The sequence below is a fragment of the Cucumis sativus genome, chromosome 7, assembly GCF_000004075.3.
Source record: "Cucumis sativus cultivar 9930 chromosome 7, Cucumber_9930_V3, whole genome shotgun sequence".
Taxonomy (NCBI): domain Eukaryota; kingdom Viridiplantae; phylum Streptophyta; class Magnoliopsida; order Cucurbitales; family Cucurbitaceae; genus Cucumis; species Cucumis sativus.
This window is the reverse complement of record NC_026661.2, coordinates 12,544,308-12,613,072: the sequence shown is the minus strand read 5'-3', so window position 1 is coordinate 12,613,072 and position 68,765 is coordinate 12,544,308. Positions and strand designations below refer to the sequence as shown.

The 68,765-nt window shown below is 33.0% G+C and overlaps 6 protein-coding genes across 10 annotated transcripts; 4 read left to right on the top strand and 2 right to left on the bottom strand.

The window, feature by feature from the left end:
- The first annotated feature begins 3,821 nt into the window (after positions 1–3,821).
- Positions 3,822–8,094, top strand: LOC101219201 (probable receptor-like serine/threonine-protein kinase At4g34500). Its single transcript, XM_004150367.3, has 7 exons — positions 3,822–4,580; positions 6,020–6,124; positions 6,231–6,353; positions 6,486–6,656; positions 6,739–6,868; positions 6,952–7,161; positions 7,698–8,094. Exons 1-7 carry the CDS (start codon positions 4,018–4,020, stop codon positions 7,797–7,799), a joined length of 1,404 nt encoding a protein of 467 aa, XP_004150415.1. The 5' UTR covers positions 3,822–4,017; the 3' UTR covers positions 7,800–8,094.
- Positions 8,095–13,140: 5,046 nt separating this feature from the next.
- Positions 13,141–17,609, top strand: LOC101218960 (cyclase-associated protein 1). Its single transcript, XM_004150366.3, has 10 exons — positions 13,141–13,620; positions 13,868–14,036; positions 14,135–14,199; positions 14,617–14,920; positions 15,003–15,156; positions 15,244–15,353; positions 15,476–15,531; positions 15,630–15,686; positions 16,045–16,188; positions 17,176–17,609. Exons 1-10 carry the CDS (start codon positions 13,342–13,344, stop codon positions 17,260–17,262), a joined length of 1,425 nt encoding a protein of 474 aa, XP_004150414.1. The 5' UTR covers positions 13,141–13,341; the 3' UTR covers positions 17,263–17,609.
- A 2,712-nt stretch (positions 17,610–20,321) lies between these two features.
- On the top strand, positions 20,322–24,481 carry LOC101218729 (guanine nucleotide-binding protein subunit beta-2). The gene is made up of 6 exons (XM_004150365.3): positions 20,322–20,687; positions 20,821–20,915; positions 21,485–21,909; positions 22,119–22,476; positions 22,697–22,810; positions 24,111–24,481. Exons 1-6 carry the CDS (start codon positions 20,582–20,584, stop codon positions 24,144–24,146), a joined length of 1,134 nt encoding a protein of 377 aa, XP_004150413.1. The 5' UTR covers positions 20,322–20,581; the 3' UTR covers positions 24,147–24,481.
- A 3,360-nt stretch (positions 24,482–27,841) lies between these two features.
- On the bottom strand, positions 27,842–34,765 carry LOC101218494 (coatomer subunit gamma). Its single transcript, XM_004150364.3, has 18 exons — positions 34,582–34,765; positions 34,104–34,201; positions 33,940–33,990; positions 33,659–33,772; positions 33,372–33,572; positions 33,179–33,280; positions 32,097–32,204; positions 31,786–32,019; positions 31,444–31,694; positions 31,130–31,301; positions 30,859–31,014; positions 30,706–30,756; positions 30,439–30,579; positions 30,170–30,367; positions 29,918–30,049; positions 29,655–29,828; positions 28,742–28,981; positions 27,842–28,401 (listed from the first exon to the last, which is right to left on the bottom strand). The coding sequence occupies exons 1-18, from the start codon at positions 34,625–34,627 to the stop codon at positions 28,207–28,209; spliced, it is 2,664 nt and encodes an 887-aa protein (XP_004150412.1). The 5' UTR covers positions 34,628–34,765; the 3' UTR covers positions 27,842–28,206.
- A 5,575-nt stretch (positions 34,766–40,340) lies between these two features.
- Positions 40,341–43,507, top strand: RAB7B (RAB7B, member RAS oncogene family). Of its 3 annotated transcripts, none has more exons than XM_031888326.1 (8): positions 40,341–40,586; positions 41,076–41,102; positions 41,259–41,358; positions 41,872–42,018; positions 42,145–42,225; positions 42,324–42,469; positions 43,097–43,194; positions 43,231–43,507. In XM_031888326.1, the coding sequence occupies exons 1-7, from the start codon at positions 40,534–40,536 to the stop codon at positions 43,161–43,163; spliced, it is 621 nt and encodes a 206-aa protein (XP_031744186.1). In that variant the 5' UTR covers positions 40,341–40,533; the 3' UTR covers positions 43,164–43,194; positions 43,231–43,507. The 3 variants fall into 3 exon arrangements, with proteins under 3 accessions (XP_031744186.1, XP_031744185.1, NP_001269169.1); XM_031888325.1 differs by having other exon boundaries at positions 40,409–40,425; positions 40,456–40,586; positions 43,097–43,507; NM_001282240.1 differs by having other exon boundaries at positions 40,498–40,586; positions 43,097–43,496.
- Positions 43,508–44,228: 721 nt separating this feature from the next.
- LOC101218015 (SWI/SNF complex subunit SWI3D) lies at positions 44,229–60,015 on the bottom strand. 3 transcript variants are annotated; one of them, XM_004150362.3, is made up of 7 exons: positions 59,427–60,006; positions 57,261–57,781; positions 56,235–56,873; positions 55,356–55,522; positions 54,564–55,285; positions 45,039–45,226; positions 44,229–44,936 (listed from the first exon to the last, which is right to left on the bottom strand). In XM_004150362.3, the coding sequence occupies exons 1-7, from the start codon at positions 59,881–59,883 to the stop codon at positions 44,556–44,558; spliced, it is 3,075 nt and encodes a 1,024-aa protein (XP_004150410.1). In that variant the 5' UTR covers positions 59,884–60,006; the 3' UTR covers positions 44,229–44,555. The 3 variants fall into 3 exon arrangements, with proteins under 3 accessions (XP_004150410.1, XP_031744950.1, XP_031744951.1); XM_031889090.1 differs by lacking the exon at positions 44,229–44,936 and adding an exon at positions 46,109–46,259 and having other exon boundaries at positions 45,171–45,226; positions 59,427–60,015; XM_031889091.1 differs by lacking the exons at positions 44,229–44,936; positions 45,039–45,226 and adding an exon at positions 46,332–46,735 and having other exon boundaries at positions 59,427–60,014.
- Between the last annotated feature and the right edge of the window lie 8,750 nt (positions 60,016–68,765).

Below are 68,765 nucleotides of genomic sequence, written 5' to 3'. Positions count from 1 at the left end.
GTTGTGGTTCTTACTGAGTTTGTGATCAAATCCATTAGTAATCCAAAGAGAATTTGAGCATCAAAGGTAAAACCTATAAAATTATGTTTTGAACTTTTTATGAAGCATGCTAATCTTCAAAATTGAAGCACTTTAGGGTTCATTTTTCATCCAATTCTTTCTTCTGTTGCATGCCAGTATACCCTTTTTCATGATTAGTGGAAAATATTAATTTCATATTTTACATAATTAAATTATATTTTTATACTTAATTATATTTTTATATTTAATTAATTTTAATATAGAATATTATTTGAATTTTATACTTAATTATTTTTTTATATTTAATTAATTTTAATATAGAATATTATTTGAAAATTTGACATTAGAAAGACTAATGTGTGTATGATTATTTTTTATAACTAGAAAAGTTATTTTTTATAATTTTATCAAAGATAAGAACTAAATTATAGTTATAAATGATAGAGATTAAATTCTATCTTTTTAACATTACAGACCAAATTTGTATTTTAATCTAAATTTTTTATATAATATTGTTTTATATTTTATATAATTTATAATACATTACATACTACATATTATATTAAAAAAAATGGATGGAGTTGTAATTCTAGATATTCTTATATGTATTTAATATAATTCTATTTTTTAAAATATAAAATTCAAATTTTGGATACAATAAAACATAACAAGTTGTTTTCAAAATTTGCACTACTTGAATTACATAATTCAAAAAGTTTTTTTCTAAGCACAACAAATAAAATGAAAGTAAGTATTAATTTAAATTTATTTTTGTCAAAATATTATTTTGGTTCATATATCTTGAAGTTGTTTAATTTTAGTTCATATACTTTCAAGTGTCTAATTTTAGTTTCAATCCTTCCGATAAATGTTAAAATTTGATGGTAGTATGTTGATTTAATTTTTTTATATATAACATTTTTTCAATAAAATTTGATAATATATTCATTCTTTTTCATATAAACTATTATCATTATTATATAGTTTATTTCAATAAAAATTAATCTTGTACTAAATTTAAAATTTATTAAAAACTATGGACTAAAATTAAAAAATTAAAAATATAAAACTATATATGTATATATTTTTAAATTAGAAAAGCAAGTGTAATACTGTTAACGGAATCCGTTTACGTTAGGGTAAAGATGAAGCAAGTAAAAAAGAAGGGGTTTGAGTAAACTGACGGCGTGAGGTAAGGAGTCGGCGTTAGGAAGAAATAGACGGAGACGGGAAGTCAACAATTAAGAGTAGAGCTTAGGGCTTCGATTTTGTAATTGTAATAATAATACAAATATCAATCTTATTATTAATTACTTTATACCAAATTTGACTCAATTAATTAAACATTAACCAATATTTTATTTCTTTAACTCCTAACCATTGTTATTGTTATTATAATAATACATTATGTGTGGTAGTTGAAGTTTCCATTTCATTCTTCTTCTAATTCTTGTCTTCATTCTATTATTTTGTTTTTGTTAGAGAAAAAAAATATCAAGATTAGAGATAACAACAAGATAGATGAATTGATGGATCACGAAACTATAAGGTTACATTCTCGTTTTATTGCACAAGTAAATTGAGCTTTGTTGAATTGATCCGAATTAAAAAAATGTGATATTTATTTAACAACAACGACAAATTTATTTAAAGAGAAAGATTGCAACTTGTAAATTTAATAAGAAACTGCACATTAGTCTGGTGCTTGCTATACATACCCAATCTAATGTTCTAAGTAAAAATGTAAAATGCTTGTTTGAGAGTGAGAATATGAATTTCTTCTCTTTGAGTGGTCGTGATATGTGTTTATAGGATTAGATAGCTAAAAGTATTCAAAATAAGTTTAGAACAATTTGGTAGGTTGGATCTCGACTTAATATGGGTCAAAGTGATCTCAAGTTGTTGATTTCATTTGGTCTCCGTTATCTATCTTAAGGTATTATTTTTTGTATGAGTCTTGATATTCTCTCGACCTTTATTATTGCTTCTATTCCTACTTAATATTGAAGATGTGACTTAATTTATTCTTTATAATTTTATAAGATATCAATTTTTCTAGAAAAATTAGATATATAGATAAGAAAATAAAACATAATTGTTTTTATATGGATTATTTGATGTATATTGAAAAAGATTTTTATAGAAAAGTTGTGAATTTTATTGGACATCTTTTCCTACACACACCATCTTCACATTAATGTTTGACCTTATAGCTAGTGAATGTCAATTCAACATTTCTCCCATCATGCTTAATTAAATGTGGCATGTCACATTGAAATCATATTTATCTTGAAATATACAAAGACTATAATAATAATTCAATCCAAAAGCATAATAAGCAAAAATAACACACACACATTATACAATAGATAATGCTTTGATGTGATTTAAATTTAATCTCATTGATGTTGCCTCATAGGTTATTAGTATTTAATGACCTTGTTGAAAAATATTTGTCTTTTTTTCCTTAGAAAGGTTCAATTTATATATATATATATATATATATATATATATATATATATATATATATATATATATATATATATATAAACAATGATTTTTAAATACAAATTAGAACAAATTTTCAAATCTCAAAATTATTAAATGTGCTTGGTTAACAAATCCTTTCTTTTTATTATCATTATTCTTTTTTAAAAATTGAAATCTTGGTTAAGAGTTAAAGGAAGCAACAAGAATTGCCAACTTTTATTTATAACATGAAATTGATTAATAAATGATCTTCATGAACTGAAATAGTAAATTAATGTGAAATTGGTGTGACCAACCATTTTTTTTCACTCATTAATAACAAAACCCATAAAATATGAGACAAGAAATTATAATTGAACATTACAAAATTCAAATATCACAAAGACAGTAAAAAGAATCAAAGGTAAATTATACAAGGTAATAATCACAAGCTTATGCTTTATTTTGAAAATCCCAACCATAGGTAAAATCATTAATATCACTTTACTTTATACTATAGGGGATATTTTTTTTTATGATGGCCATGTTGGGAACAATCATTGCAATTTTTATAAAAGTCGAAGATTATGGAAAAACTTTAAATATCTTCAGATATTAAATAAATATAACTTTATAGTAATCCTTTTTTTAAATTGTGATTTCCACTCTTTTCATTTAATACATTACTTATTCTTAGGGTGAAAAATTCCCTTTCTTAATTTTGAATAAATATTGTATAGTCTTAATTATTACAAATAAATATTTTAACTAGATGTGTTCTATAAAGCAACGGATTGATATTTATAATAAAATAGTGTTCAAAGTGAATCGTTATGTTAAGAGTTGGGTTAGATAAAAAAATTGATACCTTTAGATGCAAAGAGAATGAAGCAAGATGTGAAGAGAAAGTGAAAGTATATCTACCAAGACCCACCATTTCTTTTGCATATTTCTTTTCTTTACTTGTAAACTTACTCGATTTTTTTTCTAGCAACTTATCATCATTCTCTTTCACGTCTAACGAAAAATATAGCATCAAAATTTATGAAGGTTTGATAACAAAGAGTGAATACATTTTAACCAACTTATATTTAAATCAAACCCAATAAAAATAAAAATAAAAATATGTATTTGAAATTATTCTATTAGACATTTTTTTTACCGAACTTGAGGGGTAAAATTGTAGTTAAAGAATTTAATTTATTTACATAAGGTGATAAATTGATGTCCCACTTTGTCCTTCTTAATGGCCGTTGCCACCGTCACTGTTCAGTGGCAATTTGGTAATAATTCACTTTCTCGTACTCCAAAACTCAACAACGTTTCTTTCTCTTTTCCCCTTCTCCTTTTTGGCACTTTTCCTCTGTTTTCTTTTTCAACTTTGTATCCGTTGAATCCCCCATTTCTCAATCTCCTAACTTCCTTCTTCTTCTTCTTCTAAATTTCTCTTCCAAATTGCATCAACGACCAATTTACCATATCCCTTTCTTCTCATTTTTTCCGTTTCTTCTTTTCTCGGCGGAAAAAATGGCGGTTTCCGGTAGCAATTCGACCCAGATTCACCCTTCTGACCAATCTCCCTCCACTTCTTCCGAAACTTCTCTATCCAACTTGAAAATCTACGCCGCCGTAGGTGTTATAGCTGCATGTATGATTGCGGCTTCTGGTTTAATCTTCTTATGTGTCCGTAGAAGTAGGGAATCGAGGAAGCATAAAATGCGGGTGAAACATAGTTCTGGGTTGATTCCATTGGTTTCCAAGGAGATCGCTGAGATTAAAGAGTCCGATCGGACTGTGGATTGCGAGAAAGGGGAAGTTATTAGGGTTGAGAATAAAAAGGAGATTGAGTTCGAGAATGGTGTAAGTAAGAAGAGTCAAGAAAGCGACGTGTCCGGAGGTGGTCGGAGCGATGTGTCGGTGGAGGATCCGAACTTAGGGTGGGGACGGTGGTATAGCTTGAAGGAACTAGAAATGGCGACTGATGGGTTTGTGGAAGAGAATGTGATCGGAGAAGGAGGCTACGGCATCGTGTACAGAGGAGTTTCGCCGGACGGTTCCGTCGTCGCCGTGAAGAATCTTCTTAATAATAAGTAAGTGAGTCTAATAACATTCGCTGTAAATCACTGGCCATTTCAGAGAAATCCTGTTCCCATTATGTGCTCTGTAATAAATTTATTTGAAAAGGAAGAATTGCACGTCACTTTTGGAATTTCTTAATTGTTTATTAGCATCTTGGTGGATGGTTAGTGGATTAGAAATATCCAATCATTTCATATTTGTTAATTATTTTTTCTTTTTTATCTTGTTTTCTGGGAAATCCGCGTTGAATATCACTCTGTTTTGTCTTATTTTATTCCTTGTTCTTCTGCTGGGTTTATGTTCAAGTCTTCTTCATTTTTCTTCTCCTTTTTTTTTCTTCTTTTTTTTAAAATTTTCATGGAATTCTTGTTTTGACTGATGAAACTTGGATCCGAACTTATTGGTACTCTGTCGGTAGTGGGTTTCCTTTGTTGCTTAGCTGAGCATTAGGTAAAAGTCTTAACTGTCACTTTGTTCTTTGTTCTTTACTGCTTTAGTAAGTTCCCATGCATTATCAGCTAATTTTATATTTCAAATCACACAACTTCACCTTATCACTTGTGATTATTATTATTATTATTATCTTTTTGGTTCAGGGCACAATCTCTCTAGAAACTAATATGGCCCACGTGATGGTGCTTGCTTGTTTTGTTTTCAGTTAATTTTATGGTTTGTTTGGTAGGCAATTTGAAAATAGAAATTTGAATATGAAGGATTCAATGAGAAGAGAGTTATATTTTATGCTTTTAAGATATGTGTTTAGTCACAGATTCGGAGATTAGATCCCAATTTAAACAACTGTTCCTAATGTTTTTGATAGTATATGGTTACATTATAAATTTGTCTCTATAGTTTGGAGAAACTTAGAATTTAGTCACTATAAATAGTTTAAAAGTTAGAATTCAGTTTCTGAGGTTTCAATTTCGATCTATCAAAGACGAAATTCTAAATTTCGATTTGTAATTTAACCATAATACACTTATAACTCATAAACTAGCTGGAGTCATCCAAAGCTTTAGGTTGAATATAAATTAATTTATGAATATGTTTTATGTTAAAATTTCTGTATGATTATTAATTTTACATCATTATATAATTTATAATGTATAAAGTTTAACAAAACGAACTGAGTTTATGATATGAAATACTATATTTTTTGAAGTTTTCTATTGAGTAAATAGCATGCAACATAATCTGGATTGCCCACCAAACAAGCTTTTTAACTTGATTTGGTGTTTTTTAATTAGGCTTTTAGTAAAACGATTAATGGGAATGTAGCTACTGTTCTTTAGAGTACCAAGTTCGTCTTGTCTTTTCTTTTCGTTGCACTCTTGGCTCATCACTGGCCAAGAAAAATAAGTATCAAGGATAATATTCATGACCTGCTATAATACATTTAGCACACATCCCGTGAAAAAATAGTTGACCTGTTTTCATAATTTTCTTACAGAGGTCAGGCAGAGAAAGAGTTCAAGGTTGAAGTAGAGGCCATTGGAAAAGTAAGGCACAAGAACTTGGTGGGTCTGATAGGTTATTGTGCAGAAGGAGCTCAGAGGTGCATTATTTTGATTGGATTTACCTTAAAATTTAACTCATGAACATCTTATTGGACTTGAATACTTGATTCTACAAATTTAACACGAGATTTGTGGCAATTTTAGGATGCTTGTGTATGAATTTGTTGATAATGGCAACTTGGAGCAATGGTTACATGGTGATGTAGGGCCTGTTAGCCCTCTAACATGGGAGATTAGGATGAAGATTGCTCTTGGAACAGCAAAAGGGTAAAGTTTTCAATAGTGTTGTTCTATATATGAAAATCATTCTTTACTCTTTGACATATGTATAACATCTGTTTTATATAGGAGGTTGATCCTGAATATGTTTTGTATTTCTTTTGCTCGTTTTAATTACAGTTTGGCCTATTTGCATGAGGGTTTAGAACCAAAAGTTGTGCACCGTGATGTAAAGTCCAGCAACATTCTCTTAGACAGAAAATGGAATGCAAAAGTGTCTGATTTTGGACTTGCAAAGCTCTTACAATCTGAAGCCAGCTACGTAACTACTCGTGTAATGGGTACCTTTGGGTATGTTTCTATGTTACAACATTCTATTCAGTTTTGCGACTTCCATCATTCTGGTTTCCTAAGTTACTTTGCCATGCTGTAGATATGTCTCCCCAGAGTATGCAAGCACAGGCATGCTTAATGAGGGGAGTGATGTATATAGTTTCGGTGTTCTACTTATGGAGATCATTACTGGCAGAAGCCCAATTGACTATTCCCGGCCCCCAGGAGAGGTAAGACCATTAAGCCATGTTTTCTCACAGGTTTCGTACATATTAAAATTTTCCAATTCAACCTACAATGGATGTCTTTTCAGATGAACTTGGTGGACTGGTTTAAAGGGATGGTGGCAAATAGACGTGGTGAAGAGGTAGTAGATCCATTGATTGAGATTCCACCCTCTCCTAGAACTCTAAAGAGAGTGTTGCTTGTTTGTCTACGCTGCATTGATTTGGATGCCAATAAAAGGCCAAAGATGGGGCAAATCGTTCATATGCTAGAGGCAGATGATTTTCCTTATCGTTCGGTAAGCACTGTTGTTCTTTGACTTGAAATATACCTATACTCAAATTATTTGACTCGAAATTTGCTCATCATTATCCCAGTTCATCTACATCAGATATTCTATGTATCCCCTGATTTCCAAAGTTTCAATAGACCCAATGAAAACAATGCTTGAAATATTTGAATAAGTTATCGGCTATTACCATGTCCACAATACATCTGGAATATAGTAGTAGATTCAATAATGGGTTATTTATCTAGACCTTTCTGTAACAATCCATAGAATTATTCAGGGAGAGGATGATGGTGTCAATTTTAAATTTGTTCTAGATTAGTTGCTATTTTTAGTCAACAGAGTAGACTTTTTAACTTTTAGAAATTTTGTTCAAACTCTTCATATATATAATAAATGTAGGTACGTGCTTTTGGGATATGAGCGATATTTTAGCAAACTAAATTTTTGGATGAGTTTCAAACAGATATTGAAATGTGAGAGTGAGTCTTCCCCTCTCCATTCTTTTCCATCTATCTTAACTTCTTTTTCACCTTGTTTTCCAGGAGCTTCGATCTGTGCGTGAGAAAGATAGCCAGCCTTCTGCTCGTTCAGATGTGCCGAGTAAACTTCCATTAAAGCATGCTGGTATAGATCACATGCAATAAAAAGAGAGATAAATCTTATTGCTGTAAGAAGCCAATTCCTAGAGGTCAGATTATTTTGTACTATAGTTTGTTCCCTATCTGCAGTTTTCAAAGATCTAATACGACGTAGCGCTCAGTGTATATCGATTATTTCCCTTATGTTTATGTTATTGAATTGGTATTTATGGTTTTATACAACATAAGCAGTGAGTTTCTTTTGTATATAGGACGTCTTTTTTTGTTTTATATGTGAAATTTATTCAAGAACTCTTAGATTCAATTCAATTCAATATGAGCTTTTCCAACATTTTGTGAAGTCTTTGCTTTGCTTCATCTTCATCAACTTCCAACTTTGATTGGTATAAGTGCTTAATTAGTTCATGAACTTTTAAATTATGTTGGGAGCTTTCTATTCTGATTTTAATCTTGACATTCTAATCAAACTCTAACAAATTGGTGCTTGAGTTGAGTTTCGAAGTTTGGAGTTAGCAATTATGTGTTTCGAGTGCAACAGTTGTTTAGTCCAAAGTTAGGAAACACTAGGAAAAAAAGAGGAAAAGATAAAGTTGTTCGAAAAATGTATAAACAATGTTGAAGTTGGTGGAGTCGAGTTATTTAACACCGACTAACTTGTAGAGTTAGTGAGTTAAAACACATCCATGATGATGTAGCTTGACCTAATGAATAAGGGGATTGTTTGGTGAAGACGGATTGTGTCCTTTTGGATTTTTGGATTTTTGGCCTAAGATGTTTGATCTTTTGTAGTTGAGATCTACCTGTTTAGACAAACCTACAAGGAAACCCCAAAAGTGAAGGGAACTCTGTAGGTACTATCTGATGCAAATGAATGTATCGTGCAGATCAATTATGACCCATTAATTTTAGTTGGGGTGCCATTCCAACATCAACCAACATGATAGCTTCCACCAACAAAATCAACTTCTCTCAACAAACACATTAGGTCGTCATCATCTACCTAACTTTGAAGGTTTTCTTTAGGAGTTACTTTGAAGTTGTTTTCCCCTCAAAGTTCGCAATTCATGATTTGTTTAGCAGTCCTTGTTTGTTGTTTTCCTTCATACCCCAAAAGTCTTTGTCCATAAAAACCAAACTTCCCTCTATTTGTCTTTTGCTTAATGTCAATATTCTTTAGTTGGTTAATAAGCATCCATCGCTCAAACTCCACCAACCCAAACTTGATTTATTGTCTATTTGGTCAAATGTATCTGTTTGTATCATAATCTTTAGATTTTATGAAATTGAAATATGGAATTGGATGAATGTTTCATCAATCTTTGTTTGTGTGTATTATGTGTTTTGGGTTGTTATTAATGAAGTTGGACACGTCACTCGTTTTGCGTCTTTAAACTTGAGTATTGCGTTCCAATTTTTATCTTTTAATATACTAATTTTAATAATTTGAATTTCAAATTTTAATCATTTGATTTTTAAATTTTACCTTCAGTTGTCTTTAAGAATTGAAATTTCTTAATTTATTTTTTTTATAACAAACTTGAGAGAAAGTGCGAATTTAAAATTTAAATTTTGAAATTTATAGTCTCTAAATTTATTTATTTATTAACAAAAAAAATTCATTGAACTCTTTAAAATTATTTGTATGGTTAGTAAATAAATATATTTCATTAACTTAGTGGATTTTTTATAAAAATAATGTGTTTTGTAAAAGTATTTACAAAAATAGGGTAGTTGGGAAAGTATTTTCAATAATATGTGACTGAAGTCGTGTACGACAAATCGAAATGGTGTCGTGGACCGGGCTTACGATATCCGAGTGGAGTCGTGGACCCGACCCACGTTTTCTGACTGGAGTCGTGTACCCGGTACACGACTCTCGTACAACTGGCACATTTTGCCGCGTATGGTGGAAGTCGTGTACCGCGTATGGTTTTATTTGAGAAAAGAAAAGGAGATTGAGAGAGGGCAGTTGAAGCAAGAGACAAAACACAGTGAGAGGGGAAAAGTTTTTCTTGCAAAAAAAAAAGGGTGGCGTTTGACGACGTCCAATGTTGGTCGTGGGTTTGCGATAGGTTCTGACATTCCAACTTTCATGGGTTAGCCGCAAGCAGAAGAATAGAAGGGTCGAGCAATGTTTTTGACGAGTTTCATGGTGAGTTTTTCCATGGGTGTTATGTTTTTTAGTCGTGATTTTTCTTGGGGTTTGCAATGGTTTGTTCAACACGTGAGTCTCTAGTTGGAGGAGCCGACAAGAAGAAAATTCCTTGATGTGTGCCACATGTATGAAAACTTTGAAGGTTTGAAGTGGACAAAGCTAGAAGCTCCAATGTTTCTACCTAAATGTTTGAATGCCTGAACGCATACTATTTGAAGAAGATATGAAATGACTACATAAATTATGTGGAGTTTTGATGGTGATAGGTGTTAATTATGTGTTGAGAGTTTGAGTTTGATTATACGGTATTTCTAGTTTCTTGAATAAATGTATTTTTTATTCAATTTTTTTCACTTAGCAGGGACATTTAAGACATTGTTCCAACAATTTTTCTTTCTTCATATTTTTCAATTTTGCTATTTTATCAATTTAAATAAAAAAATTCATTTATTCAAAATAAACCTTCTATTTTGTTATTCTTCTTGTCAGCCTTTGTTTGAACACCTCTTATTTATAATAGTTTGTATTTGAGGTACTAATTATTTGAGTTCGTGTTTATAGTAGAAATTATTATAGTTGAATAACACTATGTAAATTAAAGGTAGGTTATTTTACATTGTGTATAGTGTCTTGGTACTATTATTCTTTTATCACCCAAATAATCAATTTCCAATCTTTTTTTCCTTTTCTAGATTGTATTTGTTTATCATTACTATTGTTTTGAAAAATAATAAATTTTTACACTACACTTCTCTAGTTAATTTGTTTAATAATTTGGCATTTTGATTTTTGTAGGTTTTTGAAAAAACAAATATGAGGCTTTTGTCACTTTAACTAATTTAAAAAAGATCTGGTTTTTTCTTTTATCATAATATGTTAATATGTTAGCTTCAAATTGAAATAAACAAATATTTTGATTTTGAATTTAATTTTTTTATGGATGTAAATAGTTTGTCAATTTTTCTATTTTAAATTCTTTTTTCTTTTTAGGAGAATTTACATAAATAAAAGAAAATGAAAATTATTTACATCCTATAGCAAAAAAAATATGGATGTTGTGGACTTGAGTTAAAACTTTGGTCATTCATTTTGAGTTTGAATTAAAATTTTGTTACGAACGGTAAATAGTTTGACAATTGTTTTATTTTTAAAAATTTTCCATTTGAAGATTAAAAATGTGATAAAATTTGAATATTCATTTTTACTTGACCACTAAGCTTCTTTCAATGTTGTAATTTTTAAATTTAAAAGAAAAACTAAATTAGAGATTTCTACATACATACATATAGCCTAAAATAAATTTTAGACGATAATCTCATAATAGTCCCTTTCATACAATTGAAACAATACAAAAAAGAGAATCTCATAATAATTTTAAAAAGCTCCAAAAGAAAAACAAATTGAAAATGAGAAAGTGATTTTAAGAAAATATTATTATAATCAAACTAACATCATGTTTATATATTTATTTATACACTTTGTATGAAAACTTGTTTTGTGAAAATTAGAGCACAAAAACACAATTTTCAAAAATAGCAAAGTTTACAAAATAACTACAACTTATAGCAAATTCTATCATTCATAGTCATTGATATGCTATAGTGATAGAAGACTATTAGTGATAAAATTCAAAATTTTGCTATAGCTTGTAAATATTTTAATTTATTTTGTTATTTTTAAAAATGTCCATTTTACAAATCTATTTAGAATTTTTTTTTACTACAACGTAGGGTGGATGAAAAGTATTTTTATATACATGTTTGTTTGGTTTTGTTATTATATACAAAAATATTTTTATTAAAAAAAATTAAAGTTAACTTACTATAGCGGTAACAATCAGAGGTTGGTTGGCGAAAGACGCGAGAGTTGATTGTTGGAAGTTTGTTGATAGAGTCATCGAAAGTGGTATAGGGAGATTGAATGGCCACGGTCACCAAAAGTGGTGTCTGAAAGTTGATCGACGAAGTTTCCAATTCTTAAAAGAAACACCCTTAAGATTGAGAATAGTAAGATGGTAGGTTATTTGAAATCCTAATCCTAAACCTAATCTAAATTTAATTCTAACCCTAAATAAGAAGTGAGCTATTACTGTTCATTCCACTCTTGAACTCAAACATGTTCGAAGAGTCTATTTGAATTGACTAAAAAAATAATTTTAGCATTAAACATCGTAAAAAGTATTTGAAAAAAAATCAACTATACCTCATAATTGAATTTGAACTTATCATGATTAAATCAAACAAAGCCACTTCTATATATAGTATTAAAAAGATGATTAAATTTGATATATCAAGAGAAGTAAGGTCATAAGAGCTAGGAGAGAGCTCAAGACGAGCTCAATGAAACCTAAGCGAACTAGACCTTTCTAAGAGGAGTCATAGGCGAAATACCTACAAGGGAGAGCCTAGTCTCCTAAGAAGAGCTCACAAGAAGATCCATTAAGGAGTGTTTAACCTCCTAAGAGGAGGAAAACCCACGATGGAAAGCACTCTTAGGGTAATACCAAGAGAGCTCAAAGGACTCACGGAGGAAGACCTCTGATTCATTGGTTTGGATTTCAAATGGACAAGTATCTTAAAGAGAGCTATTAGGAGCATTCATGAGTTTGTCATAATGGTAATGTAACTGTCCATAGATTATCAGCTCAATGGTTCTAGAAGTTTAAGAGGTGCAATTATGACCTGAGCATCGATTACAAATCACCATATTATATAAACGACCATGGTCATTGGTCGAAGGTATATCTACGGAATATTCTACTATCTTCTCTATTGTCTAGCTACTCAAAAGCGCTAAGCTGACTTGAACGTCCAAGTTTGTGTAGCTAGACTCCACACTCACACTTACTTTTTTTGTCATTAGTACTCAAACGAATCTCGTCGTAAAAGTAAATTGTATATACTTTCTTAACAAAAGAAGTGATATGGTTACAACGTCCCAAATCTAATTCATATCTTTATTATTGTAGGTCCTAATTTTCATGTACATTTTAATAGAATGATAAAAAGAGTAGGAGTAACGTTGCAATTTGTAAATAAAGAAAAAGGATCAAAGTGTTTTCCATGGAGAGAAAAGAAGGAGCCAACAAGAACTTAGCTAATACCTGTCACCTGATCTGCCTTGAATTTCCACGTGGCAAGCATCCATTAGAAACTGCTGAAAAATTGCCACGTGTAATTGTTCAAACTCCCGAAATCGCCCTTAGGAAACAAAAAAACGAACTACCCCGCGCAAAGTTACAGAACTCTTCACCATTGGAACCGCGAAAGAAGAAAATCAACCAAACAATAACAACAACCCGAACCTAAAGCTTTCCATTTCGATTTGGAATCATTGAAGTGGAACACGAATCTATCTTTCTTCCTTACATTTTTTTCTTGATCTGATCTAACTTCTCAGACTTGAGTTTATCTTGCGTTTCCGGTTGTGAATATGGAGGAGAAATTGATTCAACGTCTTGAATCCGCCGTGTCCCGTCTCGAATCACTCTCTCCAGCTGGTTTCTCCACCCGCGGCATTTCGTTGTCAAGTGACGACAATGCGGCGTCGGACCCTCCGATTTTGGCTTTTGAGGATCTGATGAGGAATTACGTTCGGAAAGTGTCTGATGCTGCTGAGAAGATTGGAGGTCCAGTCCTCGAGGCCACGAGGATTGTGGAAGAAGCCTTTTCTGTTGAGAAGCAGCTTATTGTTAATGTCAAACAAACTCAGGTACTCGTTCTTAGTTTTTATTTTCCTTTTTGAACGACGATTTGATGAATTCGTTGATCGATGAGGTTGTTGATTTTTAATCATGGTTGAATAATAGGTTTTAGGGCAATGTGTTTTGATGTTTTTTGAGAATCTTCAAAATATAATGTCAATCTACAAATTATGGAGTAGTGTCTCAAGTTTGTAATGTCTCTCGCTTAGAACGAATTGCTTTGCTTGGTTCGAATGTTTTTCCTGTGATTTGTAGAAACCAGATCTTGCGGGATTGGCTGGATTTCTCAAGCCACTGAACGAAGTGATTCTGAAGGCAAACGCATTGACAGCAGGGAAAAGATCTGAGTTCTTTAATCATCTAAAGACTGTGGCTGATGCTCTCTCGGCTTTAGCCTGGATTGCGTATACGGGAAAAGACTGTGGTATGAAGATTTTTTTAGTTATTCCTTCTATGTTAGTAATGAAAATGTGTAGTTTCAATTCAAGCTTATAATTTCCCTTTGATAATTTTTTTGTATAGGTATGAGCATGCCCATAGCACATGTTGAGGAAAGTTGGCAAACGGCTGAGTTTTACAGCAACAAGGTACACTAATTAAACTGGCACTCTAGTTGATTTATTCATGATCTAAAAAAAAAACACTAACCAACCTGTGTAAATATGTAAGAAATTTTTTCCAATGATGCTGTACAAACTTATTCAAAATGATTTTTTTCCCTGTGGTAACTCTAAGTGCTAGATTAAACCTGGTTTGCGACTTTTTTTATAATTTACAAAGTTGGTTTATCCTCTTTTGTCTGCGGTGTCCGCCTTTTACTCTTAGCCAATGCATGATTGAACATAAAGAAATAGATTGGTGAACAGGAAAAATTTGAAAATTAAAAGTGTGATTTGGAATTTGATGCTTGTAGCTGATCTGTAAATTTGTTATCTATTTTGACTAGCTGGAGAAAGCATTTTCAAGCTTGTGTTCATTCTTTGTTTTCCTAAATGCTAATCTAGATTCTCGTGGAGTTTAAAAGCAAAGATCAAAACCATGTTGAGTGGACCAAAGCTATGAAGGAGCTATTCTCGACAGGTTTGAGGGATTATGTTAAAAGTTTCCATCCTTTGGGACCAGTTTGGAATCCTGCTGGCAAAATGACTCCAGCAACTTCTACAAAAGTACCTGCCCCAAGTGCTTCTGCTCCTCCACCTCCCTCAGCTCCCCTCTTTAACACTGAAACCTCTCAAGCTTCAACACGACCAAAAGAGGGAATGGCTGCTGTGTTTCAAGAAATTAGCTCTGGAAAGTCTGTAACCGGAGGTACAATGGTTCTGTTTATATATTTATATTGTTTTACCCAGTTAGATATCACTTTTGTTTTCATATTTCTGTTTCTTCGTAGGTCTGAGAAAAGTAACTGATGACATGAAGACGAAAAACCGAGCAGAGAGAACTGGTATTGTTAATACCAATGAAATTGGTCATAAAAATTCACCTTCTGTGTCGAAGCCAGTTGTTGCCCCCAAGCCCAAGTTCGAGCTTCAAATGGGTCGGAAGTATGTACCATATTATTCTCCCCACTGAAGATAATATCATCCTTCTGATTCTTATATTTTCCCTCCCTCATATCTGCAACCTTGCAGGTGGGCCATTGAGCACCAAATTGGAAAAAAAGATTTGGTTATATCAGACTGTGATTCAAAACAGTCGGTATATATTTATGGATGCAAAGATTCTGTATTGCAGGTTCAAGGTGATTTGGTTACTGCACTCTCTTCTCTTCAAGCACTCATTTAATATCACTAGCATGATATTGAGTCATTTCAAAATTAATTTGTTCCATGAACAACTTTTATCCCTTCCGACTGTGTGCAGGAAAGGTCAATAACATAACAATTGACAAATGCAGTAAGACAGGAGTTGTATTCACTGTAAGTACAAAATAAGTAAGCGGTTCACTATTTCAGTTCATTGAAGTCAAGCTCATAGGAACTAATTTAGGCCTGTTTTTTTATGACAAAAACAACAGGATGTTGTGGCTGCTTGTGAGGTTGTAAACTGCAATGGTATTGAGATTCAATGTCAGGTATCTTTTCGAACGATATATGCTTCCCAATTTCGTTCACTGGCATCGAGAAGTTTCAGAGAGAGTTGAAAGATAGTGAGAGAGGATTTCTATATTAGGGTTCTAATCAACATTACAAAGAGAATGAAAACATACATAAATACAAGTCTAAAATACGCCCAAAGGACCTCTAAACCTAATTAACCAGTAACTAACATCTAAATAACTTAGTGTAAAAGGCTGTTATATTTAATATTTAATAGTCTAACAGTAATGCATAAAGGATATTCATATATAATAAAGGAAGACGGAACTATAATCTTTGTTGTCAAAAGTTGTTTTAATATCAATGTAATAAAGCAATAACTTGTTATTACAGGGATCGGCTCCAACTATTTCGGTGGATAATACTGGTGGATGTCAATTGTATTTAAGCAATGAATCTCTGAAGGCGTCTATAACGACCGCCAAATCAAGTGAAATCAATGTTTTGGTGCGAGGAAGTGACCCTCTTGGTGATTGGGTATGCCTCTCTCTTATACATACGTTTTTTGTGTGCATTTTTTTTATTCAGGACTCCCAGATTTTTTTCGACTTAGGCTAGTCGGTATTAGTTGTTCATACAGAAAATGGTTAAAGTTTCATATGATAATAATTTTATTTTCAGTATTTTATTTCTAGAAAACAATTTTCGATCTTGAACACTGATTAATGTCTTAGCCAAACTTTCAAAGCAAAGAAAAGTGTTCATAGAAAAAAGAAAGATAGAAAAACTTATGTACAAAAAGTTTGAAGTTAAAGGTTTGATTGAAATTTTATATTTTTTAATTCAACAACAAATACAGTACAAATTTGAATATTTGACTTCTTGACTGAAGGTGTAAGACTTGTTCGACTAAACTATACTTAAGTTAGCACAATCATTGGTGATTGTGACTATATAATTATTTATTTTCTTGAAGAGAAAAAATATATATAAAAAAGCAAGCTCATAGTTAAAATCGGGTTAAACTCATGAAGAATAGTTTAATATTCATAATTGTTGATTCAACAGGTAAGTCTAGTCCCTAGGAGTGTTTGTTTCAAAGATTGAGATTGGATTGGTTAGACCTCCCAAGTCTGCCTCTCTTTGGAACAAGGGTTTAGAAAGTTCACTCGTTCTCTCTTATTCGAATAGTAAACAATATTCAATCACATAGGTTATTTTTTATTTTTCGAATTTGATCTAGAATATTCAACATCGGTCAACTCCAAACACAACTTGTGGCTATTGTGACCGACCATCAATTGCCACTTTTGGCAACTCCGCCATCGAATTTTCTACACCCAACTTTGATGACCACTACCAACCTTGAAAAATTTGATATAAATGAAAATTTTATTTTTAAAACACCTGTTTGTTGTTCCTAAATCATTCGGACTAATAATAAAATACAAAAATGAGTTGTCTCATTTTTTGTTTGGTTCTGCATTTAACTAGAAGAAAACTGCCACATTGTAATTGACACAGGTGGAGCATGCTTTACCCCAGCAGTTTGTTCATGTTCTAAAGGATGGTCGCATTGAAACAACTCCAGTTTCCCACTCTGGTGGCTAATAGTTCAGTTTCATTTTCTGGTGATCAACACATCTCTCTCTCTTACTCATTTACTTTCCTTCATGCGCCTTCATTTCTCTTATGAAATATATCTTTGTTTGCTCTAGTTTTATAAACTTGTTCTTTGTATATGAATTTTCACCAACTGCCTTTTACCTTCTTTCTTACTATTTATTTGTTTTTACTTTTGATTTAATTTAACATCCACACCTTAGCTAAATCTTATTTAGAACCTTTATGGTGACATTGAGATGTTCTTTTGCATGTGATGCTTTTTAAGTTGTAATGGAATTGGTATGTGTATGAAACTTTAGCAATTCATGAAACATTCTTGGTTCTATTTCGTATCCTCATTGGAGTTTTTCTTTTTAGAATTAAGCTTATAAACGCTTTTTTTCCTTCCAAAATTCTCAATTTATTATGTTTTCTAGTTTCTATTGATTTTTTAAAAAATTGGTTTAGTTTCTTATTTTTTTTGTATTTTCACTTTCTTATTTTTTTTTTGTTTTTGAAAATTATTTCTATAAACACCCATTTATTTGTTTATATGTTTTGTTGTCTACATTTTAGAATTGTTTTCAAAACTAAAACCATATTTTGAAAACTTCAAGAAAAAAGGTTTTTGAAAATGTTCTATGAATTAAAATGTTATTATTGAATTATGAAAACTATAAATAAAAAGTTGTGAGAAAACAAACCTAAATAATTTCAAAATGTAGATAGTTATTAATTATTGAAGGAAGTCTTTAAGTTAATTTATTGAGTTTAATCACTTACTATCCCCATTTTAAGTATATTTTTATTTTATTTATTTTTTGAGTTGGAAATTAGAATCTTAAACAATATACAAAATAACTAGGGGGTTTTTAAACAATATGACGACAAGTCGTTATATTTATAGAATAATTTTGAAAACGGAAAAAATTCACAACTCACAATGAAAAATACCAAAAATTGTTTGCGTCAATTAATTTGGCACCCGTAAATAATATATTTGATACATGATTTTGTAGTTTAGATTTGACTAAACAATCATTTAGATTTTGGGTATACTATCGTTTAAATTTGTCTATCTAATTTTAAATGATTTTTTTAAAAGATTCTTTTGGTACACGATCTAGACTTGCCTACACAATCATTTAGATTTGGCTTCTTGAAAAGACTTTTAGATTTAATTATTTGGTATGCGATAATTTAGATTTGGCGCTAATCTAAACTGTAGTGTTTTGAGCTCAAGATCTTATATATTTTATTCACGATCTTGAATCAAATAAAATAATACAAAATTTATAATCGATTGAAAAAAAAATCATTACTTCAAAAAATATAAAAAAAATGGCATAACAGAAAAACAAACATAGAAAGAAAAAGAAAAACAAAAACAAAAGAAAGACGATAAAAAAAAAAAACAAGAAGGACAACGTATGAATATTTTATAAAAGTGGAAAGGTTGATGCTATTTTGTATTTTGTTACACAAGTAGTAAAGATTTGAGAATGTAGGTTAAGAACCAAGGTTATATAGAAAACTAACAAATAGGTTATAAAAAACAAACATTTAATTTTTTTAAAAATGCCAATAATACAACAGAACTTAATAAGTAAAATGGAACACAATAAATATGAGCTGTATTAATTTTATAATCAAACAAATTGATTCTCATGCATGTCATAACATTTTTCTTTTTCCTTAAAAAAGGGGGCGTTTTAGCATATAAAATTTGAATAAACAACAATGAGATAGGCTCTAACTCTTTTAAATGAATGTTTATTTATTTTTATACATCAAAAAGTTATGAAGATAATTATTTTTGAATAACTTGATAACGAAATTGAAAACAAATCGGAATTATTGAAACAAAATTAAAATTTTAGTTTATCTTTAAACACAGAAGTCCTTGACTAATCCTTTTCTTAATTTTTCTCTACTGTATGATATTGGGAGTGTGGGTTGCAAAGAAATGGGTGTAGTGTTGCTCATAGTTTAAGTTCCATTTTATGAAGACACAAAAAGTATCCGTTTAATATTGATGCAGTTTGAGAATGAACCTAACTCTTCATTATAATATCCTTAATTAATTAGTAGAGTGATTCTCTAGTTTGAAATTAAGTGTGCTTTCCAAGTTGTATTCTCCTCTCATCCAGTACTATAATTTTATTTAGTTGGTGGCGTAGTTTCTCCGTTTTAGTTTAAGAAAATTATAAACAATTTAAAAGAATACTGAATGTTATTAAACATTAAGAAAAAATTGATTTGATATTCAATCATCAATTTGGTGTATATTTTGATTTCTTTTGGTTATATTTGAAAATTATAACATCCTAATCTTCTATATAATTATCAATAGTATCACTGCTTTCCCTTCTTCATTTTTGTACTTTAATTATTAAAAGGAAAATTATTGCAAATTGTAAAATTGTTAAAAATATTTTAAAAATAAAATAAAATATTTAATTTTAGTTGATAGACACGGAGAACATGTTTCGGATATGGAGTGACACTCGTACGATCCTAAATAACCTACATCTAATTTTATAATTTAGACTATAATATTAACTAAAGTATTTCAAACACAAACTATTATAAATCAGACTATAACATCTGCATTCAAACACATGTTATGATAACACATATTACAATGATGCGATCCAAATGTTTGGTAATGGACGTTCGTAAATATTAGCATATATGTTTGATATAATTTGAAATTTTGGTACAGTTTTATAAATAATTTGATTAATGTGTTAAAAGTTTTTGGAATAATTTTAAAATTAGATTTATTTTTTTTCAAAATTGGAAGCATAATTGGAATATACCAAAAATTAGGGGTAAGTATATATAAATCACATTTTGCGGCTAATTAGTGAACACAATAATTGTAATTAAAGTAGACGTAATTATTAGATTAGAGGCTGAAAGTGGACCCCACATGACACGGTGTGTTACACGTATGATTAGTCGAAACACGTGGGACAGAGTGGGCCCGGCGGCTTCAGTAGAAATAATAATTATAATGGTAATAAATTAATTCTCTATTTTTTTTATTTTAATTTCATCTCATTTCTCCTTCCTTCCTCTCGATCGCCCCAAAGTTTCTTCATTTTCTCTTCTCCTTCTTCTTTTTCTTCTTCTGAACCGATCTTCAATCTTTTCTCCCATTCTAGCACCTCTAAACCCTGCTTAAACCCTTGATTTTGCATCGATTTCACTCTAATTTCATCCCTCATTGTCCTATTCAGTCTTCACGACTTCACTGTAAGCTTGATTTTGGCCTGTGGATGGCGTTTCTTGGTTGAATTTCTTCTTCTCAAGAAGCAAAATGTCTGGTTCTGAGCTTAAGGAGCGGCATGTGGCGGCTATTGAGACTGTCAATTCTCTCAAAGAGCGCTTGAAGCAGAAGAGACATTCGTTGCTCGATACCAATGGTGAGCTACTTCATTGCCCTCGTCCTTTTTTTCTTTTTTGTTGGGTTCTGTTTCTTTTCATTGACGATTATGTTATTGTTAGTTTTTTTTTTTTTTTTTGGATCTCATTCGTTCTGGTGATTGCTTTCTGCAGTAGCTGGGTATGCGAGGACTTTGGGGAGGACTCCTGTTTCTTTTGGAGCTACGGATCTTGTGTGTTGTAGGACTTTGCAAGGTCATACTGGAAAGGTACGTTTCGTTGGATTTCTGTGGGGATGGTTATGTTTTTTTCCTCATTCTGCACGGTTTGCCTGTTGTAGAAATCTTCTTACTACGTTGTGAACAAGATCTGAAATCGTTGCTTTGGTGTAAATGATTGTTGGGAGATTGAATTGCATTATGAGACCAGTTGACTTTAAATAATTTTGGATTATCTTGTTAAGAGGAATGGATTTGGTATTTGTTTCATTAGTTCATTTATTACGTGTAAGTTTTGTAATAGATTTTAGTTATTTGACGAATGATCATATTTGTTGGTGAGGAGGTTCTAGTGTATTAGGGAGGAATAGCCTATAAGCAGAACAATAAAAAAAAAAAATCTGTCTTCAACTCTGATTTATGCTTATATGATATGTGTTCTCTCTCAAGTTTCATCAAATTATTTCACTTGTTTACTGGTACGGGATTCATTGTCTACAGTACAGAGCCTAGATATTGGAAATGGTTCCTATTGTCTTGCGCTGAAGAGTCTGTTTTTCTCTAAAATTTAGCCCTCAGTCCCAATTAGGGTTGGAAAATAAGTGTTGAAACTCCTGCAGGTGTATTCCTTGGATTGGACTTCAGAGAGGAATAGAATTGTTAGTGCGTCTCAAGATGGTCGTTTAATAGTGTGGAATGCTCTAACAAGTCAGAAGACTCATGCCATAAAGCTACCTTGTCCTTGGGTCATGACCTGTGCCTTCTCTCCTTCTGGTCAATCTGTAGCAGGTGGTGGTCTTGACAGTGTTTGTTCTATCTTCAACCTCAACTCTCCAACAGACAGGGACGGGAATCTGCCAGTGACTAGAACGCTTTGCGGGCATAAAGGATATATTTCTTCTTGTCAGTATGTTCCAGATGAGGATACTCACCTCATTACAGGTTCTGGGGATCAGACGTGTGTCTTATGGGACATCACTACTGGGCTTCGAACCTCTGTTTTTGGAGGTGAATTTCAATCAGGACATGCAGCAGATGTATCGAGGTATAACTGATTTTGGCACTTACTTTTGTTGGTTTAGATATAAAATTCCAAAATGAATCTGCAATTTGTTCCATTAACTTGTTTAATTGCTTGTATTACATTTTCCCTTCTATATGCCCTTCTGATTTATGGTGCCAAATTCACATATATTTATTTCTTCATATTGCTTTTGTAAATGTTTGACTCTTTTGTTTTTCTGCATGTTTTAGTATATCTATTAGTGGATCCAATTCCAGAACATTTATTTCTGGTTCTTGTGATGCAACTGCTCGCCTGTGGGACACTCGGGTAGCTAGTCGAGCAGTTCAGACGTTTCATGGGCATGAAGGAGATGTTAGTGCAGTGAAGTTCTTTCCAGATGGTAACCGGTTTGGGACTGGTTCTGATGATGGAACATGCAGACTATTTGATATCAGAACTGGGCATGAACTCCAAGTTTACCATCAACTGCATAATGATAATACCAACTCACACGTAACCTCCATTGCATTCTCTATATCTGGGAGACTTTTGTTTGCTGGATACAAAAATGGCGATTGCTATGTGTGGGACACTTTACTTGCAAAGGTATTCATGTTGTAAGGTCAAAAAGAATACTACAGCATCCATCTTGTTTAAATAAGTTTATCAATGCAGAGCTGTTGAATGGTTTTTATAGCATTTTCAATAGCAAAAAATATTATAGCTTACTTTTGAGTAGGAAAAAAATGATACGTATATTACTGGATCATTTAGCAGGCTCTCTATTTGGGTGAAATAATACCTATTATTTTTTTATGATTGCCAGATGGTTTTGAACTTGGGAAAACTTCAGAACTCACACGAAGGAAGAATTACTTGCTTGGGCTTGTCTGCTGATGGAAGTGCGTTATGTACAGGAAGTTGGGATTCAAACCTGAAGGTTAGTGTGTTTTTGTTTCTACTTCATTTTGACTCATTTCTGCTTTGTACTTTCTTCTTAAACGTCGCTGGGACCTTTGTTAATTGCCCAAGCATTGAAAAATGATAAGCAAGTTCTGATAGGGTGGTAAACTTTATAAGATCATCATCCTTTTTGTAGTTAAATAGTATCCTTTGATTCACTGAAACCATGGCCAAGAAGGCCAAGAGATTTTTTGAAAAGTTCGTTTAAAATAGTATTCTTTTAACATTTTCTGTTTTGAAAATTGTTTGGGACTATATCTCATTTTGTCAATCTAAACCTTACCTTGAACCTTAATTTTCCTTAAGTAACACCTCGAAATTAAAATAAAAGATCACACAAACAAACCAATAAATTTTAAATCTAACAAAATTCAGCAAACAGAACACTCAAAGATGAAGCCATAGAAATGTCTAAGGCAACAAAAATACTTTCTTTTCTTGCTAGAAAACTGAGAAAATTTACTCGAATCTAGCAACAAAATTAAGAACATAAGAAAAGTGCTCTAACTTTACAATAAAATGTCCAAATCAAGCTAAAAGGTATATATATCCTTATTTAAAGGTGGGATTTGATTTGATGAATAAAAATTTAAGGTTAAATTTGACTAGCTAAACTCAAGGGATGTGGTTAAAAGAAAAAAAAAGGAGTGATTCTCAATTATTTTAAGATAAGAACCATGATCAAATGACCTGTAAAGGTTCATATTGTGTATATATTGTTGAGACCTCTATTAAACAAACTTATGATTTTTAGTTGAAGAACAATTTAGTTACTTTATTAGGAACTGATATCGTTTTATGTTTCTTATTTATGGAAAAAAAAAAAAAACTGCTCTAAACTTGTTTCACTGAACGTTTGTTCTAAGAAGAATATAAATAATCTGAAAACTGTTCTCAACCAAGGATGAAAACTCAATCCTCGATTTTGTTACCCATTTGATTTTTGAAAAATGAAGCCTATTTTCTCCAATTTCTTATCACGGTTTTCATGTTTGTAAAAGACCTAAAATTCTTAGCTAAATTCTAAAATAAAAATAAGAAATTTAAAGGTAGAAGGGGCATTTATAGGCTTAATTTTCAAAAGTTAAAAACAAAAAACCACTTGACTTTGTAGCAATGAAGCTTTCAACTATAATATTTATTGGAACTTTGTTTCGATAATAGATAGAGATATGTAGTATATCAATAATCAAAATCTAGTTTAGATTATATGTAGCTAATTTTATCCAAAAGTTCATAAAGTTTATTATTTTTCTTCGTTGATTACTTGTATGTAGATATGGGCATTCGGAGGTCACCGGAAGGTAACTTAAGCATGTGGGTGGGGGAGAGAGTTTAAAGGGGGTGTATTTTCTGTACTGCCTTCAGTTTCACTGCAAGGCTTTGTGTTCAGTGTATCCATGGAAACACATTGTTCTTGCTTGTTCAAATCCTTCAATTTCTTGGTAAGTAAAATCCATACTCTTTGCTTGTAAGTTTTAGTAATCTCCTCTACAAAGTTGTCTCATCTGAACACTCAGAAGCATTAGTATTTAAAAAAGAAAAAAAAAAGGTGAAAAAAAATGAGTTTCTTGAGCTGGAGAGTTCTTTTTGTTACCTGCTATTTCGTTTTACTACTTGATAATAATATAATTATAATTTTTATAAATATAGTAAGGTCAATGGTTATTTTAAATGTTTTGTTTTAATTAATTTATGAAGGTCATTACATGTTTTCATTAATCCTTTTTTTCCCGGTTACTATCTTATCATACTTTAAAAAGTTAGCAACTCAAAGTAATATGAAATATAACACTCAATTGATGTAGCAAATTTAGATTTAGTTCTTAGGGTCTATCTCTTCTATTAACAATAGGCCTTCATTGGTAACAAAGTCTATTACTAACAAGAGTCTACAAGTGATAAAAGCTGCCCATTATGGATAGATTTTTTTATATTTGTATTCTTTTTAAAATGTGTTACTCATGGATGATGATGATAAATATACGTGGTAAGTTGGTAGAGGTCTACCGTCTATAGGTTTGGAAGTAAATGCATCACACAACTTTTCACCTTATTTTCTTCTAATCCCAAGCAAAGACCCACCAAGCTAAGCTCTTCTTATTCTAATTCTACAAGTTTTCAACACACACCCTACCTAGACGTTCTAACTTATATTTCTACATGAAACGCACACTTGACCTTCTTCTCCTTCTTTGTGCTCTTGGCCTCCTATGCTTGACCTAGAAGAAATGCACACCCGACATTCTCATTCTTCTTCATGCACCAAAACGTAGATATTTATAGTTTGTGATAGACACTTACACTAATAGATACTTGTAGAGATAGATATTTATAGATGACAATGATAGGTGTTTATCAATGTCTATTAGTGATAGACATCTTCGCTTGGCTACGAAGAAATGTGCACACAACCTCTGATAGACTTGTAGATTTCTTCATCTTCACTTAGCTCGGAAGAAACGTGCATTTGACATTTGATAGACATTAATAAGCTTCTTTTCTTCCAAGAAAATTGGTGAAGGAAAAAAAGAATTCTCATAAGCATAATCTGTTTTAAATAGTAGAGAGAAAACTGAAATTATTATGAAAAATTAAAACAAGTTTGCCAAATTTATTTGTAAATGAGTTCCCTTGTTTTTCTACACAAGACAAATCCCCTTTAAACAAGTTAAATCAAAAGAAGTATTATTTATTCGTTATTTAATTGGTTTAGTGAGAACTTTTTTGTTGATTGGTTATTTGTGTTTATTTTGATTTCTGTGGTTTCTTCTCCATTATCTTTTTCTTCTTCCACTTTCTTTATAAACCAAATGACTTTTTCTCTCTTTGTTCTCAAAAATAGATTATCCACTCACTTCCTTTTTTGTACACTTTTCTTCACCTTCTTCTTTCTATGTTTATCACAATTGTTTTTACATTTATATGGTTGCTTTCTTTTTCATTCAATATATTTTTTTCAACATTGAATCCATGAAAATGGAAATTTAATACCACGATAATTACAATGTAGGTTTAAAATAGCTTTTAGTCTCATTTGCTTTTGCTTCTCTTCGATGGATGTTTGCTTTTCCCATAATGGTATCCTAATTTTTGGGTGATCAATTCAACCTCTAATCTTTGGTTATATTTCATTTCTTCAACTTGTTTAGTAACGAGCATAGCGACCCTATTGTTAAGAGAGAAGAACCTATGATTAACTTTTCGAAAAATTTCTAAACGAACAATTTCAATGAAATCTTTCAATATCTTCTTTTACTATGTTCAACTCTATGTATTGTTCTATCTGTAGGTTACATTGAATGTACTAACATTTGTTATACCCTCTTAACTTTGCTTTGTAACAATATAGACCTTGTACTTTCATTTTCTAAATTTTACTAGGTAGAAATTGGTCGTTTTACTTTAAAATGACAATTTAGTTCCTATTGTAGAAATTATTGTTAAATTGAAAAATATAGACTATGACAATTTAGTTCCTATTATAGAAATTATTGTTAAATTGAAAAATATAGACTATATTTAGGGGTGACAACGATATTTAAAAAAAAATGCATATAGAGCAAAGTCTATATATATATGATAGATTTCTATTACCGATAATCTTATAGTTTATTAGTAATAGATTAATACTTACTACATGATCTATCAATATTAGAAGTCATTTGTAGACTGACATATTTTTCTATATTTATAAATTTTTTAGAAGATTATATATGCTAATATTTTATATTTGCATCTATACCGTATTCTTACATATTTTATAATATAAAATTTATATAATAAAAATTAATATCTAATTTGAATGATTTTTTTTTACATCATAAACTAAACGTGAAAGTATAGGAACCAAATTGTTACGCTTAAACATAGCAACTAAATTATTACAAATTGAAGTTAAAAAAAACTAAATTATTGCTTTCCAAAAAGTTGAGAGAGAAATTGTATTATAATGTATGATCAAACTCTATTTTAACTAAGTATTTAGGTATGGTGGTATGGTTGGAAATGATAGTTGTAATAATTTTAGAGAAAGAGATTGCTACAACTTAATTTTGTAAATTTGATTTTTAAACAAATATACGTTTGTTACTAAACTAATTTTGAATTATTGTGTTGAGTTCTAAAAGTAAATTTAGCGTTATCCAACTACTTAAAACTTGTAAATTCTATTTGAAGATTCCTATTTAACCAAATAATCACAGTAAATAACTATTTCAATTTATTTTCACATATTTGACATTTTGAGTAAAAAAAAATTGGAACATTGTATCAGGCAAACACATTTTAAAAAAATAGTCCATGATTTTTTTTATTTTTTATTTCATTTTCACAGTGATTTTTAAAATATTAAATTCGTTACATTTACATATTTTGAAGAACTCTATTATCATTAAATTAATTGTTTTTACTATTTTTTTCGATTGTCCCAATGATATTCAACACATTAACTTTTCACATATGGTAATCAGCAATACCTTTACAGAGGCTAAGTCAGATAGTCATTTTGAGACTGATTCTTAGTCAATTACTTAACAGAAATCATCAATCAATTTAAGTCATCCAAAATCCAAAATCAATTTGAAATGAATTAAAATTTTCCTAAAACCAATTTGAACCCATCTCAAACACTATCAATTGAAGAAAAAGTGATTCCTCCCAAAATCAAACATAACCTATACTAAAATTCAATTTTTAGATCCACTATCAAACACCCCTAAGCTTCTTCAATTCGCATATCCAATTTCTCCTCCCTTTGTTTTGGGTAAAATAGCAAATTTTAATTTTCTTTTCTCAATTGAGATCAGAAGAATATTGTTTTATTTAGAGTTAAGAACATGTTTGGTCAAACAAATATTAAACATCACAAAAATATACACAAATCAAGAAATTAAGATCCCCTTGCCCAAATCTCAAATAAAATGAACTCAACTCAACTCAACTCACGCCAAAATCCGATTATCCTTCCCCACTCCTAACTTTGATGAGAAAACCTAAAGCAGTACACTTTGATCCACACATCACATTCACATTAATAGACAAAGTAATGAGGATAGCCATATCATAGTTCTCGAGTGGGAGAGCAGGTGGTCGGGTTGGGATCGGACGGGAGTTGCTAAATATCGAGATGAGGAAACCACTCTCAAAGTTAACAATTAAAGCAGGGATGAGAAGCATATAGAGGCTCAAACTAATGCAACAAACTCTCCCTAACATATATTGCCTATGTCCCGAATGAAGTCTGGCTCAAACTTCAAAAATTCTTTCTACAAATTTTGACTGTATCCGTAGCCCATCCCCAACCTCTGACCTAATTTTTTTTCTTCTCACAAACAAAAAATCAATAAAAAATTAAATTCCTTACAATTCCGACTAGCCGCTGGCAACTATCTCATGGATGGCATCACTGACGACTTCATCATCTGATCTAACGGCCAGCTTCATTGCAACCTCTCTTGATGAATCGATTCCAAATGATAATCGCACAAGTACCTTCACGTTGCCAATGTATACACCAGATAATAGACAGGTATGGGATCTTGAGTTGCTTGCGACCGCCTCTGTACCCTGAAAGAGAGCAACACAATTTGAATAGAAAAACCAATGGTTCAGAAAAGTGTGGAAAATCCTCTAAACCACTAAAAAGGTTTTGAAACCCAACTCGCAAACCATAATTCTATCAATAATCCAAGATTTTTAAGTCGTTCTGCTGGATAATGTAAATAAAGGCTACACAAATTTTAAGCTTTTGAATCTTGAACCACACGTGCAACTAAAGACTAGACTACACAAAATGAAGCTTTTGTATCTCAGATTGAACAAATATAAGCTTCATAAAATTGTACTTAAAGCACTTCCTTCTCTTGACGATTATGCCATATGGATGATTGCATCAAAACAAACTAACCTCACACGGCTGCATGCCGAGAAGATTTATGACAGCACCTACAGCTTCCGCCAAACTCTCCCTTGGTCCAAGGCCGTATTCATCAACCCGTTCACAATCTGGACCCAAGCTGTCCCATGCATTCTTGAAGTTAGAGACCCCTACTTTCAACATGTAATCAGCTGAAACAACCTCCAAATCCTCCAACTGATATTCATCCTCCACACCGTCTTCTTCTGCCTCACCTGTACTTGGGTCAACCTAGTAACCAAAGAAATTTAATACCAAATCAACATCAAGCGTTTAGGTGCTTAGAAATGAACTTTTCCCAGTACACTAAAAGCTTATATAAATGTATAGAATCCTCACGAATTTTATCTCCAAAATCTGATTTTCTAGGAGCCTAAGAGGTCCAATTAGACCCATGACTAACAATAGAATTAGACTAAAGATATCCAATTCCTCACTCTAGCCCAAAAGCCTCCTGTTCTGTCGAATCTCTTATCCTGCGTTTTTTTCTCCAGAAAACAAGAATATAGAGCCAAGATGTGCTGATATCGAATTAGATATTTGCAAACTGAATTATTAACGCTTCCTATCCAATTCACCATCTTCATTCAATAAATTTTATGAAAATTTGCAAAAACCACCAAACTAAAAATTGAGTCCCCAAACTTAACTAAAATCTAAAATTGGACCCTCAAACTTACGTAATTACATAAAAATTTTACTGATTATATAAATCAGCGATTCAATTTTTATCATTTATGAGTCTAATTTTTACGGTTATTGTAAGCTTAGAGGATCCAATTTTATCACTTAAGAAGTTTAGGGGACCAATTGTTATCATTAAAAGTTTATCTAATTTAATTGTAACTATCACCATACTTTATGGATGGCTTTTGGAATTTGGCCTAAATTTTATCTGAATTACCTCTTTAACAATAAATCTCAACATGTTTGAAAATTTCCCAACAGCGGAGACTCCTTCAGGCTTCTCAAATGCCACAAAGGTTTGTCCGGGTGAATCATAGGGAAGTGATCTGAGAGGTCTGGATATCACTTCAGAGAATTCCTCTGCATCAGATGCGTCAACAACGACAAAGACCTGACAGAAGGCAAAAATGATTATAGAAATCTGGATGCAGTCCCCCCCAAATAAAAAAGTGTGGACATTTTCCTTGAATAAGTCAATACATTTTCAAGTAGTTGCTCGGGAATTGTATTTGTGCAGTTGTACTGAAACACAACATGGCTATCAAAAATGTGCTTAACAACATTAACTGCATATTCCGTTTCTGCTTCTGTAAGCTCCACAGGTGCTGAAGACTGAGAAGATCAATACCATTAAAATTTCAGCATTGAAGTAATATTGAAAATGTATACACAAATATAGCACAACACGTCACCATGCATGCTTAAGAATAGTAACAACATAAGTTACATAACCTTGAAGAGTTTCCCAAAGTTTGCAAATTCTGGAATCGAGGAAAGCAGCTTTTCATACGCATCAACAGTGGCTGTTGGGCCACTTGGAGGAGCACCAAGCCCAGCTGGCTTTTTACCTGGAGCTTTCTTCTCAGCAAGTGGCTGAGACTTGATTTCCTTGGGCACAGAATCAATGTCAAAAGGTTCCTCAGAAGGCTCCTGCATGCATATGCAAAAACATTTTAGTGATGATCTCCTAGGTACTTGAAAAACTCACTCCGCAAACTTACATAATTTTTCAAACTTGTTTCTAGATTGATCAGTGGGACATCTAGAGAGCCGAAAAGAAAGTCAGTGGCATCCTTCTCAGTTTCAGCAACTGTACCATCAGCTCCAAGAGTTTTTAAATATAGGGTGGCCCTATCTCGAACCTGCCCAAGAAATTCAACGTACAATTAGACTCAAACCACATATAAGAAATCATCAAATTTAAGTCACTCAAAATTTTTAAAACAATCTGGTCATGGAAACCTCAACAATTCTGACTAATAAGATACCTCATCGTCATTGTCAAAAAGACATCGTCTCAACAGAACAAATATTCGAGGCTGTAACAGAGAGGTAAGAACATCGTAAGCTGAGTGATAAGATTGACAAATAGGGTTCATCCAGCTTACAATAAACGGAGAAAGTAAGTTGTAGTCTTGTACCTTCAATGATTCAACTGTAACACCAAATCTTGCTAATGTGCTCACGGCACTGGCACGAACAGTTGCATTTTCAAGATGTACTCGGTTGTATATGTATCGTATGTATTTGCTAGGATCAGAGGTTTTGGGTCCTTCAATCCCCAGAAAATGAAGGATCTGAGATAATGGTTAATAAATTATTAAAGAAAAATCTTATAAAGGTCATATAGAACATGAAATGGTGAGAAATAGAAAATAGTAGCTACTGGAATAATATAAGATGTATAATAACCTGTGTCGAAAGATAGGTGAATTCACAATCTTCAATAAACTCACACAAATGAAGCAACCCACTCTCTTTTGCATCAGGAATATCTCTTATAAGAATTACAATTGAATCCACAATAGCCTTTTTATAATCAAAGCCCCCTTCTTCTCTGAGAATGTTGCTAAGGAAATTCATCCTGAAAAAGTTACAAAGTGTGAACTGCACTTACAATCCCAATATATATTACCCAAAATGACGCAACATGTAAACATTTAATAATAACAAATCCTTGTAAAGTATTTTATTAAAAAGAAAAAATTGTATACGATATTACTTACAGAGATCTATACTTCAATGGGAACTTCAAACACAGAGATTTAATAGCTTCCACCACAACAATTTTAAACTCATCCGCAATATCAGACATAAAGTTTGTTATCTGCTTCATTAGACGGTCCACACTTGATTCATTTCCTGTTTTCAGAAGTGTTGTAATTGCAAGAGTTGCAATGCTTCTGTTTTGATCAGATATCAAACTCTCCATATCGATATTGCAGTTAGTGACAGCCATTGGATGAGACATTGCCACCTGCAAGTTTTCAGATACATTATTCAAATATCAAAAGAAAAACTAAGAAAAGAGAGAATCACGTTTAAAAATGAATAGTTGTAGATGTAACCTTATTTAAGGTGCGGACAGCAGCAAATCTCAGTACTGGTTTTGAGGAGCTTAAGAACAGCTGAAGGACGGTAATGGCTGGTGTCAATTCTCTACTTGTTACACCATGCAGCTCAGTGATTGCTTTGGCAGCTTCAAATATCACCATCTCCGCTTTGTGGCGCAGACATCCCTCAAGAAAATCGTAGAAGGGCCGATCACCGGTTTGAGTACTAGTAGCTGATTCGCGAATAACCTGCTTGAACAATCCTCCATAAGAAAACAAACAAGAAGGAAACACTGGTCGTACTTGTGAGCCAGGAAATTACATGCCTGACTGGTATAGCGAATCAAGAGGCATTGAGCCAACGGAGACCGAACAGTACCCCTTGTCAGGCTAGTGACCAGTTTGCTAACAGCTAGACGATCATTTTGACGTATCTGCGAAAAGAAAACAAATTATATTTTCTTTAGATTTTGTAAACAGAAAATTTCTTTTAGAAGAGAAATGGAAATCCATTAATATGGAAAGGAACAAAATAAGGTGTATGATGGGGGTTAAGAAGTGCCAAATGAGAAAATTAGCTGATAGAGAAGTACTTCATCAAGTGTAATTATAAAATGTCTTATGGACAGCAACAAAATGGCCAATCCCAAAGAAAACGTGGCAGGCAAGAATCACGAGTTCTACACTAGTGGAAGTAGAATAATTAACATTATAATTTGGTTCAAACACAAGGAATAAGTGCACAAAAAACCCTGAATAATCAAAATATGAGCAAATGTGCATGTTTAAGGAAATAACAATACATTGGGAGTTTTTAGGTAAAGCACATAGGCAAAAATAAAATAATGCCAAATATTACAACAATAGGATTATCAAAATTGACTAAGATTATTAAAATAACATATAGAAAAAGACTAGAAATATATAGTTGGTATATCTATAATATACCAGACTAATCAACATTGGTACATCTTACCGTGCATTAGAGAGATTCAGTTAAAAAGACAATTTTCTTAAAAGATCGAAACTTAAAACTAGTGTTGTAAATAAATACTTTTTTCTATCAATGTTATTATGCCACCACTGAATATTGAAATTCTATATATAGTCAACAAAATATCATAATATTCTGTATTTAATTCGGCTACAAAACAACAATGGTTGGTACTTACTCTTTTTCTGAAAAAAAAATGAAACTTCTAGGACGTGTTTCTATTAGGAAAATAGAAAACCAAATACATATTTATCACAATCCGCTTGCACAAATTAAGTCAGATACAATAGACATAATTGATGTCCCTGACGGTTCATATCCAATAACTTTTAACCTTTTAAATTTCAAAATAAAGTGTTAAATAAGCAAAAAAAAAAACTTGACACAAAAGGATGATCCAAATTTTTGACATACTTGATGAAGCAAGGCAAGAGCGTGAAATTGCACAAGTGCCGCCCGTGACTGAACAGCTTCCTGAACCTCATTACTCCACCGCTTGACAATTTCTGGATTTGTCTGATATGAAGCGTTGGAAAGAGAAAAAGTAAGATAAAAATGGTATGAAAAATTGATCCAATATGCATTACCATCTACAATTAACTAATACCTGGAGCAAATGAAGACCACTGACTAAGGCAGCACTAGCTACCACAGGATTTTTATCTACAATTGCTTGTTTCAGATACCTCTCGATCTGGGTGAGAAGGGTTCCATCTGTAATCCGACAAAGCACACGAATGGCATTTGCCCGATACATATCAGTCTTACTATTCATGTCCTTCATTAGGGAGCTAGTCACAATAATAACCTTAAAGAAAATGAAATTAAATGTGTCAGTTCATAATTATGAATGTACAACTACAGAATTCAAGTTAACCTGATTATGGTGTTAACCTCATCAGCAGACGGAGAAAGCTCCTTTATTATCAAATAAACCATTCTCCTCAACCCTATATCTCTTGACTGGAAGAGCTTTGTGACAGCAAAGAAAACTTCGGTGGCTTCAATCTATTAAAAAGTTTAGTGTACATTGTCAACATTCGAACAGATCGTGCAAGCGTACATCAGCTAAGCCCATGAGTGGAAAATGCATTGACCAATGCTGCCTATGAAGGACGGATAACCATTAAATGGAAAAGGAAAAAATGAAACAAAAAGACAACATTAAACTTGACCTTTGTGAAGTTTTCACCCTGATTCAGAAGATACAAAAGCTTCGTGATAACCTAAAAATAAGACATGCAACAGGCAGAAAATATTAATTACAGCACAGTTGTGTGCACATGAGAAAAGTTAAAGGGAAGCCATTACAAATAATTTCATACTACGAAGCCCACACCTGAGAGCATCTTCTTGGATCTAACTGAGGATCATTAAAGACTCTAGCTTCCTGAAGAACAGCGCCTTTCTCAATCCCCAAAAACGGAGAATACTCAGCTGTAAATCCCAAAACCCAAGAGTTAACATCATACCGCCTTGTAGAGCAGATACAGAACAGTAATCGCAAAAGGGATACAACACTCAAATGGCAGCACTATCCTATCCAATCAACAAATTAACAAAAGCACAATAGAAATGGAAAATGCACAATATGAATATTACAATTAAAGCAAAGTCTACATAAGACGACAACGCAATACATCAACAAGTAAGGGCAAGGACGAAGTGACATAGATCTACAATCAAAAAGACTGATCCAGTAACTGGGAAGGTGTAAATCGAGGAATTAAGTAAAATTGAAATGAGAAGAGAAGAAATTGAGGAATTTATGGGTGGAAATGGAAAGGCATTCGATGAGAGTGGAAAAAGAGGAGTACCTTCGTCATCTCGGTCGTCGTCCTTCTTGATGAGAGGCTGAGCCATGGGCGAAGAATTTGAATCGGAGAGATCTAGAGACGACCAGCAGAGCAAAGCGAAGCAAAGGTTAGTAGTGCGCGTGCTTGTGAACAAAGAAGAAGAAACCAAAGAAAGAGAAGTCGAAGTTCGTTCGATTTTGTGAAATCTTTTGGTTTGGTTGGCGAAGAAGGAGAACTTAGAATATGGGCTGGGCCTCCTTTTTTCAAATAAAGCAGTGGGCTTTAACAATATGAGCCTGGCCCATAACATATATTACGTGGATAGCATGGGAAGTCGAAGAATTACAAGGGAATATGTTTTATTAAACAGAAAAAAGAAAAAAAAAAGACTTACTAAGATATATTTTCCTATCAAACAAAAAAATAAAAGTTATACTAGTAATTTCTTCTCTTGAAAAAAATAATTTAAGGGGGTTATATTCTCCCACTTAAAAGGGAAGCAATTTCGTTCAAGATTGAGAAGAAAACGTCAAATTAATTTCATAAAATGACTTCCAAATTGAAAAATGATACGGGACTAACAAGACAAATTAGTCAAGGTCAACCTCACCCAAAGAATGATGAAAGAAGTAACAAGCAAACTACTAGTCAGTTCTAGGTGTCTTGTGTCAAAATCAAACGTAGGAGGTCGAGGTCGAATCTAAGATGGTCAACGCTTAGGCAAAAATGACTCACTTTATCTTTCAAAGGTTACACACCATGTAGTTAAAAACAAGTCATTAGACTCATTTTAAACCAACCATGGGGTTGGAGTTGGGGTTGAAGTTGATCCATATAGGTCAAGCCTAGACACTTATGTCAAAGGTGACTCAGGTAGGTAGAGATCGAGGTCAATCTTTGCCAAAGTTGACAGCCAAATGTTTGTTTTTAATATGAATCAATATGTTTACATCAATCACGTTATGACACATGATCTATAGTATGCCCAATTTGTGGTAAATGTGTAGAAAACACACTTTAATCTAAACCTAAGTGACATGTTATTCATCATTTTCTAACAAATCTCAACTTGTCTTCCATCTTTCTAGAGAAAATTTTAAGCTCAAAAGAAGAGTCACCTGCTTGTCATATCACTTCTTCGGCATATTATCTCTTGGATATCAATATATATCTTTCTCGGGAAGGTGCACATAATCTCTCTAAGAAATTTATTATCATCCTTTTAGAGAAAACTTTAGATAAATCATTTGCTTATCATATCTCTAAAAAAAAAAAAAGAAGTCCATACTCAATGAATATGAAAGAACCGCAAAACCCGATGTTATTGAGAGAATGTCACTAGTCATCTCTAGGCTATTTTAAAAACCACCCTAGGATGTTGTTAACTGTTAAGGTAACTTTAGGACCTAAAACTTTATCCAAAAAAGTAACAACACATCGATCTTACAAGTTTTTGAAAGAGAGTATGATCATGCAACATAATCAATTTCGAATATCATCCTACTTACACCAATTTCAAGGATTAAACATGATACTACAAAGTTTTAAAAAAAACATAGTTTAGAGTATTGATTTTTTGGTAGCTTAAATTGATGAAATTTGTTGTTGTAATCATTCTCGAATTTGTAAGGATCACTAGCAAGGTCTTCTTCACTATCCTCTGGTCATAGAAGTTAACCGTGTGATCAAAATAAGTTATCAATTTGATTTTCCAACAAAATCCTCAAAGTTCATCCAGTTTTAACCCTATAAAAGAAATTTGTGTTTATATAGCCAATTTACATGCAAACACAAACAATTAGCACCAAAAGTGGGATTTGTGGATTGAAGATAGAATGATCAACACCTCAGTGAGCAAGTAGCTCGATAATCTAAATTTGACTTTCTTAAAAAGCTTTTCAATTTTTCAATTTTTAAATTTGGTTTAATATTAATTAATTAATATTTTCAAAAATAACAAAATATTGAAACTATTTACAAAATGTAGTAAAATTCATTCACCTAATTTGGATCCATATTCTAATTTTTGACATTGAAATCTTATTTAAATATAATTTCTATCTCATTTGTGATCGTTAACCACATCGAATATTATTAACAATTTAATTTCTTAATTAATTCAAACTATTCGAATTTCTCGATCTGTGTCCTAAGTTTAATTCGTAATGAGCAAGTAGATGGACCTAATGGGCCTATAAATTATGAGTTACAATAGTATGAGATTAATTGGCTAAACTCTTTTAATCTAGTTAATCTACATTCATTAACTAATAGAACTATCCATATCCATTATAGCCTATAAACTGCACTCTCCTCGTTGTAGATAGATTTATATCCACCTGATATAATCATAATTAGTAAGTCAACCATTCATAGATTGTTCAGAATTTTGGCTAGGTCAATATATTATTTTACCTTTGAGATTACATCTTATTCTTTAAGTCCAATGATTCTATAATTATTGTTTATGATTCAACCAATAAACAAATTTCTCTTTGGGCTAATGAGAGGGTAAGACCACTTGTTCAAGATCTGAAGTCAGCTCTTAAGAGAACAATCTCTCTACTATCTCTAAAAGCGGGGTAGAAGTGAGTTCCATCTCGCACCTTATGTTCTTAGCTATCTAACTAGTCTTACCCCTAAAATGGAAGGTTTATTGAGCCAGTGCTAATGAACTGCTTTCACTTGTGCAGATCTAAGAATAATATCAAGTAAACAAGAGTTCATAGTTAACTCAAGATTAAGGTCAAGTTACCTAGGTCATTTTAGTTGAAATAGTCAATTTTAAACAATAAATGATGTTATAATGTAAAAGTGAATGTTTCATGGTTCAATCTTATGAAAATTCTTTTGCATAGGACTCCATCATTCACATGTCTCTATATAAGTGATTTTGCATCACATGACTTGTACAAGTTATAAAGCAGATCGTATCCATAATGTCAATAGAATAAGGATTCCAATCTCATTCATATACTATAAGTCATTTAGACTATCTACTTGAACTCGGTCCATATTTATGTCACTACATAAAGTTCAAGTACTCATACTATAGTCCAGGAACTTTAGTTTATTGAATCATGAGTAAATCTCTTATTCGATAAACACTTTATTGAATGAATCTCTTATCGATAAACACTTTATTGAATGAATCTCTTATTCAATAAACACTTTATTGAACAATACTTCAATAAAAACTTTTTTGAATAATAGGTTTAACATTCACAATCACGAGTTTTAGAACACAAAACCCAACAAAGTTTTGTGTCCTACAACCCAACAATTTGATTAGTCAATTTATGAGCATTGTACATGGACATTGGTGAACAACTCAACCTTAGCAAGCATCAACAAACAAGGTCATTGAAGGAACACAAACTAGAATAAGTATGCTTCCAAATTTGGTAAAATAAATTATCTCATAAATGTGACTGGTCAAACCTAAAAACCTAACATGGGAACAATAACTACTGTTATAAGTAATTTTGGACGAAAAGAATATAGCCAATAAATAAAGAAAAAAGAAAATGAAACATGACCCAAACAATATCATGATGAGTCAAGGAAGTGAAGTTAGACCTTCATGCATAGTTCTTCTTCGGCCTTGGAGGCTCAAGTGGACCTCCAAACCCGTGAATAAGTCTAAGGAACCAAATCACCACATGGGGTATGAGTCAAGCATTTGAACCAACTCATCATTTGACTAACTCAAAATAAAATACATATGCGTTTGACAACATTTTTTCAAAAGCTTTTTTAGGTAAAAGTTTGTTTCGTTGGTCATATGCTAAAAATGTTTTCATTAATTTTAAATTACAATAAAAAAATACTATTTGGAGGTGATGGTTTGAGTTGATGGACGATCATTAGGGATAATAGTCGAAGGTGGCCGATGGTGATCACTAGAAAATGGTTATTAGAAGTTGGCCACCGGTGGTCGCATGAAGTAGTCACAAGAAACGGTGGTCGAAGGTGTTTGCTGGAAAATGATGATCGAGGTTGGCCGACATTGATTGCTGGAAGTTGACTATTGGTGATCATCAAAGACAATGGTTGGAGATGATCACCAAAAAATGGTAAAGGAAAGTTGACCGACAATAGTCACTGAAAAAACTGTTACAAAGGTTAGCTAACGATAGTCACTGGAAAACAGTGACAAAAAGTTGGCTGAAGACAACCACCAGAAAATTAAACAGTCATCAGATTAGAATGCCGATGAAAGTTGGCCATAAAACAGTGTCAAGAGGTTGTTAGTGGCAGTCTCTAAGAGTTGGCAGGTGGCAGGCATCTAAAAATGTTCACAGGAAGTTGGTTGACGATGGTTATGTTGAAAAGTGATTGCTAGAGGTTGATCAATAGTGGTTGTCAAAAAATAGTAAACAAAAGTTAATTGTTAGGGACTGAAGAAAAATAGTAACTAAAAGACGATAACCAAAGGTTTGTTTACAATGATCAATCGTGGTCGATGGTTAGCTTACAACGATCACTAAAAAGATAGTCACCCAAAGTTTGGATGACGATAGTTGTCGAAAAGTGATCGTCTAATATTACCAGAAATAGTTGTGAGAAAAACAGTTGACGAAAATTGGTTATCAACGATCTCGTAAAAAATGATGATTTGAGGATAATCGACAATGATTGCTTGAGATAGTGGTTAAATATTGGCTGATAAGTCAACAAAGATTCGAAGGTTGGAAAACAAAAATTGTTCAACGTAGTAATCGATATATTTTATAGAAATGAGTAAGATTAACTATTAAACACTCGTCTCACTCAAAAAATGATCAAGAATACTCACAAATTCTTATGTATACTGATTAAAAAATAATGACACCTATAGTTATACAAGTGAGACAGAATCTCCAATAACATTAAACCTTCTAATGAAACAAAAAGTCCTAAGTCCTTGAAAAGAAAAAAGTTATGATACTATTTTGTGCCTATTTAAATTTTATGTATTTATTGTCTATAGAATAATATATACAATCTACATTGATTATTATGTCAATGACACTATCTTTTGGTTTTTATTTTTGAAAATTATAAAAATTTATCTATAACTGTATATATATATTTTAAATTATCTATTATTTCCCATATTTTTTTTAAAAAAATTTCTATCATGTCCCAAACCTTTCTTAAAAGAGGATTTTTCAAAATAGGGTTGGGATATTGATTTTTTTAAAGATAAAAAGAAAACAAAAATAAAAACAAAAACGAAAGATGTTTTTAAAAAATATAAAGGGATAAAAATATTAAACTTTTTTTTTGTTGTGGTCGTAAATAGTTTGTCAATTTTTATGTTTTTAAAAATTGTCTAATTTTTTTATTGTATTTATTTGCTTTCAAATTATCTAATATACGTCATCTTGTATAATATGTTCTTCCACAAAAATGATCCATTAAATATAATTTTTTAAAATTTTCTATATTTAAAAATTAATGGGAGATAAAAACAAAATTTGATGGCTAACGTAGATTTTTCAATTTTGGGTTTATTATATGTGTAAATTGTTTTTAAAAAAATCAAATAGGTCAAAGTGAATGACTAAAATAGAGAACTAGAAAAATTAGGAATTTATTAAATAACTTATTTTTACTTGATTGTTTTTTTTTTTAAAAAAAGAAATAGAAACTTATTTTCATTCAAATGTTGGAGGACTTATAAGATAATTTAAAAAGTTAAAACACCAAATGAACATAATAATAAAAGTGGAAGGACTAAATATATAATTAGAGTAAAATAAAAAGAATGGACAAATCGAATTGGAAATATTCATAGTTTTCCCATTCACAGATCACTCCAGCTTGGCTTCGTCTTTTGATCAGAGGGAGAGAGACCAGAAACCTCTCTTCTGCATCAATTCTCTCTCTCTCTCTCTCTCTCTCTCTCTCTCTCTCTCTCTCTCTCTCTCTCTCTCTCTCTCTTTCGATTTTCAACAACCGATTTGAATTCACCTCTTTTCCTTAACCATGCCTTCCCGCAGAAGGACCCTCTTGAAGGTCATCATCCTTGGGGATAGCGGGTGAGAATTCATTGTTCTTCTATTTCCCTTTTAAAATTTTGCTTTTGGGGTTGTTCGGATTCCTCTTTAATACTCAACAGATCGACCCAGATCGTTACATCCTGAACTTAGGAGATTTTCTTTTGTGGGTTCTCCAATTTGCTGCCCTTTGATCTGGAGGGGATTCAAATGGGGGTTTTAAGATTGAAGATTATTTGTGCTTGGATTTTAGATTGTTTGATGATTTGGGCTTTTTTTTCTTGCTTCTTTTTTTTGTTGGGAACACTTGCTTTGTGACTTACTTTCTATTTTTGGGCTCTGTTGGTGTACTTTTTGGAAAGTGACTTTTGTCTTGTTTGGTTGATAGTGTACTCAAACCAATTAGGCTGTTATTGAAGGGTCTAATGTGGGGAACTGACACGTTTGGATCAGTTAGTTGTGTAACTTGTGTTTAGTTTGTTCTATATGTGTGATATATGGTAATTTGAAGCTTTCTTCGTGAATTTGCAGGGTGGGGAAGACCTCTTTGATGAACCAGTATCCTACTTGATTGTTGAATTAACAATGTTATACTGCAGCTTTTGCCATTGAAGATAGTGATTCGAGAGTTTCTCTTTTCGTAACAATTCTTCTGCTTTATAGAGTAACAATTTCTTTATTCTCTGTGTGGTTTACTTTAACTTTGAAAAACAGATATGTGAATAAGAAGTTTAGTAATCAATACAAGGCCACCATTGGAGCTGATTTTTTGACTAAGGAGGTGCAATTTGAAGATAGACTTTTCACTTTGCAGGTTGGTGATTGGGAGACTTTGACTTGCTTATCCACCAGATTTCTCCATTAGTATAATTAGGCGAAATTGTCGTGAATTGGATGTGATAAAGTGCAGAATAATGCCTAAGCAATTCACGTCGATCTAGTTTGTGTTGTTTCTGATAGGCATTATTTCGAAACTCAAACCATATAGTTTCCTTATGCTTAGTTTATTGTAGAGTTATGAACTTAATCAACCCATCTGGGCATACAAATTTCTTGGATGATCTCTTGAAAATGATAATATTGTTGTGTCTTAATCCTAATCATTTATAATTAGCAAGTTCTTGGCCATGGAGGCTGCATCTTCTCATGTAAGGACTCAGTTAAATTGTGAAACTTAGATGCTATTTAGTGACATACATTCCTCCGAGCCTGGAATTTATTGCCTGGAGATCTAATATAAACCCAGGAAGCTAGCAAGCAATGAAGTTATTTGGTACATTCCATTACTCAATAGCTAGAATTATAGTTTTTACTTTATGGCTTACAGATATGGGATACAGCAGGCCAAGAACGATTCCAAAGTCTTGGTGTTGCTTTTTATCGAGGTGCTGATTGCTGCGTTCTGGTGTATGATGTCAATTCAATGAAATCATTTGACAATCTTAACAACTGGCGGGAAGAATTCCTTATCCAGGTTCTGTTATATCTATGTTTATGGATTATAATCTTGTTACTAGAAAGCCATTTACAGAAGGATTTCAACAAGTTAAAAAGATTAAAAAACACTGAACCTTTTTTTTATGATTTGGCATATCTTCAGGCAAGCCCTTCCGATCCGGAAAATTTTCCTTTTGTTGTTTTAGGAAATAAAGTTGATGTTGATGGCGGAAACAGTAGAGTTGTAAGTATTACCTAAATTTCAGTATTGTAACATGTTCTCTTTCTACGTTCAGCGGACAGTAAGCTGATTTTTTTTAATGCTTTTTCTGAATACTTCAGGTTTCAGAGAAAAAGGCACGAGCTTGGTGTGCATCAAAAGGGAATATCCCGTACTTTGAAACTTCTGCCAAAGAAGGCATTAACGTAGAAGAGGCATTTCAATGCATTGCAAAAAATGCCCTCAAAAGTGGGGAAGAGGAAGAGATGTAAGTTCATATGCCGTACCAAATATTACTTAGAATCAAAACATATAACTAATTGCCTATCAACTTGAACATAGGTTTGAATCCCCAACCTCGTGTTTAGTTGAACCGAAAAGGAATTGACTTAAGTCTCTCAGAACCCTTTTATTTTCTTACTTATTTGTTGTTATGTACATAAATAAAATATGAAGCAACTGTAAGCTACATTATCACGTTGTTCACTAAGCAATTACTTATCAGTTACCTTAATGGTTCTAACTCGACTTGATAAAGGTTTCGGTTGGGGATATTTCACCTACTGTTTTCCCAAGGTTGGTGTTGCAGTGGTGCACATTGTAGAGATGCAGAGATCCTGAACCCATCCTATGCCTTGTAGCGAATGAAACAATGAATAATAGTTTACCTTTAGCTATGGAATTAGTTAGTAGTTTTTGTCCTGAAGTTGTAGATATGCAGAATCTAGTTCTTCCAAAATGGTTGCATTTCCTAATGGCTATTTTTCAAAATTCTCTAACTTACTTTATTTCAAACTTCTTTCTACCATCAACACTTTGTTAGTTTTATACTCCTGCCTATTAACTTGAACTTTCACAAAACCTTTGTTGATTGACGGTTGCCGTGGTACTGCAGATACTTACCCGATACCATTGATGTTGGGAGCAACAATCAGCCAAGATCATCTGGATGTGACTGCTGAGTTTATTACACTGAATCACCTCCTATTCTAGTTCGTTCTCCAGTAAAGCAAAAGGTCTTTTATAAAGGTCGTACAGACTTGGGCTTTCTATGCGTTCCTATTTGTACATTTTGGCTTTCCATTCGAACGGAGTCCTGTCATTATGAATTCAGTTGTGTTTGGTCTTGCAAGTTGTGTTTACTGTCTTAGGTATATTCATTATATCCGTCTGGTGTTTTGACTCTCTGCCTGAGCCTCATTTGTTGATGACAATCAGTTTGTCGCATAAGTTTATGTAATTCTTCTCTTTAGTGAACTTTTTTGTGATTCTTGTTTATTTCATAGGATTTTGGTTCTGTTGTTCATGCTTAGGATCTTGCTCCAATATATTTTAAATCTGTGGCCAGGATTGTTTATGCCAAGGTCGCTATTTTAATACTTTATGTTAAATTAATGTGATTTGTAGACAGATGATAAAAGAAGAATCAAGAACAAAAAAGTTGAAAGTTTTCGCTTGGATAATAGGATAGATGATCTGAAATGGTCTGAAATGGTCTTTTTACACCAACTTATATTCCTAGCGAATAATTTTGCCTATAGAAGGAACAAATTTCAATCCGTTATCAAGTTAGAGCAGTATTCCATTTTTTCTGTAATTCATTTTGATTAAAAAGCAAAGGGAGGATTCGAACTGTGTAGAAAAGAAAGAAAACTAATTGAAACTATTCAAATAAATATAACATTGGTAATTCTTAATTCATCCAAAACTAAAACACAAACAAAGTTGCAAACACAGGGGACTTGCGTTACCCATTCGCATGTAAGAAAATTTGTAGCATACTAAATCTTGACCTTACCAAACTGATAGAATATCAAGTCCAAAGTAAATAATAACCATTATGGATTAACTTGTAGAATACTATATCCTAAATGGTTAACCACTACAAATTAAATCCACTTCTTTTGACCCTTTATAAAATCCATTTCCTTATTTATCATCAGTCCAAACTCATGATGGTCAAATAAAATTTCAAACTATATTTTCAACATAAACATAATCCAGACATAAATTATGTACTTCTGAGATGAGACCACACAGCACATTTTATTAAACTAAAAAGAAAACATATTTCTCCAAAGTTTTTACTATAAATATATTACGAAATGTCCAATCGAAAGCCACTGAAGTGGTGAGAGAGATTTTGGAGAAGAGACAGAGGGCTGGTCAGAATACGAAGGGACTGTAAAGTCAGGTGAACTACATTAGCTTTTCTTTTCCTTCCAAATTTCAAAATGTTCCTAGTTGATTGAATATAATACAACAATAAAATCAAATAGGTTACACAGTAAACTGAAGTGAATTCTACTGTATTAAAATGGTTGCAATCTCAACCTGCAAGCTAATGTTGAGTTTTACTTGGTCCCAACAGAAGAAAGTGTGTCCTGATTCGCAGGGCGAATTGAACTCCCAGAAATTGTTGTACTGGTGGTCGCATATTGGGGGTTAGGGTTAGTAGGAGCCATACCCGGCGGTCCTGAAATCGGTGGCCTTTGGGGTGTCATGCCCATTGGAGGCCTTGGGGCTGAGTTTGGAAAGTTCATGGCCATTCTATTCGCTGGTAACGTCGGTGCCACACCTCGGGATGATGAAGCAGGTAAGCCGAGTCGAGCGGCAATTATCTGTGCACGTTCTTGGAAAAGCCTCTGCTTTGACCTGTCTAGTTGCTCCCTCACTCTCAATGTCACATTATCCATCTCGTTGAAGAATGCTAACTTGCTTTCCAACTTGTGCAGCTACAAAAAGAGGGGGCAGTTTTAAGTTTCGTTTAAATTGTTTTTAGAAAATGAGAATAAGGAACGATGGTTTGGAAAGGGAGGTGATTTCAATTGAGTTACCTGCTTTTCGATTAAGATCATGGCAAGTTGACGGATTTGGTCCTCTTCCTGATTAGCCAGTATTTTTGCCTTCACTGCAGCTGCTGACAGTGTTGTAACCGCAGCACGCTTCAGCTTATCAATCTTTTCTTCTTTTTTACCTGTACTGTTGGAGTTTTCTTCTTTATTGTCCTTGCTTTGATTATCATCTGTTAAAGAACAAATAAATAAAGCTAAAATAAAGAATGCATTTTCATATACTTCTTGTTCTTGCCGAGCCTAACAAATGAAAATTCATGATTTCACTGAGTGAGTTATCCTAAAATTTCAGAAAATCAGGTATGATAACACTACAAAATGTAAAGAGTGTTTCCCACACATTTAAAGATTCAGCACTCATAGGATCGAGGTGTGTAATAAGTGGCATATAACAGACGAGAAATACTCTGAAAAACAGGAAAAAGAGAAAAGATAGAAAAACACAAGAAATTATACCATCTTCAGCACAAAAAAACAAGCCTGATTATAACGTCCAAATACTTTGTGGTCCATATATAATCTTATAAAGACAATTCACAAGATTGATCACCTCAAAATTTCTATAGAAAATCTTTCTTTCGCGGGAAGTAGATAGATGTCTGCCAAAGTATCCACCCGATGTTTTAAAAAGATAAAACTTGATGGTCTTCCAATACTCTTAAACGTGGTCATCAAGTCTGACTGAGCACCTTACATCCCTCAAAAACTAAACGCTGTCTACTTAATCTCTTCAAGAGTAAAGGGCCTTTCCAAACTACTATTTGTACTACTTATAGGCCACCATTATACCCATCCACAAAAAGACTAAAAACTTGGGGTGGTGCAACCAAGAAGGAAAAAGCTGACAACCTCACTTTCCACCGCTTTTCCCTTAAATAGTTACTCCATCACTCTTTTTCATAAGAAACAAGAGGGCTGTATTCCAAAAGAAAACAAGAAATACAAAAGGGGCCAGGGGTTTAGGGCACCCAAAAAGGTACTCCACGAGTATCTAAAGAAATCTAAAAAGACGTCGTATTATGTAAAAGATTACCAAAAAAAGAAAAGAGAACCTTTATGAAGGAACACATATCACTTTCCTACCAAATGTGCACAAAAGAGCTCTAAAAGCACATCTTCCAACAATCTTAACTTTTGCATGAGTATCTTCCACACGCCAAACACCCACCTTCTTACGGAGGAAAAAAGAAATTCTCAAGTTACCTGCCATGTAAATTCCACAATCAAGAAGGTAAAGTCACAATGGAGGAGCAGATGATTAAAGGGTTTCCTCCATTTTTTGATGAGAAAATCAACTTTCATTATGCAAAAAATGAAAGAATACTAGGTAATACAAGGGAATACAAGGGCATACAAGAAAAACCAGCCCAAAAAATCCCCCAACTAAAAGAAGGGGAACAAACTAAGAAGAATGTCACTAATGGAATAATTACAAAAGGTCATAGAAATCGAAGTCCAAAGAAAAACATGAAATCTAATCAAAGACCAAACCTCACTATTATCCCTTTCCCTACCATGAAACACTCGATCGTTCCTCTCCCCCAGAATGTCCCACAAAATAGCGCACATCCCAACGATCCATAAGAAACCCCTTTTCTCTAAAGGCTGGATGGAAGAGGAACTCCTTGATCCTCGCACGAACACCCCTATGACCAACCATCATGGCTAACACGGAACTCCTGCAACGAAAAACCTCATGAAAGTGAGTTGCTGTCCATGGCTGCCATCTTGAAATGAAAGGTAGATCATCTCCCCATTATCTACCTCGGTCTATCTTTTGGGAGGATACCCTAAACAAACTTCTTTTTGGCAACCAGTGCTCCATAAAACCCATGCAAAGCTAAATAAATAGAAAAGATTCAATCTATCAAGAGGGGGAAGAGCTACCTTATGTAAGTTGGTTCTCTCCAACCTTCTCACCTATTACATGTCTACTTTTCTAATGCTTGAAGGAATCATTTCAAAACTAGAAAGAATTCTAAGGAATTTCTTTTGGGAGGGGAACAAAGGCAGCAAAAGTAATCAACTTGTTCGATGGGAAACAGGAGGTCTCGGTTTAGGAGGCTTCAAAGCAAAATTTTTGGCCCTTTTAGCTAAATGGGGCTGAAGATACTTGGAGGAAGAAGACTCTCTATGATGTAAAGTGGTAAGAATCATACATGACAGAGATACTTTTAATTGGCACACTGCATGCAAAGAAGGAAAATGTTTGAGGAGCCCTTGGGTCAGCATTTCCAGATCATGGCTGAAAATAGATGTTTTAGTAACTTTTAGATTGGGAAATGGTAGGACAGCCTTTTGGCTAGACCCATGGGAGAGTGAGATTCCTTTTAATTCCGCCTTCCCTCGACTTTTTAAAATTGCCATACTCCCCAATGGCACGGTTGCTGATCACTGGGACTTTTCATTGGTATCATGGTCAGTTATTTTTTGTCGTTTGCTAAAAAATGAGGAAATAGTAGAATTCTGATAGATACCTAGACTAATATAGGGTAGGGGTATAAAGGTAATTAGATTTGCTGGTAGTTAGAGGGTTATAAATAGGAAGTTGGAGAGGGAAGAAGGGCATGAAGAATTTGGTGAAGAATTAGGGCTGCAACATTCCTTGAAAGAGAGGAAGGGCAGAGGGTTAGGGTTCTTTTACTTTTCTTTTACTGCTTTTATATTGTAATTTCTGTGAAGATATCAATAAAATAGAAACATTGTATCAGTGTTCTATCAAATTCCAATCACTTCTCAGTAAAAATTGAAGATAAAAACCCTTCAGAAAATCAAGAAAGTCTAGTCCCTTACTCATCACTTATCCCCTTCCTCCCTTCTGGACAAACCACTCTACAAAGCTATTTGGAAATTTGACAGCTCGAGAAGAGTGAATATTTTGTTTTGGATTGTGATGGTGGGAAATTTGAATTTATCCTCAGTTATGCAACATAAACTGCCTAACGGCTGCCTCCCCCTCCATTTTCCCGTTGTGTCTACAAAATAAAGAAGACCCACTGCACGTATTCATTTTCCGTAAATAATCGGCATCTTGTTGGGAAAACATGTTTAAAGAATTTAATCTATCTTGGGTGTTTGGAGCAGATTTTAAAGATAATGTGAAGACCTTATTGAGAGGTTCCAACTTGCATAAAGAAGCCACACCACTTTGAGAAAATGTGGTGAAAGCTCTCCAGGCAGAAATTTGGTTTGAAAGGAACCAAAGAGTCTTTCATGATAAATCAATGGGCTGTTTTGATCGTTTTGATATAGCACACATAAATGCTTCTTCCTGGTGCACCCTCTCAAAACTTTCTGGAAGGTACACAATCCAAGATCTCAACTTAAACTGGATAGCTTTTATCTTTCCATCTTTCATTTTATTCTGTTGATACCCTCTCTTCCCTTTATTATGGTTGCTCTTTGTATTAAACTCCTTACTAGTCATGAACTAGTAAAGATTCATTATCATGGCTTAGTATTGAGTTTGTTTTCCCATTTTTGCTTTTGTTCTTCTGGATATGATGGGGTCATTAAGGAGGATGTCAAACCTAGTTGAGACCTCCGGGTGCGACTACTGATCATTATTTATTGCTTAGCTCTTGTATAACTCTCTTGTACTTAGAGCTAGTATCTTTTTATCAATTAATAAAGAAATTTGTTTTCGTTTCAGAAGAAAAAAAAAAACTCTACAAAGCACACGCATACTGGCAATTCCCAAAAAGGTGATCAAGGTCTTCCTCCACCATTCTACAAAGCAAGCAATAAAAAGGCCCAACAAGAGTAGACCTCCTCCTTATCCACAGTGTTAACCGGACCCAACAAAACTTGCTAGATGAAAAATCTAACTTTCTTAGGAACCTTGGTCCTCCAAACCAAACTACAAACAGACTCCCTAGAAGGGGAGAGATCCAACAACATAAAAAAGGACTTACTCGAACACCCCTGACTAGTATTGGGACTCTAAACACAAATGTCCCTCCTCTCCATAAGACTGCACCCCTCAACCAAAGAAAGAAAAGAGGCAACCTCCATCGTTTCTCTATTAGTTAAATTGTAGTGGAACCTAAAAAAGGACACATAGTTATCGAACCTGACCAAAAGATCCGATATCATACAGTTTTTAGAAGTGAATAAATGATAAAGATGCGGAAATAAGGAACAAAGAGAAGACTCCCCCACTCACCGATCCTTCCATGGGATCTTGAAAAGGCTTTATCATTATGGATTAGATTGAGAGGTATGGTATCCCTAAGCCCATCGTGATATATAATTAAATTTGCCTTCAACTACCAGCTTAAGCTTTTGGGTGATTTGGTGGTTTAATATGGTATCAGAGCAGGTGGTCCAGAAAGGTCCTGTGTTCAAGCCCCTGCATTGTTGCTTCCTCCCCAATTAAAATCGATTTCCACTTGTTGGGCCTTTCAAACATTTCAAGCCCACAAGTGAGGGAGTGTTGGTGATATATAATTAAATTTGTCTTCAACCACCAACTTAAGCTTTTGGGTGAATTAGTGGTTTCATAAAAACAACCTTCTTAATCTCTTCCATGGTAAAAGGACTCACCAAATCCTCATCCTTTCTGTTCAAGATAGGGCTCCAATCAATACCTTCCACGAACAGCTTGGCCCTAACTTCAAAACTATAAAGGCTTGAGAAGAACTTAATGGTTTCCTCCTCAATCACCTTACCATCTCTTGTACTCTCGCCATTGCCTAACAACAAAAGGCCTATATGATCCTTGTTTCTCTACCACTCACCATTCTATGGAAAAAGCCAGTATTAAAATTCCCATTCTTAGCCCACTTGATTTTAGACTTTTGGTTTCAGCTCACATTTTCCTTCCTAATCAACTAAACAAGGTTCCCTTTTAAGCTAAACCTCTCCTCCTTAATAGCATTATCCAAGGAACCTTCCAACTCCAGAGCATCAATCTTGTCAATCCTAGCCACAATCTTATTCTTTTTAAACCTGATATCTCCAAAAACCTCTCTATTCCACCCTTTAAGCTGACATTTTAAAACTCTCAACTTTTCCATAAACCGATAGCCCTTCCATCTTCCTTGAACAAGGACATTCCATCAAGCTGAAATATTAGCTTTGAAAGAAGGGCGATCAAGCCTATGGTTCTCAAACCGAAAAGGAGATGGACCCCAATTCAGAGAACTGGAAGACAGAAAGATAAGCCAATGATATGAAGCAATTCTCGACCCTCTTGATTGCCTAGGGATACCATACCTCTCAATCTAATCCTCCGATAAGAGAAACCTATTGATCCTCATCGCAGCCCTACAATTTTTCCAAGTAAACTTACCCCCAACTAAAGAAGGACAAAAAAGACCACTATCGTCAGTGAACTTATTAAACATTCTCAGGATCAACTAACTCTCCCACCAGAAGCCTTTTCATTGGAGGACCAGTGTTGAAGTCTCCCGCCACACACCACCTCGAGCCACAATAACCATAAAGATCCCCTAACTCCTCCTAAAACAACCCCCTTCCTCTGATTCTTAGGGGACCGTAGACTCCAGTAACCAAAAAATCTTCACTATCACTATCCATAAAAGCAACATGTCTACCCCTAGCCACCTCCATGGCAACACATGATCTCAAATTCCACATTAAAAGAATCCCTCAAGACGACCCCTCAGCTTCCAGAACCTCCCACTGCACCCTCATGTGCTTCCAAATACTAGCAATAGTCCAGTAAAACTGACTTCTTTTAGTTTCCATCAATACGACAATATTCTGACACTCTTGGCTGAGCACCTCCTTAACCAACCTCCTTTCAATCTGACCCACCAAACCTCTAACATTCCAAGAGACATTTTTAACATTTTAACAAAGAAGGCCCTACCTCCTTAGGGCCTTTCTTGCTCCCATAATTCACCAAACTATCCAATTTCTAAAACTCCCTAGACAGCTAAAGGTTTCCTCCATATTCACGCACCCATCCCGCAACTCAAAAGTGAAAGGGGCCACCTCATTAACTGAAACATCATTATTAACCATAAACAAAGTTTTGTTTTGCATCTAGCAATTCTATGAAAGAAAGGTTACAATCTTTTCATCCTAGACAGCACTTGATTTCTCACCATTAAAATCTTATTGTTCCTCAATGGCTTACGAAAGTTTGACTAAAGAAGGAGACACATTCTAATACCCACGATAAGGACCTAAGGGAAGAAAGCCTTTTCATGAATTTAAAGCCTTCCCATCTTCTCATTTGTTTTCTCAAATTCTTTCAGCAGAAAGATTTGGAATTTTCTAAGTTATCTCAGGTTTTTGACAGTTCACTATAAGGAAATGTGGAACAGTTATTAGGAGGAACTTATATCAAGGGAAGAACTATAAGCTGTGGATTAAGCCAATACTAATTATGGAATATTCTATTGGAAAGAAATAATAGGACATTTAATGAGTCGGTAGGTGGGGGTGGGGGATTCAATTGTTCAAAACTAGAGCGTTCAAGATCCAGGGTTATTCTTTTTGTCCAGTTGGGATATTTCCTTTAGAATGTATCTGGGATTGTGTGATTATAAGTGTGAAAACTGGTTGGTTTGTGTGACTTATATTCAGGGTAGTTTCTAACTTTGTTTCAGTTTTGAAGATCTCTTTAGCAACTATTGTTACTATTGTTCTGTTTTGAGGTAAAAAAGAGTCCCACTTTCCTCCAACATCATTCAACCACCACCGAGAAAGACTGTTAATCAAAATTTTAAATCTAGGACAAGGGTCCCAGCCGATATGCACCAAAAAGAAAGTGAAACAGACCAAAGTGATCCTTGGATAAATTGCATAAATCCATGAAACAAAAATTACACACTGTTCGGATAACAATATCATATTCAGCTGCAGCAAACTGCAATGGAACGCATGATAAGCCATGCAAAAAATTTTATTCATAAGTGGGATCCAATAAGTCACACTCATGACTCATCAACGGAAGTCTTGCCTAGATAGATCTAGAGAATCTGCCTTCATTGGACTCTTCAGTGGGAAGCCTTGTGAAATCATAACCACTGACTAAACACCAGCACTAAACGCACCGACCAAGCCGACATCTAGCTCCTCCTAGAAACAATCCCTCTCCCTATACCTCGAAGGACCATAATCACATTTATGGAAGTGAAGGAATAAATTCTATGATCCATGAGTCTCATGCTAGGAAGGTAGTGACTTGCATACAATGAAGATACCTCCATAAAAACGACCTTTCTAAATGCTATGAATGGATTCCCATGAACCCTCTTAATGCTGTCTCTTAAATGATAAACAAGTCGTGCTTATCTTGAGATAATTTCCCTAAAAGTCTCCAGTAGTCCAGTTAACGTTCCTCCCTAAACATGAATTCAAAGAAAGATTTCCAAGAAAAACATTCGATGAAATTCTTCTAGAGATTCAACATAAGATCCATCGTTTCTGATCATTTACTAATCCATTTCCGACTCTTCCTTCACTGAAAATATTGTGGAAAGATTTGAGTTAACTTCATGTGTTTGAACCATTAAGGTTAAACTTTAACACTTGAACATTTTATTTGAACAATCCTTCTCTGATATGCAACCTTTCCCAATTCTGCTTTCATTTCAAGCATCTCTGGTCTAAACACCTTGGACCCTTAAATTACACAATTTTTTCCCCAATATCCAAATCTTTTTAGTCAGCACACTTGTTTATTCAGTTCCACAATTCATGACCACTACAAATTTTTTCATGGAGGAATGTCCAAGCAAACCACAGAAACCTTGCGCACCTTACTCCTGAAAATAAGAAGAAGGATAAGAATTTACAACTAGCCAAAGGCTATTTCCAATTTGAACTAAGAACTATGCACAATGATCAAACTCGGTTCTCTTGCCTACAAGCATGGTCAAATCTGGAGGAAAGAATCTTCCTATTAGCAGGCAGATAGGAAATCCATTTTGCTTTTGTTTTAAATTTTTATTTTTTTATAGGAAATGATAGAGGATGGAACTAATCACAAAAAATCAAACAGAACAGTCTAAGGAGTATGGAAATTTTTATTATTATTCAAAAAAAAAAATTAGTTCAACCAAACATCTGAAGATGAAGTATCTCTAACCTTTTGATTAAGGCATAAGCCTTAACCACTTGAATTACTCAGATTACTGGGGCAGGAGATCAGGTAGATAAAGGTCTATCATGCCTGTAATGAACAAGATTTTCTTCTAGAGCTCAGACAAAATGAATTTGGCATAAAGACATTGGACATCCGAGTTTAGTATTAGTAGGAAACTTAACAAAAAGTCCTGCATTCCTATTGCAGTTCTTGATGATCTTTTTTTACCCCAGAAACATACATCAAAGTATTTGAGAAAGTTCCTAAAAACAAATCAAAATCAATAGGAAATAACTTGTATTCCCCATTCTCTTGGGATGAGCAAGATTTGAAAAGCCTTGAACAATTTCACTAATGGATTTGGAGATATCATATCGAAAGGAGGGCTTTATGGAGACACGTTCTTGATGCTAAATAAGGATCTTCTGTTCAGCCTCGCTGTAGCTATCTAAATCAATTTAAAGGCCATTGGAAACATATTGTTGAAAAGGTGGAGCTTCTTCATCAAAATATTGTCAATATCATTGGCAATGATGAGTGGGCATCCTTGGGTGACCATTGCTCATTGTTGGAAGAGTGAAGACAAGGATTGGGACCTTGGTTTGAGGCCTAACCTAAATGAAGCTGAAATTATTGAGTGGTCTATTTTATCCAATTTGCTGCACCTCCGTCAAGACCTATGATTGAGGACACTTGGAAATGGATTCTTGATAAATCTAGTCAGTTTTCTTCTAAATCTCTATCTCATTATCTTGCCTCTGAGGGGAACACCCACCATGCTGCCTTCTACAAAAATATATGGAGGGGTCCTATACCAAAAATGTTTCGGTTTTTTCAGTGGGAAGTTGGCCATGGCAGCGTCAATACAACCGACACCCTGATAAAAAAACAGATCCCTGGATTGTTTCTTCCCCGAGTTGGTGTGTTTTATGCCATAAAAGCTGCAAACCCCTTATGCACATCCTGGTTTTTTGTGAGTATGCTCAGTTGTTCTGGAACCAAGTACTGAACACTTTTGATTACCCATTGGTTTTCCCAAACGACCCCTTCACCCTCTTGAATATGCTTCCTATGCGGTTATCCATTTAAAAAGGACGGATAGATTTTATTCTTCATCATCAAAGGCCTTCTTTGGTTCATCTGGAATGAGAGGAATCATCGCATCTTCTAGGACATGGATATGGACTTCATTTTATTCTTTGATCACATTTTGTTACATCTCTCTTGGTATAAACTCACTTCTTATTTTTGTAATTACAACATCACCGCTCTTTTATCATCTTGTTGAATAGTCTGATGTAATCTTTCATGGAAGATGGTGCTCTTTTGTAATTCCATTCATCAATGAAATATTGATTAAATGTTTCTCTTAAAAGAAAATATTGAAAAATGTAACCTGAACTGGTGGAAGGTCCAAAAATACAAAATTAGAACGGGACACGTACCTGCTCTTCTTTCAACAACTGAATTTGGTTTGACAGGTTCTGAACTCTCATTCTCTTCTGAGGGCAAAGAATCAGAGACCTTGATTGCTCCCTCGTTAACCAAAGATTTAGGTGTTTCAGTTTGTCCAGCCTCATTCTTATCATGAGAATCGGACACCATAGCTACATCGTTTGAGGCTTCTTTCACAGAATTAGCAGAACTTATTGGTTGAAGCTCATCCCCAGATGATAAACGTTTTGTCTCATCATCTAATTCTTTTGATATTTTGGCAGAATGAGGCGGAACTTGTTTCTGAATCTCAGATCTTTCAGCATGCTGCAAATCTGACATATGTACATCATTTGATGACATCGTTGATTCTAATGGTTTTTCACCAGTAGTTCCTTCTCCCGACGTTTCAACTGGATTTGATGTCAATTTTGATTCTAAATTTTCAGATTCCTTCACAATGCCTGTCTTTTCATCCTTCAACAATTCTTTTTCTCCCAATTCTTTCAAATTACTAGACGTATCTGAACCATGATTGGTGATTGGATCGTGTTCTCTAATAGCATCTGAAGAATTTCCATTCTCCGTTGTTTCCTTTGTCACAGATTCCCCACTTTTGTTATTACTGTTATTAGTTGATAAGGCTCTATCATCTAAGATTGAAGTAGAATTGTCTTCACTCTGTTTTGCACTCTGTTCCTTATCATTTTTCTGAGCTTCCACATTGTCGACGCTGCAAAAGAATCAGTGGGATCAAAGAACAGAAACAAACTGAAAAAGGCATGACAAGTTGTCTCATGTACCTCTCTAAATTATCTTGTGCCTTCTTGTCATCCGGTGGATCTTCTAAAATAAAGCAGTGCCTTGTAGCCAGTTCTAAACTGGGAGATTTCTGAGATGTGCTTTTCAAAGAAAAACGGGCTGATGCACTGGCAACATCTGATCCAACTAAGCGTGCAAGGAATGCAGCCTGAAAAGCAAATATTTAAATAGTTCAACATTCAGGAATGAAATTTATGATTTGAAGGAGTGTTAATTCCAGGAAAGGGAGAAAGAGTACAGGATTCAGCATTTCTGCTCCATCTATAAATATGATAAGTATTATAATAACTAAACAGAAGGTAATCCTGAGCAACGACAGAAGCCAATGAACGAGAACTCGTAACTACCAAAACTTGGTTCATCTACAAACACAGATGACAAATTAAAATTCTAGAATGCTAAGGTAGGCTGATAAACCTTCACTTTCTAGGGAAGAAAATTTGAATTGAATATATAAGAAGAAAAGGAAAACAATAGCAAGAGACTAGAATTGACAAAGTTAGCATACACCTCCAAGCAAAGTAGAAAATTTCATACAATGTGAACCTTAAATTGCTCCTTTGCAGTCCGGTCATCTTATAGGTTTTGGTTTGCTGCACAAACCTCAATACTGGTTTTTTCTTTTAGATTGTTTTTTAATGGAAAGTGAGAAACTTTGAAACCATTAGACTTAATCCTAAACTGATTCAGAGCAACAATGAAATTACCATATATTGATCAGAGAAAATGACAAAGGACAAAAGAAAATCTACTATAGTTGGTTTGAAATGTACCAACGGATAAAAAACAATCAAGACCAACCAAAAAAATTAGGATGCCTACCTATTTCATTAGTTCTTGTGTCCTAAATTTCCACTTACCAGTGCCATGACAGGGTTCCCTACATCAGCAAATGAAAGTGAGTGCTCAGGGGTTAATACATAACCAATGGCTTCAAATGCCTCCCTCAAAGCATTCAAGGCAATGTCTTCAGAAACCTTCTCATCATCATCTTTTGATTCAGACTTAACTAGTGAAGCTTTTCCTTCGACATCCTCTAATTTTGGATTATCCTGCCCAACTTTTACCTCACCTGTATCTTCCTTGCTGCTCGCATTTTCTACACTCGAAGCCTCTTTTCCAGTAGCCTTATTATCCACAGATTCAGTGATATCAGAAGGAACTGATGAATCATTTTCAATTAAAGGTGGAGCAATAGTTTCTTTTCCACCAACTTCGACATTACCCTCCGATTCAAGAAAGGTATCCTCAATTGGCATTTGAATGAAGTGCAATATGCATTGGGCTTTTGTTTTGGTGGCCACATGTTCTGCAATTTCATTCCAGTTTTCCTTATAAAGCTCTAAAGCCTCAAGGAGGAGGAGAGTTTCCTGATCTGTCCACTTACCTCCACTAGCACCAGGAACCCCAGCAGACTCCATGAGAATAAAATCTGATGAAGACATATCAGAATCAAATTTCCCATTGTTAAAGCACTCCGAACATAAATCAAAATCTGCCTGTCAAAGATGAATATTATTAGTTGATATGTATTTAAATATGTATATATGTAACTTTTGACTTATCAGGCAACTGATGAAATTTAATGTCATGATTTTGCATCCATGTGATTCTAAAATTGGTGTTTGATACTTTAACAATGAATTGTTTAAAGAAAGGAATTTCGAATTGAAAACCAAACTGCCGCTGAGTTCTGCATGATGTCAGGGACATAAAGATTCCTTTTTGAAATTCTAGATCAGAAGGTTGATACTCACTAGCATTTTATGGGAAGGGCCAAAGGGGCATTCTTATCTCCTTCCCCTCAGGCTGTTCCTTGCTTGTTAATAAAATTCCTTTATTTCTTATTTAAAAAAAAAAACAAACAAAACAAGAGGAAAACCAACCCGCTTCTGGCAGTGGTAACGTTTGCGAGAGCAATCAGCAGAGCACGAGTTACAGTGGTACTCAACAGATGGACCCTCAGGCCTCACAATCTCTTCAGAAATTGTAGATTCTCGAAGCAATCTAGGAGGAGCCGCAGTGGTGGCATTAATTTTTGGGACAACAGATGGGCAGGATTCTAATGTTTCAAAGTGAAACAACTTCTCAACCAAAGAATCCTTTTGATTTTCATCATTAACATCATTTGTTGAAATTGAATCTGTGGCTGGGAAAGGGTGAAAATTAATCAAACCCCAATGTTCTAGAAACTCCATCACCTCCTGCCTAGCATCCAGTTCTCCAACTTCCAGTTCGGATAAATCTTTTGATTCAATCTGTGTACTAGGATTTGCATGGAATTTTTTCATAATCCAGTTACGTATCTCAATATAAATATCTGGACTTCGATTGGCAGCCTTTCCACTGAAAAAAGTAGACAATGTGCGTTCCTCAATTGGGTGGACTTTTGTCCATGAAAACCAACCTGAAAATAAAGATTAATCAATAATCAACAAATTTATAGATCTCTCATTCTCTCTCTTAAATTATCAATCAACCCAAGCTTAAGTTTATGGGTGAAGACGAATTTATTATTATATCATTTAACACTCTCCACACTTGTGAGCTATGACAAATGCACCAGAAGTATAAATCAATTTTAATTGAGGAAGAAAAAACAATGCAAGGTTTTGAAACAAGACGGACGTTTCCTGGACCATTTGCTCTAATACCATCTTAAATCACCGACTGATCCAAAAGCTTAAGCTTATGAGCAAAGAAGAATTTAATATTATATCATTCAGTACTCTCTTTACTAATTAAACTTACAGAAAGAAAGCGTTGGATTAAACTCGTTTAAGGAACCAGAAAGGAAGAAAATAAATTCTGTCAAGCATGGAAGAATTAAACTTATTGCATGGCCGGTTATTCTAAGGTAGCACTAGGCCAACCAGATAACTTCTCCCGTTACATATTCTAGATAATTAAGATGTTAAGAAACAAACCATTCACAAGAAATAGAAGGCCAGCCAGAAGAATGGAAAACAGAAAATAATGCTTGACTCCCTCTTTAGGCCATCAAGAAGTTCTGTCTACCAATTCAAGACAGCAGAGATCTAATTATTTCACATATCAGATGGTTATCCACAAGGTAATCATGCTTAATTTGGAACTCTCAACCCCCACACAAATCAATTTGGAACCCTAATGCACCATTAAATAGGAATCTGAGTACTGTAGAGCAGCTATACTATTAGGCTGCCATGCTGCATAAATGACTAGCTGAGGACAAATAAATTTGCAATGTTGAAAGCTTACATCTTGAGGTTAATGCAAAAATGCATTGGTCCATTGGACTTCCATGACACAGACAACTGAGGCAAGCAACATACGCCATTGAATTACAAAATAAAATTACACATAAAAAAATTAATTAATAATTTGAAAGTTCAAGGTACTTAAACACCAAAGCCCCCAACCCTAAATTTTCTCCTTCACTCTAAGCTCTTTACGTGATAATACACTGAATAGACGACAGTATAATGTTTGCACGCATTCATCAGAAGCAGCATGGCTTTTGAAACCATAATATAATTTTGACATTTAAAAGGTTTTCTACTAGATGAGGAATAGAACAAAGCCAACACAAATGAGCTAGAAAGTTATGAAATTGAAATGTGCCTTTCCAGTTGTTTAAACCATCCTTCTGCACAATCACCCGGAAACTATCAGATTCCAGAAGTCTTAAATTTGTCGCATTTTCTTCCAATACAATCACAGTTTCAGAAATGAAGGAGCTCAACATTCAACTGTTATTTCTCCCTCACCATTTCCTAAACTACCCACGTTTTGCTAAGAAATTCTTCACCAAATGAAAAGATACACTAAACTTCCTTCGAAACAGATTAACGAAGCCAAATGTACTTTTAGATATGTATCGCTAAGAAACTGGATTCCTAATTACAAGAAAGAAAATTGGGAAGCTTTTCTTCAAGCCATATAAATACCAAGCCCTTACTTCAAAAATTCCCCCTATTACACCCTTTTTACACCATGGAGGTCATTTCCACAAACCCCCTACAATAATTTGCACAAATCAGGATCTTGCAAAAGAGTAAACCAAAACTCACCACAATGATTCGGAACAACATGAACATTTGCACCTCGGGATTTAATAGCTTCGTAATCAACTTCAAAAGACGCCTCCAAATTCGCCAATCTAGTCGCCTTGTTCAATTCCTCCGCCGCAGAAAGTAACGCATCTCCACGCTGAACTTCGGAATGAAGTAAAGAGCCGTCCGCCTTAACTGATCCGGGAGCAAGACCTCCAGCCGATGCTGCTCCAGCGACATTGTTAGGGCCAAGTCGAGCTCGGGTGAAGGGGCCGTTATGATTTGGAGGATGGGAAAGGGCAGATTTGTCGCGAGTAACACGTTTGGAGGGAGCGGATAAGGTGTTAGAGGCACCGAGAGCGCTAGCCTTTCGCTTGTGAGCTCCAGCACGACGGCGAGAAGAAGGCGGCTCCGATGAGGGAGAATCGGTAGTATTGGAAGGTATATTGGCGGTGTCGCGACGCTTGTCCTCCATTTGAGGACTTGGTTGGAGGTTGGTGGATTCAGTGGAAGAAGAAGATGATAGTGTTTGATATTGAGAACTCCATTGTTGCTGATTATATTGTTGCTTCCATGATACATAGAGAAATTACGATTCCAATTTTTTGCTTCCATAAACGGAGGGGAAAATGCAAAATACATTTTTTACAAAACTTTACTCAAGGTTAAATATTTAATTAATTAAGGTTCAAAATACTTTTTTTTTTTTTTGTCTCTAAACTTTTATTAATTGAAAATTTAGTATTTAAATATTTGTACTTACCAATTTAGTCTTTATATTTTGAGTTGAGCTCGTATAATATACGAATACATCCAAATAAAAGAACATCGAGTAAAATAAAAAAATTAATTAAAATACAAATGGTATATTGGTAAGAAAAAATATGTACCACTCATATACAAAATAGATTTTAAGAAATTATACATAAATATTTTCAAAATGAACCACAACTCTTGACAGAAAGAAGAAAAAGCTCAAAGAATCACAAAATATCTCAAACATGAGATACTAAAATATTTGTACGTGGATAAAGTCGAGTATAATGTTATTGTGCCAAAATAGTAACAATTAAAATCTCAAAGGAAATTTGATTTTTTGAGTTCTCACACAAAAAAAAATCAATTTAGTAGCTTCTAATTGAAAATTTAAATCTTACATTTTTTAAAGTGACCATTATAGCACTTAATCTTAATGACAAGAATCAAAATATGTTTTTTTAAGTTCAAGGTCTAAAATAAATATTTTTAAAAATTTAGTAATCAAAATATAACAAGATACAAAGTTTAGAGACTATGAATTAAATTAACTTAACCATTTTATAAATTTACCATTTAAAAAAAATACTAATTTAAATTTCAAACTTCAATAAAAAAAATAAAGAAACCAACAATTTTTTTCTCATGAGTCCCAACTCTCGAATGAGGATTCGAGACCTTGCCCTTGATCCCTAAAACAAGGAATGAGGTGGGGACAGGGATAGAAATTAAACATAAATGTATGTGTCTCACCCCGGCTAGGGTTGGCAACGAGGTTGGGCCTCTGAACAAGGGCACTCCCCAAACACGACGGGAATGTTTGGGAATGAGGTCTCACACGAAAAAATTTTCACTCATTCTTTTTTCTAAAGTTATTTTTATTTAAAATAAATTTAAATAATCACAAATATTTTAACAAATTTTAATTATTAGACGAAATTAAAAAAACAACTAACAAAACTAGCTCCTAGTCCAAATTTTAAGTAGAAAAAAACCAATATAACAAATATATACGTATCTATGTATGTACATATGTATGTATAAGGGTTTCTTTAAAAAATAATTAAAAAAAATAAACTATTTATATTTCATAGAAAAAAATCAAGTTGAGGTCGGAGACAAAGATGGGATAAGCTCCCTAGTCAAATTAGGGATTCCCTTTCCCCCAAACACGACGGGTGCTTGCAGGAGCCAACCTCAAGGGGATTTTTGTCATCCCTAGCCCTGACCTCGTTGTCAACCCTAGTTGGTATATTATACCAACTCACCCATGACCCCCATTTCTTCTAATGCTTTCAATACTACTTTAATTGGACACTGTAGGCAACTACCATTGCTACATTTGGGGAACCAAGTCAAACGACCACTTTCACATTTTCAACTTTGATGTAACTTTGAGCTTCGATGATAACTCAGACGACTACCTATAATGATCAATTTTAGGCTCTAACAATCATTTTGATGACCACTCCGACAACCACCTTCCGCAACCAACTTCAATGACAATTTTGTGCCCCTCGAAAACCTTCAATTGTATGAAGTAGAACAGTGGAACAAAAAGTTAAGAAAAAAAATGAAGATTTGTTTTTTTTTTATTTTTATAATCCTTCAATTGTAGAGGAAATGAAAGTGGAATTATTGAAAAAATGTAGTGATATTCCATTGACTACTAAGATGAGGGAGGAGATTTCGTTAAGAATTTTAGTAACGTAAAAAAATACAGAGCAACAATAGAAAAAAGAAGAAGGAGAAGAATGTAATGATAAAATTTGTCGAGAAACATTTGGAATTAAAAGTTTCGATTTCTTTTTGGTTTTTCATTTTATTTATCTAAAATATAGTTGGTTAATTGTTCATTAGGAAAACACCAAAATATGAAAGAAAGAAAAATGTTTAAAAAAATTGCAATCCATATATTTAATTCAAACAAAGATTAGTAGAATTAGTGAATAAAATAGTTTGAAAACAAAAATAGTCATCTAAAAAATGGATTATGAAAAGTTAAAAAACAACATTAGGGCATATGAACTCATCTGTGCACCCCAAACACAGACATATGAAGTCAAACAAAACAACTTAGTATCCTAAATGGATGAATGAATGAAATTCCAATAGCGGGAGCGTGTGAATACCGTGCAAAAGAAATTCAACTTGAAACACATATAAAATTCAAATAAAAACATTTAAACATGCTTCTATGGAGAAAAGAATAAAATAAAACTAACATTTGTAGAACCTCCCAAGAATTCTTGAACTTTTCAAAGAACACCACGAAGTCTTTCTTGTTATTCTCAAGATAAAAAAACAACAAAGAGCTTGTGGAGCTTATGTGATTTTTTTTTTGTTTTGAAAGGAAATTTTTTTAGAGAGATTTTTATTTGGAACCAATAGATCGTAAAAACATACAGAGAAGAGAGTTTGTGGAACCAATAACATGCTTGCAAACAATTCATAAATAGCTTAAACATTTAACGTGAATCATTCATAAATCATGGTTTAAAACATGCTTTGAAATACTTAAAATAAATCATATTTCACCCACAAAACTTTGAAAGAAAATGACTCACTCTTCAACTTTTCTCTTCTCGCAAAGTCCTCTTGGAGAGATCAAGTAGCAGCACTTTATCATTTCTACAAAACTCTAATCATCTCCTACTTAGTTATCCAAATCCTCTATTTATACTACTCTTTTAATTTGGATTAGTCATCTCTAGTTCTTTATATGATTGTCATCTCCTACTTCAATTTTACATTTGTAAAATTTTGATTTATTTTAGTCATGCTTAAAATCTTAATCTTACACGTTAACCCTTGTAAAATCAGATTTGACATCTTCTCGCCAAACCTTTCTTCTCTTCTAATACCATTCTGCAAATAACTTCAACCACTTAACAACTTCCCAAGGTCTTATCGCATGACTTCTTTCTCATGAACTACCAACTTTTCTTGTGAATATTTTTTCTCTTGTGAGCGTTTAGACTTAGAGGTCTTACCACAAATCCTTCTCACAGACTGCCTTACCTTAAGCTATTTGTCACGTACTAAAACTAAAACGTCTTTTTGTCCAAAATGTCAAGTTACATACTTAGTCTAAATTTTGCCTTCTAACTTTTAATATAGGTTCGGGTCTTACAATAAATATGAGCAGAAGCAATTCCCTAATCCCAAATTTGCTGATTACGGGTCCACTTGTCATTCGCCAACCTATTCTTGCCTTACTTAACATGAAATAAGAAAGGATAAGTATAAAAATACCTAGTATAATCCCTCTACTGAAGCCTTTTGGGTGAACTCCTCCAATATAGGCATAATATGTAAATAACATGGCACATGTAGTGAGTCCAAGGGAACACAAATCATAGCATAAGTAGTGGTTCCGAAGGAGCACAGAACATAAGGTGTACACAAGCATGTCAGGAGAGTTAAGAGCCACTGTTAATCTTAGCATGCAATCAACAATCAATGGGATTTAACATAATGTCATACTTCAAAGTTTCTCAATGTAAATAATGCCCTTAACATAGCACATAAATTAATCCATCATACAATAACATAACTAGAAAAAATAATTATTTAATTTTAAGTGTCCAACTCAAGGGTATCCAGAAGAAGAATCACTTATCATAAGCTTAGGGATCACCCTTGTTGCAAAATAATTCCTCAATCCAACTTAGACATAATGAGTTTAATTATAATTTTATCCAATCAGTTTTTTCGTTTGGATTGTAAATGATAATTTTATTGGATAATTTCTACAAATTCACTTTATTCAAATTCATCCTCAACTAAATATCAAATTTGCACAAACCTACTTTCCAGTGTCGTCCACCGTTCCAATTTTCTCTAATCAGTTTTTCGTTTGGTATTATGACTTTGTTGAGCCCCTTTTCATCTCCTTCAAGTATGTCCAGTAAGTCCAAAAAAATTTCGTTCATATTTCTTTATCCTTACTATTTATGTAAATTTTTTCACATATATTTCATGTTTAATTTTCCCTTGAAGTGTCCGTAAACTAAAAGTTTAGTGAGTTCAATATTCTGGTCATCTTCTTCATTTTTTTTTTGTTTATTAAATGTTCTATCAATAATATATACTATTATAACGTTATATAATCTAGTTCTCTTATGTGATATATTGGATATATACACCTGCATATTTTTAATAATACATAAGTTGTGACGCATACAATTATATTATTGATTGTTAGTGCATATTCATTTCATTAAACTTATTTCTTTTCTTTTTTGTTTCTTAAATGTGCCGTCAACAATGTATATTATGATGATTTTACAATGACTGTGACAACTACATTAGTTACAGTGTTTCTAAAATATTAGTGAATGAACATATTTTTCAAGACTCTTGTACAATAGTCTTTTGTCCAAGTTAGGTAGTTGTATTGATATGAATACTATTGATATATTCTTCTATTCCTTCCAATACATATTTGTTTCATTATTATTATATATCATCGCATATTTAATACAATTATGTGTTGTGACCTATATATACACCTGTATATTTAAAATAACACTTAAGTAGTAACACGTATAGTTCTATTATTTATTGTCAGTTATGACCAAAATTGTTGAATATTATGACGGTCATCTCCTTCAACTAATTGTTTTATGTTATTAATTTTTTTTGTCTTAAATTAAATATATAATAAAAAAAAATTTAGTTTATGGACTCTAGACCATTTATTCCTTTCTAGGATCAATGGTGCACCCTACCAACGTACAACATAAAAAGTATCATATAGTTTGCAATATACATCATATATCATTAAACATTAAACATCACACACATAATATATAATTAAGCAGCAGATACATAATATTACATATATGTTATAATATATATTAAATAGCGTTAAGCATTAAACATTAAACATCACACACATAGTATATCATTAAGTAGTAGACACATAATATATCATATATAATACAATATATATAAAATAGGGATAGTTGCAAATTTAGCTATTAGATTCAAAATAGCAACATTTAAAAAAAAATTCAAATATGAAAAAATTTGTCAAATTCTATCAATGATAGGAGTCTATCGTCGATAGACCATGTTACAAATATTGGTCTATCACTGATAGACTCATAGCGATACAAGTCTATCAGCGATAATTTTGCTATATTTGCAAAAAAATTTAAATGTTGCTATATCTTTAATTATTATGGTTAAAATGACCATCAATTACAATTACCCTATAAAGTATCATTAACAATACATTTTTCTAATTGTATTGATATAAATTTATATTTTCACATAATGTAAAATTTGTTACAAAGTAAAAATATGCACAGATACATTGTTATCTAATATTATGTTAAATATACATGGGTATATAATGATCTATTTAAATCGAAAACAGTTTCAGTCATGGTAAGATTTTACAAATTAACTTCTATTATATGAAAATCAATGCAAATATGATAAAATATAAGAAGTATATAAAAAAATTATTAAATTACGTGGACTATATGAAAAACAATTCAAAACAATAGAAATAATGGACGAAAAGAGAGATTGGAAAGTGAGAGAGATCTGAGTGGGAAGAATTTTTAAACAAAATCACGAAAAGAAAAATTATTAAGGAGTAATTTTGATTATAATATTATCATAATATAATTAATCACATACCATGATATCTAATAAATATAAATCTTAATCATGATCCACTTTTCTAATTTCATTTTTCTATTTATATTATTAATAATAAAGATGAGCAAATTGGTCATTGCCTCATATTTTTTGTAAAATATAAATAGAACATTTGTGAAAAATTTGAAACATTTGGATTTATCTTATAATATGATATACCATTTTAGACCAAGTAGTTGAAACCCTTTATTTAAACCCTTATTCTTTCTCCCGATTAAATTTAAATTCATAATTTTTTCACATCAAATCAAATTAATCATCTCTTCCTTCATTAATTATTTTATTTTTCAACAATTATAATTATATTTCATCACATAATTAACTATACTTTTTTTATATTACTTATTTATACAAAACCAAATAATCAATATCACATTTCCACAAAAAAAAATTCAAATTCTTAAATAAATATAGGGACCCATGTATATATATATACTTAATTAATTTCAATTCTTCCAACTCCAACATTTTGTTTAAGATTCTAAATAAACTCTATGAACCATCAATTCTTTTAATTAACAAAATCTTCTTCAATGGATCAGTTATTTTAAATTTTCATAAATTGCAACATCAATTATGTTAACCCAATAATTCAATTTTAGTTCCAATCCTCAAGATAAGACACAAATAATTTAAGATAATTAATAAAAATATCCCCCGCTAAAGGTGATTCCCTACTTTTCTTTAAGACCCATTTACAAGTGATAATTTTTCTCTCCTTAGGTTGTTTAACTAATTCCCAAGTTTGATTCTTATCCAAAGATTCCATCTCATATGCCATAGTAGCAAGCCAAAGAACAAACTCACTACACGAAACAACTTTTTTATAGGAGAATGACTCGTGGAAATCCACAACTTTCGTAACCTATAGTGCAAAAGTAACCATACCTTCAAACCCATACCACTTTATAGGTTAAACACCAACTCTTCTAGCTCTGCCACAAGCTATCCTTGATTGATGTACTTGTGAACAAGAACTCTTAGGCACAACACTTCTAAAGTTTCAATCACTCAATTAATTAGCTTCTGGAAAAACTACAATTTTTGTATAAACGTGTTGATCTTCTTCACCTTGTTGTAATTCATCCACATCTGAAGTGAATTGTATCTCTACATGTTTATTAACAATATTGCTATCTCCCACATCATTACACTTCAAAACAAGCTTTATAGATAAGTTAAGCACAAATTTTTCATAAAAAATCACATTTCTATCAAAGATAACTTTGTTTTCAAAAGGTGACCAGACTCTATATCCCTTTAAACTCCATTCCTTTTAACTCTTAGTTCTAATTCACCTCCATTAACATGATAGTAGATAGTACAACAAAGAAAAAAACACTTAATGAAGAGTAATATGCAAGGCTTACCAGACCACACATCTTACTGTGTTTCACAATCAAAACCTATGTGAGGTCCACGATTGATTATATAACATGTTGTATCTACTGCTACTGTCTAAAACCTTCTAGCCAACCCTATATTATCAATTCATGCTTAGGTTTTATTTTCTTCCATGTAAATTGATAACCATGAGACATTTAAAAAAAATCTAAATAAAAAACTTTGTTTTGTGAACTCTATAATTTAGTTTAAAAGATAAAATTGGGTAACCATTTTACGGGTATTGTAGGGTGCTAACACCTTCTCTACACACAACTGAGTCCCGAACTTAAATCTCATGAATTTATGTAGACTATCTTTTTTATTTTTTTTCTTTGGGTGACCAATCACACCTTGATATGGTTGATGTCAACTCAAAAACTATTTATTTATTGAAATTAAATAAACGATGGAGGTCAGTCGCTCCGCATAGCAATCACATCGTGACACTAATTAACGTTTATTAACTAACGGATCATTATACTAAAATCATGTAGTTGCACTCTTCTCGCTATAGTTGGTAATCTCAACTAGGTCAATTTACCATTTTACCCTTGAAATTATTTCTTGTTTCCATTAATATCACTAGTTCTATAACACCGAGAAAAAAATTAAGGTAATTTTAAATTTAATTATCTTAGTTGAAATTAATTATGTTGGAATTTTTGTGTGTTATTTTCAGTAATTGTTGAGAATTATTTGTTTTATGAAAATTAAGATTAGTTAAGTATTTATGGAAAGAATATTTAATTATTTATTGAAATTGGAATATTGTTGGTGTTGTTAGGGATTTGTTGAAGATGGAATGATATTGGTTAGTTATATAAAAAGTTTCATTTCATTGATTTTGTCACTTATGTTAAGGTGTAACTGATGATTTTTAAAAATGAGCAATGAACATTAAGATCTGTACAAGTTGTAACTAAAACAGTCAGATTGAATTGTTACCATATAGCAATAATTTGTGTTTTGTACAGATTAGTAACTGCGAAAGATCTATTATGGCATAATCTTTTTTTTTTATTTTTATCATAGATCAAGTTTCTGTTGTTGAAGATTATGACCTGTCTTATTATGTAGTTGTTACAGTCTCCACAAAATTTTCTATGTGACTAATGGAATCTTATTATTTGGATAAGAAAGTTTTAGTTATGCATTTTCTTAATAATCAAATTAAGTAGTATGTGCCAATTTTTCTCACCTTAATTACTAGTTTGACAACACTATGGAAATTAGTTTTTTTTTTTTTTAGTTGCTGAATTTTTTTTTGTGGTTCAGTGTGAACTTCATGTTAGTTAATTTCAATCTCTTTATCTTCTAAACTAGTCATCTTCAAATAAAATTTATTTATGTTCAAGGAGTGAATACATAATAAAAAGAGACTAAATGAGTTGTGGGCAAAACGGTTAGTATTCAAATACTTTGGTTTGTAAGGATAGTGTGCAAAAACGTTTCTCTCTTCCCTTTTCCCTTTTCCTTAATAATGCTTGTTCTTAAATTTTCTCATCTGGGTATAAAGAATGTTCTTTATTACCTACAAGT

Coding starts and splice junctions, on each gene's coding strand:
- LOC101219201 (XM_004150367.3), top strand. CDS start 4,018: ATGGCGGTTTCCGGTAGCAATTCGACCCAGATTCACCCTTCTGACCAA. Junction 6,125..6,230: donor TGTGCAGAAGGAGCTCAGAG/GTGCATTATTTT, acceptor TGGCAATTTTAG/GATGCTTGTGTATGAATTTG. Junction 6,354..6,485: donor GCTCTTGGAACAGCAAAAGG/GTAAAGTTTTCA, acceptor TTTTAATTACAG/TTTGGCCTATTTGCATGAGG.
- LOC101218960 (XM_004150366.3), top strand. CDS start 13,342: ATGGAGGAGAAATTGATTCAACGTCTTGAATCCGCCGTGTCCCGTCTC. Junction 15,532..15,629: donor AGACAGGAGTTGTATTCACT/GTAAGTACAAAA, acceptor CAAAAACAACAG/GATGTTGTGGCTGCTTGTGA. Junction 15,687..16,044: donor GTATTGAGATTCAATGTCAG/GTATCTTTTCGA, acceptor TTGTTATTACAG/GGATCGGCTCCAACTATTTC.
- LOC101218729 (XM_004150365.3), top strand. CDS start 20,582: ATGTCTGGTTCTGAGCTTAAGGAGCGGCATGTGGCGGCTATTGAGACT. Junction 20,916..21,484: donor TGCAAGGTCATACTGGAAAG/GTACGTTTCGTT, acceptor AAACTCCTGCAG/GTGTATTCCTTGGATTGGAC. Junction 22,477..22,696: donor GGGACACTTTACTTGCAAAG/GTATTCATGTTG, acceptor TATGATTGCCAG/ATGGTTTTGAACTTGGGAAA.
- LOC101218494 (XM_004150364.3), bottom strand. CDS start 34,627: ATGGCTCAGCCTCTCATCAAGAAGGACGACGACCGAGATGACGAAG. Junction 33,573..33,658: donor TTTCTCCGTCTGCTGATGAG/GTTAACACCATA, acceptor ATTTTCTTTAAG/GTTATTATTGTGACTAGCTC. Junction 30,580..30,705: donor TTTTTGACAATGACGATGAG/GTATCTTATTAG, acceptor TTTCTTGGGCAG/GTTCGAGATAGGGCCACCCT.
- RAB7B (XM_031888326.1), top strand. CDS start 40,534: ATGCCTTCCCGCAGAAGGACCCTCTTGAAGGTCATCATCCTTGGGGAT. Junction 41,103..41,258: donor AAGACCTCTTTGATGAACCA/GTATCCTACTTG, acceptor TTTGAAAAACAG/ATATGTGAATAAGAAGTTTA. Junction 42,470..43,096: donor AGTGGGGAAGAGGAAGAGAT/GTAAGTTCATAT, acceptor GTGGTACTGCAG/ATACTTACCCGATACCATTG.
- LOC101218015 (XM_004150362.3), bottom strand. CDS start 59,883: ATGGAGGACAAGCGTCGCGACACCGCCAATATACCTTCCAATACTACC. Junction 55,286..55,355: donor GCACAAGATAATTTAGAGAG/GTACATGAGACA, acceptor ATTCTTTTGCAG/CGTCGACAATGTGGAAGCTC. Junction 45,227..54,563: donor AGTTGTTGAAAGAAGAGCAG/GTACGTGTCCCG, acceptor GTTCTTTAACAG/ATGATAATCAAAGCAAGGAC.